At 40.4% G+C, this 72,089-nt stretch overlaps 1 pseudogene; it reads left to right on the top strand.

Annotated features, from left to right (window-relative positions):
* The first annotated feature begins 13,271 nt into the window (after positions 1 to 13,271).
* Positions 13,272 to 70,440, top strand: LOC122816137 (annotated as a pseudogene).
* Positions 70,441 to 72,089: the final 1,649 nt, after the last annotated feature.

The raw sequence follows: 72,089 nt of genomic DNA, 5'->3' as shown, positions 1-72,089 counted from the left end.
GGAGCACAAGCTGCCCCTATCTCTACACCCTTAGTCTGCCTGTAATACTCCCCCTCAAAGTAAATAAGTTTGTTTTCTAATACAATGGAAATACATTTAACAATAAGTTTGACCCTGTCCCATTCACTCCCTGAATATTTCCTAATACTGTTGGTAAACATCTCTAAACCTTCTTCCTTCGGAATACATGAAAAGAGGTCAATTACATCACTAGTAAGAAATGCTAGTTCCCTTCTCCATAAACTGGGTTTCAGTCTACTAAGAAAATATCAGGAGTCTCTTATAGTGTGAGGTACTTTTGAAAAAATGTGTTTTAACCAATGGTCTATAGCTACTCCCATAGGAATTCTTTTGGATTTACTGACAGATACTATTGGTCAGAAGGGTGGATCCAACAGATTTTTGTGTATTTTGGGTATACCCACTATTGTGGCTATAACCGGGGAAGTTACCCAAAAAAAATTAAATGTGTCAGTGGTAATTCTACCGTCTAAATGAAATTCTTCCAAATATAAATCCATTCGCCTATAAGCTATGTGAATTTCATTCATAGAGACAGTTTCATAATTCCCTGACTCATGTAATATTCCATACATTTTGTTGGTATATTCCATAGAATCATATATTACTACCCCTCCCCCCTTGTCAGGTTTCATAACCCTAATTCCTAGATCTGATCTTAGCTGGTTCAACACATAATTTTCTTTGGTCAATAGATTGTACTTGTACTTATCCTGATTAATCCTCTGTTGTAAGTTATATAATTATGTGGTAACAACCTTCTCATAACTAGCTATAGTGGGGTGCATGGGAGGAATAAATACACTTTTTTTCATAAGTGTACCAGTGACAGTACTACTAGTTCGGTCATGAAAATGAATGGCTAAATTTAATTTCCTTAGGTATAATTTAAATTCAGTCATGTTGTCAACTATATTAAACCTTGTTCTAGGCACAAATTTCATCCCTTTGGATAAAATACTAAAATGTTCTTCCTCTAACTGAATTTTCTTGTAGTTAAATATACTAAAGTTGTTCAAACTATAAACTACTTCATTGGAGGCCACTATGTGACTTCTATTTACCTCTTCGGTCCCAATATTTACAGTTGGTATTGTCTCCTTTTCCACTTCTGTTCACCCCCATACCAGTTCTTCCTGTCCCACTCCTGTTCCTCCTCTCTGCCATATCTCCTCGTCCCTGGTGGGTAGTTCCCCTGTCCCCTCTGAAAATTTTGAACCTGCTTGTTATAAAAATTGGGTAGATGGTAGTCTTTCTGTACTACCCTTTCTTGATGGTCCTCTGCAGGTATAATAGGCTTTCCTTCCCCACTTTTCTTCCAAGGATATACATCTCCCTTCTTATATTGTTCAAGATCTCTCTCCATTTTCTTTCATTTCCTTTTATAAATCTTTTCAGATTTATCCACCACAATATCAAACTGTTTGCTATATAATCTGTCCCACTGTACTTAAAATTAATCATTTGTAATCAAAGAATTCAAATTTTTCACTTCATCAATTAAATAGTACAACCTTTCATCATTGTATTTTATAATTAACTTCATATATGCAAAACTTAAATTATCAAATAGTGCATTAAACTCATTTTTCACAGTGTCTGTTATTGTAATTCCCATCGGCGCCTTAAAAAACCTCAACCCTACTGGAACAATGTTAAGCTCCAAACATTTGTTTAAATACACATTACCCATTTTTAAACCTTTAATTATTCCTAATTTTTTACCCAAGGAATAAATCATGTCTTTCAAAGTTCCATTGTTGTTAGAGTTCACGTTAGTCCTTTCAAGACGTGTGTTGACACAGTTTAAATTAAAATCATAGTTCGTGTTAAAAAACTTGTCCAGATTAGGGTCACCCGACCCCCCTTGTTTTATTGTCAATTAACTCACACCTGCTGCCAACATTATTATTATTGTGAACAGTATCTTTACTGGAAGCGGCCACTGAATATGTCCTAGTAGGCATAACCCGTTTAGGTTTGGCCCCATCACGCTGATACTAGTCCTCCGATTTGTTAAATAAAGAAAAATTAAACGTAGTTTCTTTATCGTTGCTCTTGTTATTCTCTATAGAATTTACTATTCTATAAGAGGCCCGAGTGTCATTAAGTTCAGTTGGTTTGGGAGCCTCTCCTTGCCCGTTCAGTATCTCTGTCTGAATGTCACTTCCTGCTGGTGAACGCACTGAGGTCTGAGGGTTCATTCCTCCCTCTTTGTGATGTTCTTGATGAATAAGTAGATCAATAAGCCTGGACACCTCTCCTTTGAGGATTGGTACCTCCGATTGCAACCGCTGCATTTCATCCCTTCTCACTGGTGACAGCATGGAAGGCATCTCATCCAAGAAATCCATGATGTTCAACAAAAATAAACCAAAAGGAGCGGCTGTACACACCAATACACCAAACAACCAAGAAATAGTATAACACGCTCTCAATACCACCACAGATCCAACGACACTTTTCAAGCAGCTGGTGAAATAACCAAGAATTTTAATAAAATAAAAACTTAAAAACTAGTATAGCATTAAGATTTAGCACTTTCATCCACCATAAATGTGGACTTCATCAGAATGCCATACTATTACTTTGTTTCCTTAAAATACCCTTTCAAAAAAGGCGCCTTTGGGAATGAACCAATAGAAAGTTACAGCTGGTTCACATTATTTAAAGATACACATAACATTTAATACAGTTCAGAACCCACATCTATGAAGAGACAATTAGCACCATAACCTTTCTCTATACTTATTGCGGGCTTATATCATTTCTTACATTACAAAATTGTGAAAAGTGATTACTTTATGCATATTCATGTATTCAGTTACATGCTTTTCATTCACAACAAGTTCATATTCATGCAAGTAATATAGGTCCTATAGGTATATGGTGATTAAGTCCCGGGGGGTGTGGGGGGGTAGTAGCATTTAGAAGTAATTGCCACTTCACTTCTTTTTCAGCAAGTAAAATTTTAATGCCCCCCCCCCTCTTGGATTAGGTCTCATCTATTCCAATATGCAAAACTTAGAGTTTTTACAATTCCTACTGCTATCTAGAGGTCTATATAATGCATTATTCTTTTCTTTCCGACCAATATTGTACAAATGGTCATATATTCTAATTTGTAGACATCTGTCGGTCTTTCCAACATAGAAACCTGGACATTCTAAACATTTAGCTAAATATATAACATGTTTGGTATTCCAATTCCAATTTCTGAATGTTACTTTTGTCCTATTAAAATTCTCAAGGACTAAACTGTCAACTTCTAAAATCGCATGACACTGCTTACATCTTCCACATTTTGTGGTATATTTATCTTTTTTTACCCACCCTTCAGTTGTCAAAGGGTGCTCAAGCTTATTTTTTATATTTGGTCCTGTTTTATATACATACATAGGTGTCTCTCCTAACATGTCAACCAACCCATCCTCTGATTTTAAAATGCTCCAGTTAGATATAATTATATTTTTTACATACTGTGCATATTGGTTGTATTCTAAGGTACATGCCCTATAGTATTTGTTGTTCCCTTCATTGTTTCACATAGCGTTCACCTGAAGACTGTCCAATCCTAAAATAGGTTTATATTTTTTACCCCATTCACTCTTTACGTAACCTGTGATGTCAGATATAAGGCCATTGGGGTATCCTCTTTCCCTAAATAAACTTCCAATGAATTCTATTTCTAAAACCATTTCTTCATAGAGGGATGTCATCCTGGGGGCCCTAATATATTGTCCTTTCAGTATGCTCCTCATCTGATTTCTGGGATGATTACCTGAATATTCCAAATAGGAATTACTAAACGTCACCTTCCTGTGGATTCGAGATTTGAATTCTGTAGGTGTGTGTGAAACTAAAGTGTCTAGACAAGCAATTCCTACTTGGTTACTGTTATAAGTAAATTGGAGAAAACTGCTTGTGTTGTTCATATTTGTTCAGCTTGTTACATCTACTACCCTTCAACATGGACATAATTTGGATGTGGTTTTCCAGCTAGGTAATTCCACCAATGATAAGACAGTGTAGCCAGTAATGTGGTCATACTACTTCCTTGTTCACCTTATGGTTGAGCTACTCTGGGTGAAATCCCGTGATGCGGTGCTGGTGTAATTTGGGTAATATGTCTTTATCACTTCTGCATTACCTTTGACTGTCTTTTCATCAAATCATTTGGGAGAACAGTGCATGCTGCCCAGCAAGTGTGGCGAAGTCCATGATCCAGCCTTGATGAACTTGCTGAATCTTTTTTGCCTCGTGTCATATACATCTGGTCCACTTTGTAGCATGTGGGCTGTGATATGACTCTGAGCTCTATAGGCAGGCCAGACAATGGTTAGAGCACAGATGATGTTGCACTCATATGCTCAAATACAGGTTTTGACTGGTAGATTATAATGTTATCTACCAAATGGAGGTCTCACAGAGGAAGTATTTTTGTGCTGGGAGATGTCTGCAGAAATAAACAATCAGTTGTTTTCTTCCGAGTGGAGAGAAAATTGCTGGAACCTGTGTTCTGAGAGACTGCCTTACATATTATCTGCAATTATACAGAGCTGAGTATATATATTTTTTGGTTATAGAGTTTAATTGTTGCTTAGATCTGTGTTGAAACTGTTGTCTCACTGTTCTGAGAGACTGATCAGCAAATATACAGAGCTGAGAATATTTTTTTTTGGTTTTAAAGTTTGTACTGTTAGTTTTTGCTTAGATCTCTGTTGAAACTGTTTTCCCCACCCCACCCCCATTTTCTGCTGTGTCTTCAGTTGGCATAGTAACAGCTGCATTCAAATTGCTGGAACCTGTGTTCTGAGAGACTGCCTTACATATTATCTGCGATTATACAAAGATGAGTATATATTTTTTTGGTTATAGAGTTTAATTGTTGCTTAGATCTGTGTTGAAACTGTTTTGTCCCACCCACCCTCCCTAGTTTTAGTTTGTAGTTTAAATTTGGTGGCTTTTGCAGTTGCCCGCCCCACTGTAGATTTGATCTGGGACACTCGGGTCCCATCTCTTTGCTACATTCTACCTAATAAACTATTTCTGCACTTGCTTTTAGTCCTTTTTAATTTAATTGCATTTTTTAAACTGTGTTTGGTCTAATATTGCTGATACTCAAGTGTGCTAGCTTGCACTTCCTGTGAATTGTTTTTACTGCTGTTTTTGCTACTTTTCTGTAAAAAAAAAAACTGTAAGCCTGTTTCCTACCTTTCCTGTAACTAGTGTTCCAGATACAGATTTGCTGTATCCAAGACTGTATGTAAGCTTCTGAGTCCCCCAAGCCTTTCTGTGCTGGAGGGAAGTCTTCTAGCTTATCAGTGGGAGTGGTAAGCACTAGGTAACCTGTCTACCACATACGTAGTGGTTCTGGCCCAGAATTTGTAGTTATTGGCCATTTGGGCAATCTCTTCCATCTCTCTCAACTTTCTGATTTGAAAGCCTGTATTTGCACTTGTTTCTGTTCTGTAACTCATCTAGTGCAGATACAGATTCTTAGTTTTAGCACTTAAATTTGCTTGTTCATGCTCAGCACTTGTTCAGAACTTGTAAGCAGTAAATAAGTTACTAATTATTATAGCACTCTATCTTCCTCATTACCTAGAAGAAAACAGTTTTTGTACTTACTTTTCTCACTTGCTTAGAGAAAAACAGCTCTTGTACTCACTTTCCTCACTTATGTAGAGGAAAAACCCTGCAACTCTCTTTTTGTGCAGTCTTGCGCACAGAGCAGCATCAGGCAGCGCCGGTTAGCTGGGGTATACTATTCCCGGCCCCACAAAGTCTGCGCTGTAATTTTTCCCTTAGAACTAGGCAAGCCTCAACTCAAGTGCTTCAGATCAGCTGCTCTTATTGCAGCACTTGCAAAACAGAAATCAGCACTTGTCCTAATCTCCTAGACAGCACTATTATTCTCCAAATTTCCTAGACAGCACTATTATAATATATCATAAGACCCTCGATCATCCGCAGGACTTAAGTTCAATTTACTCTTCAAAGCATGTCCAGAGGTCAGCTTCAGGTGTACTCTCCAGTTCATCTGGTGGAATTGGGCATCCTGAAGCAATGTCACAACTGCCTCATGTATACAGACAACCCTCTCCTCTTACCTCTAGACACAAACACTTGTGAGAGATGCAAATACACAGCCCGACTGGAGGCTAAGCGCTCTCAACCCATGACTGTAACAGACAGTCAAGAGGATAAGGGACACACTTGCATCACACCACCTGTCACACATGAATCTACAAAACAAGCACCGGCAAAACATACGCATAAATACACAAAAACATATTCGGAGGCACTAGGTACCAATCTGAAAAAGAAACAGTGCCCTCCAAAGCAGACAAGTAAGCAACCTGCACCCCCAAACACAAGCCAGAAAACACATAATTCACCTCAGCAGTCTGCCTCACAACAGCCCTTAAGGCAAAACACCATACCTAACACGCAAGTAATAGGAGACTCTATAGTAAGGCACATGGATGTTCCACTCACCAGGCTGAACAAGGAGAAGGTTACTGTCAGCTGCTTGTCGGGTGCTCGGATCCGCCACATAACACAGGCACTTAGGTCACTCCAGAACAAGTACAAGTATGACACTGTCATTGTACATGTTGGTGTGAATGATCTAAGACATACCTCCCTGGACTACATGAAAAGAGACATTGAGGAGCTCTCTGATCATGTAGCCCAAGCTGGTATGACCCTGACCTTGAGTAGCATACTACCTTCACCTAGAATGATACCACAATACAAGGACAAAATGATAAATTTCAACAATTGGCTAAGCTTCTGGTGTCATTCTAAGGGGATCCAGTGTCTGTCTGTCTGGGATGGCATGATAGACAAGCCTCACTGTTTTGCCAGAGATGGGATGCACCTGTCACCCCTAGGTTTTCGAATACTGGCCAAGGCTCTTGCTGTCCCCATAGTGCCTTTTTTAGGCAAGGCTCAAAGGACAAACCAACCACCGTAACCAGCACAGGTAACCAAAAACTAAGGGTAATGCTACTCAACGCCAGAAGTCTCAACCTCAAAATGCACACACTCGAGGCTCTCCTCAGCATGGAGAAAATCGATGTTTGTGCAGTGATGGAAACCTGGTTCAAGGCTCAAGAGAGCACCCCAGCACTGCCAGGTTACAATTCATATCATACCGTCTGGCCTCAGTTACCCGATCGCAGTACAAAGGGCGGAGGTGTATCCATATTCATCAAGGATACCCATATCTTCAGGTTAGTAGTGCAGCATGATGCCCCAGAGATCATCCATGCACAACTATCAGCAGGCAAAACCACATTTCAAGTCATTGCCGGTTATAGATCACCCACCATGTCCCAAGATGCTCACTCTTGAGACATTGGAAAATATAAAGGTCCTACCCAACACCATAATCTTGGGCGATTTCAACTACCCTGGTATAGACTGGGTGAACTACTAATGTCCCAACCCCTATGCTCAGCGATTCATAGAATTTATAAATTGAAATGCCCTTGAACAACTAGTATGTTCCCCCACTAGAGGGGACAACATATTGGATTTAATCATCACAAATATGGGCGCCCATTGTACCACACCCGTTATCACTCCCTCTTTGGTCAGATCTGACCACAAACTGATAACCCTGGACATCCTCACCCCTCCACCTCCCCCAGTCAAAGAAACCATAGTCAAAAACCTTTCCAAAGCAAACTTCAAACTACTTGCATCCGAAGTGGAAAGCTTCACTATTCCCTTGCAGAAGGATAATGATATCCAGGATGCGGAATCCTATACCAAGGCACTCTATATGCATCTTCAGGATTGCATGGACCGTGCTATCCCAAATAAAACCAAGACTCCTTCCTCAAGCAAGAAGAAACCAGTCTGGTGGACCCCGGCCATAAGCAAACTTTACAATAAAAGCAGGAGACTTATACAAAAAAAGGCCAAATCTCAAGTAGAAAAATCATCCCTGATCAGCGTTAGTAAGAAATTGAGGGCCCTCATCAAGTCAACTAAAGCTAATTTTGAAATGAAAGTTGCCAAGGATGCCAAGGATAACCATAAGGCCTTCTATGGCTACATCAAAAACCTAAATGGCAACGCTCAGGTCTGTTCTGAGCTAGTACAAAATGGAACAAAATACACTGACCCTTCTGACATTGCCAACATCTTGGCTGACAGGTTCAGTGCACATTTCTCCCCCCCCCACCACCAACTACAGGGCTTTTTACCATTCCAGGGGATTGTGTAAGTCCAATTATTACTGATATGTTGGTTAACAAGGGTCTATCTAAAGCTAAAAACACTGCTTCCATGGGACCAGATGGTGTTCCAGGCTGTGTCATACGCGAGCTCCAAAAAGAATTAACCCCGCATCTTAATACCCTGTTCAGTCTCAGCCTCTCCACAGGATATGTGCTCATAGAATGGCGCACGGCAACGGTGGTCCCGCTACACAAGGGTGGGGCCACAACTGACCCTGGAAACTACCGACCAATAAGCCTGACCAGTCTGATCTGTAAGGCTATGGAGCGAATCATTATGGAACTCATAAATGGAGAGATTGGGAACCTCCAGTCGCTAGACCCCACACAGTTTGGCTTCGTCAAGGGCAGATCATGCCTCCTGAACCTGGTGGATTTCTTTGAGACAGTTACTCAGGCTATAGAGAAGGGAAAGGAGGTACACACGGCTTACCTTGACCTTGCTAAAGCATTTGACACCATTCCCCATTCAGGTATTATTGATAAGCTCACCAGCCTGGGCATAAACCCTTACGTCACAAGATGGATCGCAAACTGGCTCTCAGACAGATCCCATAAAGTAAGAGTAGTGGGATCTATGTCTGAATCCATACCAGTAATGAGTGGTGTGCCTCAGGACTCTGTCCTGGGGCCCCTCCTGTTTGGCATATACTTCTCAGAAGTACAGGCAAGCACGGAAGGGCTGTGGCTGACTAAGTGTGCGGACGACTGCAAACTGGGTGCTATAATAGAGTCTCCGGTCGACATGGAGATCCTCCAGAAGGGCCTAAATGAGACTGATGCATGGTGTCAAAGCCATGGTCTCATGCTAAGTGCAAAAAAATGCTTAGTAATCCCCTTTGGAAAAAACAGAGTACCCGCAAACTACAACATAGGAGGTAATCCCCTGAAATCTGAAGAAGAAATAAGGGACCTAGGGATCCAAGTAGATAGTCAGCTTTCCTTTGATAACCATGTTGCCAAAGTGGTTAGAAAATCCTTCTATGTGACCCATCTGATCACGAAAGGGTTCGCATCAAGATCTAAGGATGTAATGGTGCCCCTCTACTCTTCCCTCATCAGACCCATTATTGAGTACAATGCACCAATTGGAATGTACCTGGCTAGACATCTCCAGCAGCTGGAGAGACCACAGAGGTACCTAACCAAGAAGATTACTGGCCTCAAACAGTTGCCCTATGCAGCACGATTGAAAAAGCTAAGACTGTTCTCTGTTGCATACTGCTTTCTCAGAGGTGATCTCTGTCTAACGTACAGAGCCATGTCCAACCCAGAATTGTTGAGCATGCTTTATCTTAGCAAAACCAAATCTACTCGAGCTACACGCTCTAGGGATATAAACCTCAACACAACAACGAATAGAACATGCTGGAGGGATAGATTCCCTTCGCAGAGACTTCCCTTATTATGGAACAGAGTCCCGATCTACATAAGACAGAGCTCCTCACTATCACTCTTCAAGAGGAATCTTGATGAGTGGATGGGTAACAGAAAGTTGACACCAGGGATCACACCAACAGCACTACTAGATAGGGGCCAAAGGTACTAGCTGCTAGTACAAGGGTCTAGGGAACTACTAAAGGGGTGGTGAATACCCCACAATGTGGCTGGGCTAATATATGCCTCCGGGAGATAGCCCAGTACCAACCTATGAACCTATAAGATAAAGCCCAGCTTAATTCACACCCAAAAGGACCTTTCTGCAAATAAATGTGAGGAAGAAACGGTTGCGTATTTCTTTATTTCTTTATTTATTTATTACTTAATATTAAGCACCATGGCTTGAGCAGATCAGGTGTTCCCCACACTGTGCTTCTAGGATAAGCAGTAGTTTTAATGAGTCTGTGTCCTCTTGGAGATGGTCTGGAGTTTGTTCTTTCTAATAGCTTAGACTTTACTTATTTGGGTCCTAACATATCAAACTACATTTGGACAAGACTCTTGCCCCATCTGACTGGTAAGCATTTGCCTGGAAGTGCTACTTTCCATCCTGTACCAGGCTGCCATTCCTTTTCTTGAATCAGGAATTTTTTCTAACTATTTCAGCTATATTAAAGGAAGTCAACCTGAATAGTTATTACTTCATATTAAACTTTCCTTTCATCAGTGAAGTGTTTTATATACAACAACATCCCTGTTTTAAGAGAAATATTTACTATCCTAGTCCAGGTTTCTAACAAGGCATAGTACTTAACTGGTTCTGAATATGGTCTTTAATGATCTTTGTTTTTTATTGACTGATTTTGATGATCTTCTAATAGCACAAGATCAGTCCAGTTGAATGGCTTAATCCTGCTTGGTCTCTCTTTGGAATTGGTAAAATAGAATATAGGATTCTTTGGGAGCAACTGCATCACTACACTGGTCGCTCAGTTATGGTCCACCTGATGGTTTCTGGCAACAGTTCCACTTCTTTTCCATCCCACATTAACTGCAGTGCACCACAAGACCATGTTTTGGGTCCTGAGTTACTTCCTGTATATGCTACTTGTGAGAGACCTAACTAGGGGAGAGGTCAGCAATGACAAAAAGTTGATTTACCTCTTCAGGAAATAATCTTTTGGAAGTTTAAAATTCAGTCTCAAATGATCTGGAAGGAATCTGCTACTGAATGGCATATAATCAGCTGAAACTTAATATTTCCAAAATGGTTGTCATGGCAATACATGTCAGATATTTTGATTGTAGTGCACTTAGTCCTGTGTTCCACCATTACCTATCATTGTTGTGACCTGGATTTGTGTTGAAGATGTGCAACTCTGGGATTTTCTGTGATGATCGACACTTGTCTCAGGAACATTTCACTTACAGAGCATGTTATTCCATTTGAGCATCTTTGTTATTAATTCCCTCTCACTTGAACTGCTGCAATTTCTTATACCTGGGGCTTCCGAGTCAAAAGGTAATGTTCTTCTCACTATCACTATAAAATCTCTCTCTATACATCTTTTTTCACTGAAACAAATCCAAAGCTCAATACAACACCGGAAACAAAGCAGTGAGACAGCAATCCGTCTCTGCTAGGTTGACAGTCAAGTTGTGAACAGGACTCGGCACAAGGAATTAAAATCTGTTTGTTAAAGTACACTAAATAATGTGGTAAAAACTGTTTATTAAAGTACACTAAATAACGTGGTAAGCGCTTTCATCTGCAAAAACAGACTTCTTCAGACCACTTTACATCAGTATAAAATACATATTTGAAACTTTATTGGCGCCAAATTCACTGCATAAAATGTCAATGAAGGGGTCATAACACCAAAAAAATATAATAAATATATAAATAAATAAAGAAAGAAAGAAAGAAAAAGAAGGTGTGAAAGGTTAAATGTGTCACTAACATCACATATCACACATACTACATATGTTGGTTTTGTGTCAGTTAAAATTCAACATAACCAACATCTTATAATAACTGCAATAAAGGTTTAATAGAAATTTCTATTAAACCTTTATTGCAGTCATTATAAGATGTTGGTTATGTTGAATTTTATGCAGTGTGTATTCAGCGTAGTTTGATCTTCAGTATATTCTAGGCAGAGTTGTTTTAACAGTACATATTCAGTGTACACATTTATGTCAATACTTCTATAGTATTAATACATTTGTATAGTCAATATATTTAATACAATTTATGGCAGTAGTTATTATTAAATACTGTATTTTAATTATTATTTTTTAGTTTTCTTGGTGGAAATGTATTTTATTGTGTTGTTAATATAATATTTGCATTGGCACTTTAAAAGGAAGTGATTGCTTAATTACTAATGAATTTGGCACCAATAAAGTTTTTAAATATGTATTTTATACTGATGTAAAGTGGTCTGAAGAAGTCTGTTTTTGCAGATGAAAGCGCTTACCATGTTATTTAGTGTACTTTAATAAACAGTTTTTACCACGTTATTTAGTGTACTTTAACAAACAGTTTTTAATTCCTTGTGCCGAGTCCTGTTCACAACTTGACTGTCAACCTAGCAGAGATGGATTGCTATCTTTTTTCACTGGTTGTTCCTGGTCTTGTACCACTCACTAAGTTCTGGTCTTGGTTTATCTGGCTTTACATAACATGGATTTTCCAACTCTCTGCACTACCATATTGGGGATACTGGTAGCTTCAAACGTGTGAGAAGGATGTTCTGGACTGGTATCTACTCCTTTGCCCATAAAGATCAACTGATGTTGGGGGGGGGGGCAGTAAAGGAATGGAATCCACATCACTTTGTGGTTTTAAGAGTTCCTAAAGTCTTCCTTTTCATTATTTGACTTTCTTTGTAACTTGCTTTGCACTTCCGCATTTCACAGTTTTATATATTCATTTTATAAATTGTTTTCCTTTCTGTTTGGGGTCTGCACAATGTTTAATAACAAACTCTTAAAATCAACTTTAAAATAGAAATGGTATATAACTCTCTTTAATTTCAACTTTGTTGCTGGCTTCATATCTGACTCATCGCAGTTATTCCAGTGTATTTTGTTTGTTAATTAAATGTCCCCACTGTGAGGGGGGGAAGGTTACTGTTGTGCAGGTGATGCCCTCTAGTCCCCCAAACAGGGTTGAGCAATTAAAATATAGAGATGGGGACCACAAACATCTGTTTGAATGTCCAGGGGTGCAGCTGCTGTGATTTGCATAGAAAATGGGTGGGCGTCAGCATTTTGGATAAAGTAAAAGACTTAAAATATATATGGAGAAAGGGAGAGAAAATGCCTTAGTTCAACAAAGTTTGCCATTACAGAACAGCAATAACCTCACATTCCTCTTCCGTTATTTAGTTTCAGCTATTTGGGAACAGAATTACTCCATTTGATGTTAAAACCTCCAGTGAGTTACTACTTGGGTGGATCCTTCACGTCCCGTTCTGGTTTGGATTGGCCAATTAGTTTTTTTTGGGGGGAGGCATGACGGGAGCAGAATAAATAATGGGAATATCTGGAACTTAGGTTAAGTGTATCCTTTGTGGGTTGTTTGTAAGGTAGCATTGCCAGGTACCAGCCATGCAATCTAATCGTCCTCCTCTCTCACCAAAGAATGAAAATTCACTTGCGCAACAACTGAAGACCTGTAGTGTTCAGGATCAAGAAAACCAGGTATTTTGTTTGGTGGTTGTTTTGTTATGTGAGTTTAGGCTTGGCACGGATCTTACCCTCCCCTTTTTTTGTATTGTAGCCACCCATGGATTCTAGGCTACTTTCAGGCAAGCTTTCTCAGAAGATGTTCGAAAGTGATTTTGATGTGATGAGGCCAGGTAAATTTAATGGTACTAATATTTGGTTAATATAAAAAATGTGTTTCCTGACTTGTGCCCCTTTATATATAGCTTAAATGAGCTGAATTGGAAAAGCGCCCTTCCCAATGTGAAACTGAGCCCCTGCTGAAGAAGAACCCGCAAAGGTTTGTGGTGCTACCTATCCATTACGAAGATATCTGGAGGATGTATAAAAAACTGGATGCCTCCTTCTGGACAGCAGAAGAGGCAAGTAAGCTTTTCTCTGGGATGACACAATGTAGTAATGTGAGCAGATGCATGCATACCTCTCAATCTCTTAATGCAAAAAATCTGGACAAACCTTGACAAAATGTGGGTATAAATAGGGACATATTTTAAATACTGCTCTTATAAACATAGAAAGTTGCTAGAGTAACAGGATTTGTTTTAATATACATTTTCTGAAGGATTTGAAGTCTGAAACTCAAATGTATGTCATTATTTAGTGACTTCAATCTTGAGATCATCCCAGTGATTTGACAGGAAAAAAGAGGAAGAGGCCAAAAAATCTGGACATTCTGTGAAAATCTGTACAGTTGAGAGGTATGTCATGCATAGTGTTTTGTTATAATGCACACCTCTGAACTTAATACAAAATATCTGGACAAAGCCTAGACTAATGGGAACATGCCCCAACAATATGGAGATCTTAAATACTGTTTAACTTGGAAAGTTGCTAAAATAACAGGATTTTAGCAGTTCTTGAGTATGAAACCAAACTCCAGTGCATGTCATTAGAGACTTAACCTCCATGATTTCTCAGAATCTTTTAAGGATCACACCAAATAATGAGGTGAAAATCTAGTGAGGTATGGTTTAATGGCCCAAGGTGAAGGCAGACTGGGTTCCTTATCTTATGAAACAAGGTGGTACCTTCTTTTTGGTGGAGTTGCCACATTTTAATGCTCAGAAGGGAAACTCATTTGTTAATGAAAATGAGATTTTATAGGATCTAACATACCCACAATCGGTGCAGAGGACTAGCTTTCATACTTAAACTAAACTTTGTCTTTTCTATCACGTGTAATGTTTCTGGTACCAAGCCAACTCCTAAAATAGGATTCCCCTCAATAAAGAGGGACAGGTAATTGGTGAGTCAGTTTCTCACTTTTTCCTTTAAGTGGGAAACTATAGTAAATTAACATGAGGGAGAAGAAGAAATGCTGTTGATTGTCGCCTTTTTGCTTCTTTGGCAAAACTTTCAGTTTTTGCCTAATTGGAGAATTGGGCAGAGAATGCTAAATTTCGTGCTACCTATTGAGAGAGAATGCATGATGGTCCCAGTGCAATTTTACCTGATTTTGGGCCTTGTCCCATGAGTTTCACATAAGGCTAGAAATAGTTCACAAACTAGTATTAGTGGAGTCTGCATTAGGATGTATGACTATTTAGTTTGGAAGCTGGCAAGCAAATATGGACCTGGTAATTGTTTCTCATCTATGGGCTACTGTACATGTTATGAGCACCATTGTATGATCACGCTTCAGCTTCATAGGCTCTGTAGTCAAAAATAGACATTTTATGCAGATCTCATATATCTTGCTGGAGAACTTCGTTGAAAATTCCCCCACTCCTCACCTTTATTCAAGCAAGCTGAATCTCCAAATAGTGTGCATGTTAAATCATGTGTACTACTGTCTGCATCATCTGTGGGGGGGGGGGGGGATTTAACAGAACCCTAAACATTCTTAGTTCATGGGCTAAGATAACTAGTAATTTCAATGTACTCTGTATTGATTATTTAGTGATGAAATCACAAATGCATGTTGAGGTTGTGTAGCAAAAATGCTTGCATAGTATCCATCCTCTTGTAGCTGCCACTCCATTTTGGATTGCTACCCAATACTGCTTTGTCACCATCTTTTTAAATTATGGCTGATGTGTAATAAGCTGGGCAAGGCCTTCAGTTGCAAGGTGCTCTACACATGTTCCATTATAAACACCTACAGCAATTTGAGAAACCACAAAAGTTCCTCACAAGGAAAATTCAGTCTTCATCTGTCTAACCATTCGATGTTCCATTTATAACCATTTGCTACACTAACATTTAACAAACTTAAAAATTCTGCTTAAACTGATCATTTCAATTTCTAGTTGACTTCTGCCTTGAGACAGAAGTTAATCCCAATAAATTCTAGTGCCCCCCACCTTGCCTACTTCTATAAGACCTTACCGTTCTGGCATTGTAAAACTTTTCCATTTGTTTGATTTGCATTCCATTTTCACTTTGTAACCTAGTTTTGTATGAGCCTTGACTGTATAGCTTTAAAGTATCCTTCAAATCTGGTAATCTTATTCTCCCTTCTTTGGGGTGAATCTGGTCCATGAGGGGAATATGCTTAAACTCTTGCCCTTTTGCTACATGGTTTACCATTATATAGCCTCTTTCCTTCAATACAACAGACTTGCTGTTTCAACAGTATCTTTTTCTGGATTTTGAGCACAGAATCACTACCAGTTGCAGTCTTGAAGTGGGAGCCCCTTATTTGCCAGTGGCTGTAAATGTAAAGCATATAAGGGGAGGAAACAATACCTTTTGCCTTTTTCACTTAATTCTTGCCTCTGACCTTTTGCAATATCCTGAGTAACCGTATTCAGGGAACATAAATGCTACCACTCTTAATCTATATCAAGATCTCTGTCCTTGAGATGTAGTTCAGTGTTCAGCATGTAACATGGTGGAAATGCAAGTGCCTGAGACTGGTGAAATGAGTTTAAAGTGTAGAACCTGTTCACTTGACTACTTTATTGGCTGAAGATGGCCCAGTTGGTCTGGGTACTCTTATTGTCGACTGTCTTGAGTGGAGAAATGCAGAGTATAGTATAGAAAATAATTGTAACCTGTGGTATAATGCATTTTATTGCTTCACTTGTATTTCTTTTTCCAGTAACTAAAATGGTAAGGGGTCTAAATGAGGTTAATGTGGGGGATGTATTTGTAGATGAGCAGTAGAAAGAATATGGACCTGGTAATTGTTTCTCATCTGTGGGCTACTGTACATATTATGATCACCATTGTATGATCACGCTTCAGCTTCATAGGCTCTGTAGTCAAAAATAGACATTTTATGCAGATCTCATATATCTTGCTGGAGAACTTCGTTGAAAATTCCCCCACTCCTCACCTTTATTCGAGCAAGCTGAATCTCTAAATAGTGTGCATGTTAAATCATGTGTACTACTGTCTGCATCATCTGGGGGGGGGGGGGATTTAACAGAACCCTAAACATTCTTAGTTCATGGGCTAAGATAACTAGTAATTTCAATGTTGTACTCTGTATTGATTATTTAGTGATGAAATCACAAATGCATGTTGAGGTTGTGTAGCAAAAATGCTTGCATAGTATCCATCCTCTTGTAGCTGCCACTCCATTTTGGATTGCTACCCAATACTGCTTTGTCACCATCTTTTTAAATTATGGCTGATGTGTAATAAGCTGGGCAAGGCCTTCAGTTGCAAGGTGCTCTACACATGTTCCATTATAAACACCTACAGCAATTTGAGAAACCACAAAAGTTCCTCACAAGGAAAATTCAGTCTTCATCTGTCTAACCATTCGATGTTCCATTTATAACCATTTGCTACACTAACATTTAACAAACTTAAAAATTCTGCTTAAACTGATCATTTCAATTTCTAGTTGACTTCTGCCTTGAGACAGAAGTTAATCCCAATAAATTCTAGTGCCCCCCACCTTGCCTACTTCTATAAGACCTTACCGTTCTGGCATTGTAAAACTTTTCCATTTGTTTGATTTGCATTCCATTTTCACTTTGTAACCTAGTTTTGTATGAGCCTTGACTGTATAGCTTTAAAGTATCCTTCAAATCTGGTAATCTTATTCTCCCTTCTTTGGGGTGAATCTGGTCCATGAGGGGAATATGCTTAAACTCTTGCCCTTTTGCTACATGGTTTACCATTATATAGCCTCTTTCCTTCAATACAACAGACTTGCTGTTTCAACAGTATCTTTTTCTGGATTTTGAGCACAGAATCACTACCAGTTGCAGTCTTGAAGTGGGAGCCCTTATTTGCCAGTGGCTGTAAATGTAAAGCATATAAGGGGGAGGGGAAACAATACCTTTTGCCTTTTTCACTTAATTCTTGCCTCTGACCTTTTGCAATATCCTGAGTAACCGTATTCAGGGAACATAAATGCTACCACTCTTAATCTATATCAAGATCTCTGTCCTTGAGATGTAGTTCAGTGTTCAGCATGTAACATGGTGGAAATGCAAGTGCCTGAGACTGGTGAAATGAGTTTAAAGTGTAGAACCTGTTCACTTGACTACTTTATTGGCTGAAGATGGCCCAGTTGGTCTGGGTACTCTTATTGTCGACTGTCTTGAGTGGAGAAATGCAGAGTATAGTATAGAAAATAATTGTAACCTGTGGTATAATGCATTTTATTGCTTCACTTGTATTTCTTTTTCCAGTAACTAAAATGGTAAGGGGTCTAAATGAGGTTAATGTGGGGGATGTATTTGTAGATGAGCAGTAGAAAGAATATGGACCTGGTAATTGTTTCTCATCTGTGGGCTACTGTACATATTATGATCACCATTGTATGATCACGCTTCAGCTTCATAGGCTCTGTAGTCAAAATAGACATTTTATGCAGATCTCATATATCTTGCTGGAGAACTTCGTTGAAAATTCCCCCACTCCTCACCTTTATTCAAGCAAGCTGAATCTCTAAATAGTGTGCATGTTAAATCATGTGTACTACTGTCTGCATCATCTGGGGGGGGGGGGGGATTTAACAGAACCCTAAACATTCTTAGTTCATGGGCTAAGATAACTAGTAATTTCAATGTTGTACTCTGTATTGATTATTTAGTGATGAAATCACAAATGCATGTTGAGGTTGTGTAGCAAAAATGCTTGCATAGTATCCATCCTCTTGTAGCTGCCACTCCATTTTGGATTGCTACCCAATACTGCTTTGTCACCATCTTTTTAAATTATGGCTGATGTGTAATAAGCTGGGCAAGGCCTTCAGTTGCAAGGTGCTCTACACATGTTCCATTATAAACACCTACAGCAATTTGAGAAACCACAAAAGTTCCTCACAAGGAAAATTCAGTCTTCATCTGTCTAACCATTCGATGTTCCATTTATAACCATTTGCTACACTAACATTTAACAAACTTAAAAATTCTGCTTAAACTGATCATTTCAATTTCTAGTTGACTTCTGCCTTGAGACAGAAGTTAATCCCAATAAATTCTAGTGCCCCCCACCTTGCCTACTTCTATAAGACCTTACCGTTCTGGCATTGTAAAACTTTTCCATTTGTTTGATTTGCATTCCATTTTCACTTTGTAACCTAGTTTTGTATGAGCCTTGACTGTATAGCTTTAAAGTATCCTTCAAATCTGGTAATCTTATTCTCCCTTCTTTGGGGTGAATCTGGTCCATGAGGGGAATATGCTTAAACTCTTGCCCTTTTGCTACATGGTTTACCATTATATAGCCTCTTTCCTTCAATACAACAGACTTGCTGTTTCAACAGTATCTTTTTCTGGATTTTGAGCACAGAATCACTACCAGTTGCAGTCTTGAAGTGGGAGCCCTTATTTGCCAGTGGCTGTAAATGTAAAGCATATAAGGGGAGGGAAACAATACCTTTGCCTTTTCACTTAATTCTTGCCTCTGACCTTTTGCAATATCCTGAGTAACCGTATTCAGGGAACATAAATGCTACCACTCTTAATCTATATCAAGATCTCTGTCCTTGAGATGTAGTTCAGTGTTCAGCATGTAACATGGTGGAAATGCAAGTGCCTGAGACTGGTGAAATGAGTTTAAAGTGTAGAACCTGTTCACTTGACTACTTTATTGGCTGAAGATGGCCCAGTTGGTCTGGGTACTCTTATTGTCGACTGTCTTGAGTGGAGAAATGCAGAGTATAGTATAGAAAATAATTGTAACCTGTGGTATAATGCATTTTATTGCTTCACTTGTATTTCTTTTCCAGTAACTAAAATGGTAAGGGGTCTAAATGAGGTTAATGTGGGGGATGTATTTGTAGATGAGCAGTAGAAAGAATATGGACCTGGTAATTGTTTCTCATCTGTGGGCTACTGTACATATTATGATCACCATTGTATGATCACGCTTCAGCTTCATAGGCTCTGTAGTCAAAAATAGACATTTTATGCAGATCTCATATATCTTGCTGGAGAACTTCGTTGAAAATTCCCCCACTCCTCACCTTTATTCGAGCAAGCTGAATCTCTAAATAGTGTGCATGTTAAATCATGTGTACTACTGTCTGCATCATCTGGGGGGGGGGGGATTTAACAGAACCCTAAACATTCTTAGTTCATGGGCTAAGATAACTAGTAATTTCAATGTTGTACTCTGTATTGATTATTTAGTGATGAAATCACAAATGCATGTTGAGGTTGTGTAGCAAAAATGCTTGCATAGTATCCATCCTCTTGTAGCTGCCACTCCATTTTGGATTGCTACCCAATACTGCTTTGTCACCATCTTTTTAAATTATGGCTGATGTGTAATAAGCTGGGCAAGGCCTTCAGTTGCAAGGTGCTCTACACATGTTCCATTATAAACACCTACAGCAATTTGAGAAACCACAAAAGTTCCTCACAAGGAAAATTCAGTCTTCATCTGTCTAACCATTCGATGTTCCATTTATAACCATTTGCTACACTAACATTTAACAAACTTAAAAATTCTGCTTAAACTGATCATTTCAATTTCTAGTTGACTTCTGCCTTGAGACAGAAGTTAATCCCAATAAATTCTAGTGCCCCCCACCTTGCCTACTTCTATAAGACCTTACCGTTCTGGCATTGTAAAACTTTTCCATTTGTTTGATTTGCATTCCATTTTCACTTTGTAACCTAGTTTTGTATGAGCCTTGACTGTATAGCTTTAAAGTATCCTTCAAATCTGGTAATCTTATTCTCCCTTCTTTGGGGTGAATCTGGTCCATGAGGGGAATATGCTTAAACTCTTGCCCTTTTGCTACATGGTTTACCATTATATAGCCTCTTTCCTTCAATACAACAGACTTGCTGTTTCAACAGTATCTTTTTCTGGATTTTGAGCACAGAATCACTACCAGTTGCAGTCTTGAAGTGGGAGCCCCTTATTTGCCAGTGGCTGTAAATGTAAAGCATATAAGGGGGAGGGGAAACAATACCTTTTGCCTTTTTCACTTAATTCTTGCCTCTGACCTTTTGCAATATCCTGAGTAACCGTATTCAGGGAACATAAATGCTACCACTCTTAATCTATATCAAGATCTCTGTCCTTGAGATGTAGTTCAGTGTTCAGCATGTAACATGGTGGAAATGCAAGTGCCTGAGACTGGTGAAATGAGTTTAAAGTGTAGAACCTGTTCACTTGACTACTTTATTGGCTGAAGATGGCCCAGTTGGTCTGGGTACTCTTATTGTCGACTGTCTTGAGTGGAGAAATGCAGAGTATAGTATAGAAAATAATTGTAACCTGTGGTATAATGCATTTTATTGCTTCACTTGTATTTCTTTTTCCAGTAACTAAAATGGTAAGGGGTCTAAATGAGGTTAATGTGGGGGATGTATTTGTAGATGAGCAGTAGAAAGAATATGGACCTGGTAATTGTTTCTCATCTGTGGGCTACTGTACATATTATGATCACCATTGTATGATCACGCTTCAGCTTCATAGGCTCTGTAGTCAAAAATAGACATTTTATGCAGATCTCATATATCTTGCTGGAGAACTTCGTTGAAAATTCCCCCACTCCTCACCTTTATTCAAGCAAGCTGAATCTCTAAATAGTGTGCATGTTAAATCATGTGTACTACTGTCTGCATCATCTGGGATTTAACAGAACCCTAAACATTCTTAGTTCATGGGCTAAGATAACTAGTAATTTCAATGTTGTACTCTGTATTGATTATTTAGTGATGAAATCACAAATGCATGTTGAGGTTGTGTAGCAAAAATGCTTGCATAGTATCCATCCTCTTGTAGCTGCCACTCCATTTTGGATTGCTACCCAATACTGCTTTGTCACCATCTTTTTAAATTATGGCTGATGTGTAATAAGCTGGGCAAGGCCTTCAGTTGCAAGGTGCTCTACACATGTTCCATTATAAACACCTACAGCAATTTGAGAAACCACAAAAGTTCCTCACAAGGAAAATTCAGTCTTCATCTGTCTAACCATTCGATGTTCCATTTATAACCATTTGCTACACTAACATTTAACAAACTTAAAAATTCTGCTTAAACTGATCATTTCAATTTCTAGTTGACTTCTGCCTTGAGACAGAAGTTAATCCCAATAAATTCTAGTGCCCCCCACCTTGCCTACTTCTATAAGACCTTACCGTTCTGGCATTGTAAAACTTTTCCATTTGTTTGATTTGCATTCCATTTTCACTTTGTAACCTAGTTTTGTATGAGCCTTGACTGTATAGCTTTAAAGTATCCTTCAAATCTGGTAATCTTATTCTCCCTTCTTTGGGGTGAATCTGGTCCATGAGGGGAATATGCTTAAACTCTTGCCCTTTTGCTACATGGTTTACCATTATATAGCCTCTTTCCTTCAATACAACAGACTTGCTGTTTCAACAGTATCTTTTTCTGGATTTTCAGCACAGAATCACTACCAGTTGCAGTCTTGAAGTGGGAGCCCCTTATTTGCCAGTGGCTGTAAATGTAAAGCATATAAGGGGGAGGGGAAACAATACCTTTTGCCTTTTTCACTTAATTCTTGCCTCTGACCTTTTGCAATATCCTGAGTAACCGTATTCAGGGAACATAAATGCTACCACTCTTAATCTATATCAAGATCTCTGTCCTTGAGATGTAGTTCAGTGTTCAGCATGTAACATGGTGGAAATGCAAGTGCCTGAGACTGGTGAAATGAGTTTAAAGTGTAGAACCTGTTCACTTGACTACTTTATTGGCTGAAGATGGCCCAGTTGGTCTGGGTACTCTTATTGTCGACTGTCTTGAGTGGAGAAATGCAGAGTATAGTATAGAAAATAATTGTAACCTGTGGTATAATGCATTTTATTGCTTCACTTGTATTTCTTTTTCCAGTAACTAAAATGGTAAGGGGTCTAAATGAGGTTAATGTGGGGGATGTATTTGTAGATGAGCAGTAGAAAGAATATGGACCTGGTAATTGTTTCTCATCTGGGGGCTACTGTACATATTATGATCACCATTGTATGATCACGCTTCAGCTTCATAGGCTCTGTAGTCAAAAATAGACATTTTATGCAGATCTCATATATCTTGCTGGAGAACTTCGTTGAAAATTCCCCCACTCCTCACCTTTATTCAAGCAAGCTGAATCTCTAAATAGTGTGCATGTTAAATCATGTGTACTACTGTCTGCATCATCTGGGGGGGCGGGGATTTAACAGAACCCTAAACATTCTTAGTTCATGGGCTAAGATAACTAGTAATTTCAATGTTGTACTCTGTATTGATTATTTAGTGATGAAATCACAAATGTATGTTGAGGTTGTGTAGCAAAAATGCTTGCATAGTATCCATCCTCTTGTAGCTGCCACTCCATTTTGGATTGCTACCCAATACTGCTTTGTCACCATCTTTTTAAATTATGGCTGATGTGTAATAAACTGGGCAAGGCCTTCAGTTGCAAGGTGCTCTACACATGTTCCATTATAAACACCTACAGCAATTTGAGAAACCACAAAAGTTCCTCACAAGGAAAATTCAGTCTTCATCTGTCTAACCATTCGATGTTCCATTTATAACCATTTGCTACACTAACATTTAACAAACTTAAAAATTCTGCTTAAACTGATCATTTCAATTTCTAGTTGACTTCTGCCTTGAGACAGAAGTTAATCCCAATAAATTCTAGTGCCCCCCACCTTGCCTACTTCTATAAGACCTTACCGCTCTGGCATTGTAAAACTTTTCCATTTGTTTGATTTGCATTCCATTTTCACTTTGTAACCTAGTTTTGTATGCGCCTTGACTGTATAGCTTTAAAGTATCCTTCAAATCTGGTAATCTTATTCTCCCTTCTTTGGGGCGAATCTGGTCCATGAGGGGAATATGCTTAAACTCTTGCCCTTTTGCTACATGGTTTACCATTATATAGCCTCTTTCCTTCAATACAACAGACTTGCTGTTTCAACAGTATCTTTTTCTGGATTTTGAGCACAAAATCACTACCAGTTGCAGTCTTGAAGTGGGAGCCCCTTATTTGCCAGTGACTGTAAATGTAAAGCATATAAGGCGGAGAGGACACAATACCTTTTGCCTTTTTCACTTAATTCTTGCCTCTGAGCTTTTGCAATATCCTGAGTAACCGTATTCATGGAACATAAATGCTATCACTCTTAATCTATATCAAGATCTCTGTCCTTGAGATGTAGTTCAGTGTTCAGCATGTAACATGGTGGAAATGCAAGTGCCTGAGACTGGTGAAATGAGTTTAAAGTGTAGAACCTGTTCACTTGACTACTTTATTGGCTGAAGATGACACAGTTGGTCTGGGTACTCTTATTGTCGACTGTCTTGACCCAATTGGTCTTGGTACTCTTATTGTGGACTGTCTTGAGTGGAGAAATGCAGAGTATAGTATAGAAAAGAATTGTAACCTGTGGTATAATGCATTTTATTGCTTTACTTGTATTTCTTTTTCCAGTAACTAAAATGGTAAGGGGTCTAAATGAGGTTAATGTGGGGGATGTATTTGTAGATGAGCAGTAGAAAGGGCTCAAGCACATTAAAACTAGGCCAGTATATGCAAACTACAGGGACGTAATTACTTCAGGGCTATTTACAGTGGGTTGGAGTACCTGTTGCATGCTTGGCAGTGATTTATGTGGTAAATAGCAGGTCTCCTGTGACACTGTTAAGTTTGTTTCAAAATATGTGTAGACTGGTCTGATGTGTGTTTTACATCATGTGGAATTGACTTGTGGGGTGAACCTTAACATCTGGTAACAAAGCTTTTATGTGCATGCCAGACATAGAAGGGTCACCATACCTAATGGATGAGGCTCATTGAAATGTCAGCATTCAAAATGTTGAGCACTGACAAGTTGAAAGTCCAAAAACCTGGAGGGGTGAATCTGAAATTGCTTAACTTTTTGTCAGTGGTAAAACCCACTGCACTCCCAGCTCCCACATTCTGAACATTACCACCATACCTCTGAGAATATTTCTAGCAATGGCATCTTGGGTACAAAAGGCTGAACTTTCAGTTTTGTGTTTTGAGACTCTCTAGAGGGTCCCAACACTTCAAATGTCTACTAATGTGTGCTCTGTGACAGATGTTTACAGGTAAGGAAGTGCATATTTATCTGTTTACCAGGGCATCTGAATGTATCATTTGCAGGCACAGTTCAGGTGAATAGAATCACATAAATAAAACAATGTTGGCTTATTTATTTTTAACAAATGCAAACATTTAGTTCAAGAAGCAGACAACCTGGATTAACATCTCTTGGCTAAATGTTTAACAGGCTGTGTGAGGTGTATATAAACTTGAAAAAAGCCTTGGTGGTTGCTGATATAGTGACTTGAAATTCTTATAAGAAAAGCTGAAGTGTTTAAGGAAATGAGTGGGACATAAGCTGTGAATTCCCTGCTGAGACATGGGGAAGGCATTGCTACTGGCTGCTAAGCCAGTTACTGGAAAATGGAAACCAAAATTGATAGCAAAACCCATAGAAGTAAATGGGATCTGTGAGTACCTGGAAACAAAAGCAGAACTGGGAGGAGGGAAAATGTCATAGTAAATCCTATTCCTTAAAAAACTTGTACTGCATGAAAATTACTTTGGCTGTTGTGTTGATAGTGTTACAACATTAATTGCCAGCATAGGGTTGGAGATATAAAAGCTCAACTACTGGCCTTGTGGGAAATCCATTGCAGTGACAGAAATAGATTGTAATAAGCAATGTCTAGCTTTTAATTCCTGCACCAGCCTTTTTCACAACGTTGTTAAAGCTTGGTTTAGAAACCTACCTGCAGGCCTAGCATTGGGTTAACTATTTGTATGCAAGTCTATAGGTCTGACTAGTTTCTCTTTTGACCAAGAAACTACTGGGTGGTGACTGAAGCTGTATTCAATATGCTTATGCAGGTTGATCTATCAAAAGACTTGCAAGACTGGGAAGCCTTGAAACCAGAGGAACGATTTTCCATCTCTTACGTTTTGGCATTCTTTGCAGCTAGTGATAGAATTGTGTTGAAAAACTTGGTAAGTTGACTTGCTGCTGAATTTGGACTGGCTTCTTGGAGGTAGTTGTGTAGTGCCCTGAGTGGAAAGGGGCTGTATTAGATGCCATTACCACAAGTAAAGGTAACGTCTTGGCAATGTTGGGTGTACTGTTTTGAAAGTCAAACTTGCATTTTAGATTTATTTTTATGTTCTTGACCTTTGTTCAGACTACACCAAGGTTAGTTTTGCCCCTGTACCCATTCTTTCTGTAACAGTGCGAAAAAACTCCTGAGCAATTCTGTCCTTGCCACTTTACTACCTACAACTTTTTGTTGGGGGAGGGGGGGTTGCTCTTGCCTTCAGCTCTAGAGTCGGATGGATATTTTAGAGTTGACTTGATGCCATGAGACCAGCAGCACTACAGACTGGACTGTGTCGCTTTGCCTCGCCCAGTACTCAACTTGAGTGCCTAGTACCCGAGTGCATACAAAAGCTGCAGGATTCTGCAGCTAGGCTACTTGTAAATTGTGCAGTCACCTGTTCTACACAGCCTTTTTGCTTTAGTACATGTTTGTCTTGGATTCCAGTATTGGTACACTTCATTCATGACCAGGTGAGCAAGGATCCAGAAGCTGTAAGCTATGCCGGTATTCACCCTCCCAAGTCTCTGCTAGCAGTTCTGTGTCTCAACCTTGCCTTCAGGTAAGGCACAATGCTCAGTCCTGTGGAACTCTGTACTTTGGTTCTGAGGATGTTTTGGCAGTCAGGCAGGATTCAAAACATTGTTTTGAACCGTCTTTTTAATGAAGTTGCCAGTAAAGAGCTCTTGAGGGCAAATCATAAATGGAGGGGAGGTTGTGTGTTCTGAGATCTACATTTTAGATTGGGATTAAAGTCCAGCCTGTTGCATCTTAATCCCAGCCTGTTGCATCTGCACAAAATGGCATCCTCATTACTACCCAGAAAACCTCTTCATCCTGAAATTAATTTTGGTACTTTATGTTGCTGCTGTGTGAAACTATCGAGCTGTAGTGACCTGAGCAGGGTGAAGGTTAGGCTTAGACTAGAGATGACAGGCCCATACAAAGCTTGGGTCACAATCCACTTGTATAGTTTACGCTGTGAGCCACCAGGCCACCCAAAACTCAATGGTCTAGTGTTAGGCATACCTGCAATTGCTCCTTCACATACTGTATGCATACTCAAATATGGATAAAATCCAGTAAATGTGTCAAATCTGTTAAAGCCAGTTTAATTTGATCATGACTGCAGAATAAGTAACCATCTTTAAAGCCCCCTGTATCTTAAGTCACATTGGCTGCAAGTTTTTCCACAAAACTCTAGCAACAAAGGCTACAGTAATTTCACATAATGCACTGTGCCTGTGTAGCCTCAAATGGCAAGGGATATGTTAATCATCCATACTCCCACTCTGTATTTACATTTGCATAATATCTGTTTACTCTGACATGGGAGTGTACACAATCTGTAGCAAAATATTCCAAATTATAGAATGCAAGTAAACTACAGGGTCATTACCTAGGCAGCTTTAGTACTTGCAATTTATAGCAACTTTTTTGCAGAATATTAACATGGGAGTCCTTGTATGCATGGCAGGTTGCCCGGTTTGCTCAGGAAGTTCAAATACCAGAAGCTCACTGCTTCTATGACTTTCAAATTGCAGTTGAGAACATCCATTCTGAAATGTACTGCCTTCTTATTGACACTTATCAAGGATCCACATGAAAGGTATGTACACCATTAAAGATTCCAGTATCAGTTTATGTAGCTCTGACTTTTTTGTACAGTACCTGTTGCTGTATAGCTTTGCTACTGCTCACTTTTACTGAAGCAAAACTTTTGACATTTCTTTCCTTTTCAGGGATTTTCTGTTCAATGCAACTGAAACCCTGCCCTGTGTCAAAAAGAAGGCTGACTGGGCTTTACAGTGGATTGGGGATTACCAAGCCTCCTTTTGTAAGTAACGGAGGGGTGTAATACCAGTGCTCTCTCCCAAAGACATAGTATCTCTCCATTCTAAGTGGGGGATATGCATGTTAAGACTTCCACCTGTTAAGTGCTCAGTTTGTGCTTTATATTTTGTGCTCCATGATGATGGGAGGTGCTAGATGTTAGCTGGTACTGAGGTTTGGGAGGGGATGTTGTACCTAAAATGCCTTGGGTAAGATCTTGGTGCACATTCACATACTGTCCTGATTTTGGGGGTCTGGCAAAACTAGTACATAAGTGGAGGGCTCTGGTATGTTTATGGTGAAAAATTCACAATCTGGATTAGTAGCTGGATATCATTACTGTCTTACCAGAGATGAGATGTTTAGTAGAATTGCGAGTTAAGTGGCCATTCTTTTGGAGTCTACATGCTCTTCCTGTGTCTGCATGGGTTTCCTGAGTTTTCTGAATGCTCAGGTTTCCTCCCACATTCCAGACATGCAGTAAGTGGATTGGACACTAAGTTGGCCATAGGTAAGAGCTGTTAACTTTGCTATTGCAAAGTAATACATTAGAGGGTTTCTGACTCCAAGTAGAGGCTCCTTAATAACCCTGAGCTGAAATAGACTGCCTTTCAGTATACATTTGGCCTCTGTACTAATACAGTGGGAAAGGACCTGTATACTAATACAGTGGGATAGGACCATGTGCAGTGTAGCAGTCCTTAAGGGTCTTGCAGCAGTCCATAATGCTCTACAAAGGAATGCATGTAGGTGGGGAGGGTAATGTCCTTCAAAGCACACTGACTCTAAACTGAATGGGAATGCACCTGCTTTGTAGTTCTCTGCCTTTTGTACTACAGGTGAACGTTTGGTGGCTTTTGCAGCAGTAGAGGGAATTTTTCTTTTCTGGATCATTTGCTTCCATCTTCTGGCTGAAGAAACGAGGACTCATGCCTGGTCTGACTTTCTCTAATGAGCTGATTACCAGAGATGAGGTGAGTGTGGGATGAGGTTCTTGATAAATTTGGCAGGCCTAACAGCTTGGTGCATTAGTAGGAAGCTTAAGGAACATCTCAGTCTTCTATTTATTCACAAGAAATCTGAACAGAAAAGGCAGCAATATGGACAGTGAATTAAGTTATCAAGGTTTGAGAGGACTCGTGTAAAGAGCAAGTTTTAAAGCTATTGGGTTAAATGCTACTGATATACAAATAACTAGAATATGCCAGATGTATAGCAAAACACCCTGAATGTCCTGAGCAACTCTTCATTTGGGTAGGACTGTCTTTCAGAACTTGAAAAATGTCTTGATATATTTTGAATTACATTTGCATGGATTATTAGTGCTTAAAGCAGAATCAGACCATATCTATATCTGCTTGTGGCTTGGGTTGTGGCTGAAGAAACCAAATGTTAAACTTTCTGTAAACTAAATCTGTAAGTAACTTGGTCTATGCATTTTGGCTAATATAAAGTGGTGGGTTGGATTCTTGCAGTAGATTCTTGTAGTAGAGCTGCTGGTTTTTGGATTATGACATGTAAAATGGTCATTAAATTCTGATCTCTACTGTGGCTTCTCAGTTGCCTGTCTAGTGAGACCCCTCTAATCCACAATTTGGGAAACTGTCCATTTTGAAAAGTCACCCTGCAAGTTTCAGGATGCATGAATGACTAGATTCCATGATGCTGGGAATGGAACAGTAGCAAAGGAAGCTCAGGTTGTCTGACTTATGTCGGTACTGAAACAGATGGCTGCTGTGCATTGTAGGGATGTTCATCTGCACTATTTTCAGTGTAGTAGTTGCAATTCTTCAGTGAAAAACGCAACTTGAAAATGAGGCATTGAAGCAAATCATGTAGGGCTTGCCTGCCCTTAAATATGCATAAATTGGGCCCTAGGCCTGCATATTACTATATGTAGGCAGTCTCTGGCATGCAGACACTTTGAGATGCAGTGCTACAAGTTTCTGATCACCAGCGGTCTCATTGTTCCAAAAATGGAAGGGAGCACCTTGTCAAAGTGTGGCATCTGACTGGAACTGCATATAGCAACATGATTTTACTACTGGCTTCCAGCTACATTAAACTTGCAGAATATGCTGAACCCATACAATGTGTCAACAGGCTGTGGAGATTAAGGTCCCCCTGTTGTGATTACTTGACTACTCTAGCTATGTATGAACTGGATCCAAGCATAGCCCAGAGAAATCTATCTTGTGCATTCTCAATGAACTTGCATGTTCCAGAGCAGTTCAGTAGAAAACTTGCTGTTAAAGCATCCTTCCATCTTTGACAGACCCATGTTTGCTACATTTTCTGGGGCAGTGTTCCACTTGGCTGCTAGTTATGTTGTTAACAAGTCCCAAATTGATTTTTGAAAAAAGGGACTGCATTTGAGTTTGTAACTATGGCTTTAGGATTTCAGGTTTCAGCTTGCAACCTAGAAGACTTTCTCTGACCAAAACTACCACCAGGCAACTTGGGGTGGTGGATGTTAGTAATTCCTAGACTGGTTTGGTGTCAAACAACTTGGTTCCAAACTTGGCCAGGTAACAAGCCTAGCTTCTGTATGGGCTCTTGGCTACCCTGCTGCAGAAGACCTGAAATCTACAGCACGAATAAATCCAGTATTCAGATTTCCCAGCAAGGATTCATCTTTACTCTTGAACCTGCTAATCTGAGGACTGGTATGTGCTGATTAACTTTAGGCTTGGATTTGCGCATGCTAGAAGCATCCCTCAATAGCACCATACCTTTTAATTCTGAAGCAGTGTAGTAAATTGCAATAACAAGTATGTGCTGTTGCAAAAACTTTGTTCATGGCTTGTAATGGGAAGTGTGTGTGGGCTGGTTAAGTCTGACTAGTACAGAGTGTGAATATTAGACTCCTGACTATAATTGAGCCACCCTACTTTGTAGGGTAATTTACTACACTGCTTCAGAATTAAAAGGTATGGTGCTATTGAGGGATGTGTGTGTGTGTGTGTGTGTGTGTGTGTGTGTGTGTGTGTGTGTGTGTGTGTGTGTGTGTGTGTGTGTGTGTGTGTGTGTGTATGTGTGTGTGTGTGTGTGCATGTAGTGCAGTTGGAATCAGATCCACACTCTGAACCTCTTACTGCAACAAATCTGTCCAAAGGCTGTCTAAATGCAGGTGAAGGAGCCCAAACTAGGGACCTCTTTTAATTATTGCTCTTATCCCTTCCACCCCAGCAGAACTGTTCTGCCTTGCAACAAGATAATAACGCCTACTAAGGCTTGGACCCAGGGCCCTGTAAACTACAATCAAAGCAATGTACCATTACACTATCTGATCCCTATAAAATAGTGATGACATTCCCAACATATCAGTTAGTACAGTCATTCAACAGTAGGGAGCAAAGTCTGTAGAATCAGTCAGGTTCTCTGTATATGTATATATATATATATATATATATATATATATATATATATATATATATATATATATATATATATATATATGTATGTATGGAGATACATATATGTGGACAAATCTATACATAATACATACATATATATAGAGCTATACATCCACATTTCTATCTACATATATGCATATGCATATATATATATAAAAAGGTGAATACATACACACACACACACACACACACACACACACACACACACACATATATATATATATATATATATATATATATATTTATATATACACACACACACACACACACTATATATATATATTTATATATATATATATATATATATATATATATATATATATATATATATATATATATATACATAAATATACAGAAATATATGACAGTTACAAACACATGCAATCTGAGGGTCATGCTGGTGCACACTAGAAGTCTAAATCTGAAAATGCACTCACTGGAAGTATTCCTTAAAATGGGGAACAGTGACAACTGCACTGTAAGAGAGACCTGGTTAAAGGCAGCAGGAAGCAACCCTGCACTACCAGCCTATAACTCATTCCACAACTGTTGGCTGCAGAACCTGGACTGAAGCACTAAAGGTGGTGGTATTTCCATATTCATTAGGGATGCACACACCTCCAGAGTGGTAGAACAACATTATGCATTACAGATCCTGCAGGTGTAGCTAACATTGGGTAAGACAGTGGTTCAGGTTGTAGCCTGCTATAGGTCCCTAAACATGTCCCAAGACTCACACTCCATGTCCCTAAACACCCTGGAGAATATTAGTGTCCAACCTAACACTCTCATACTGGTTGACTTCAACTACCCCATCATTACCTGGGAAAGCCACTCATGTACCAATGCACATGCCCACCACATCGACCAGGTCCTTGCTAACATGGGCAATTGTTGGTCTACACCAATAGTCAACTCCTCCCTTGTTATATCTTAACACAAATTAATCACCTTTGGAAATCTACAGCCCTCCACCACCCCCTTCACAGGTAATCATCATGAAAAGCCTGTCCAAAGCTAACTACGGCCTCTTGACAACAGAGGTGGCTAACTTCATGGCAGTCATGCAATGGAGACTAGTTGCATGAGTGGTGAATCAAACGACAATGCACTATAAACACGTACGCAAATACATGGATACCACCATACCCAATAGAACCGGGACCCTCATTTCCAAAAAAAGGAAGCCAATCTGGTGGTCCCCGGCCATAAAGAAACTGTACAACAGAAGGAGGAAACTGATATGGAATAAGGTGAAGTCCCAAGACTGGAAAAAAATGCTTAGCAGTCTCAATTAAAAGTTGAGATCCCTTATCAAATACTACAAAGTTAGCTGTGAAAACAGAATTGGAGCACATAGCAAAGACAACCACAAGGCCTCATACAGTTATGTAAAGAATCTCCATGGCAATACCAAGACTTGTTCAGAGCTACTAGACAATGGTACCACCTAGACGGAGCCAACAAATATTCCCAGTATACTGGCTGACATATTGAGTGCAAACTTTATCCCTCTCTCCCCCCTCAAAGGACCAATCACAATACCAGTACACTGCCAGACACCCAGTATTACTGCTGCACAGGTTAAAACACAACTGTACAAGGCCAAGAATACAGCTTCTATGGGGCTTGACAATATCCCTGGCTGTGTTCTACATGAACTACAGAGTGACCTGGCACCTCACCCATGTGCCCTGTTCAAGCAAAGCCTCACCTCAGGCTTTGTCCCTACTCAATTGTGCACTGCTACAGTCACCCCTCTCCACAAATGAGGTGTGACTACAGACCCTGGGAAATACTGCCTGACAAGTCTGTTATGCAAAGCTATGGAATGCATTACCCCCCATGTGGGGGGCTGTGCCCTCCACACCCCCCCCACTTAAATATTCTCACTCTGAGGTTGCACTACAGTGAGGAAAAGTTAATTATCCCTTATCCCCACTGTAGTACGATCTTCGCAACAGGCTTACTTACGCGAAAGTGCCTTTCGATGAAAAGCACTTTCATGCAAGTATGCCCGGCCGAATCTATTTCGGTTATGTTGCCATTCGGTGATCTGTACGGATCCCATATATATATATATATATATATATATATATATATATATATATATATATATATATATACATATATGTTCCAAAATGCCCATACAAACATATGCTGCTGATAGACCATCCATAACTGGGGCAGCATGCACAGTTGGATACAAAAGCAGCCATCACACTCACATCCATCCCCCACCCCCACACAGTCCAAATAAATAAGTGAACAGTATACTGCTACAAAATCATGATAGGCCATACAACATAGGCAGACATACCAACAACCTCTTAGGAAAAAAATAAAATGTCTGAACATAGCAAAGAGAAATACAACCAGCCAGCAATTCTCACATGTTTATTATACTCTGATGTCTTCGTCAAAGCCTTCAAGGAGTAAAACATTACGAGAAATACATGCCTTAATCACAAGAAGCAATTAACACTTAATTACATAATTAAATACACAGCTTACAATTACACTCCTCATTTAACCCCCTACGGGATAAAGTATCACAGTTAATATTAATACCTTGAGTCTGTACATAAGTATTGTCCTTTTATGAATGTTTCAGCAAACTGAGGAACAGACTTTTTCAAAAACAGTACCTTGGAACCCACTACTGTCCCCATGGTGAGATTTATTCAAATGTACGGCTATAGAACTGTCATCTTTCTTATCAGTAATATGTCTCACATGTTCTAACAGCCTAGTTTTAAAACATGTGTTACTGTCCCCCACATAAATTATGTTACAAGGGCATCTAAGAGCATTCTATATACACCACCCTCTAGAATGTACAGACTTCGACATGTTTCATAGCCTTTCCCCTCAGCAGGAATGACAGCACTAAATAATGATAGACCAGTATACCTATCAACCTACTACTGTATGACATCTGGACAAAGCTGACATAATTGGTGGACAGAGGCCCAAATACATGGCCATACTTGAAATATTGCTGTTATACACTGAGAAAGTTGCTGGTGTTACAGGGTTTGTTGTAACATATCTTTTCTGAGGGATATAAAGTCAAAAAAACAAGTTACCACTTACATGATGCAATCACCAGAGTATGCTACTGATTTGCCAAGGACAACACCTGTCTGGGGAACAGTCCAAACATAACAGGCTAACCTGTAGCCATTATGTGGATGGATGTACAATTGAGAGCTATGCACAGACAGAACTCTGTCAGACTGAAACCCATGCAGAAGTAGCATGTGCAGACAATCCCTGTTAAACTAGCAGTATTCCAAACATATAACAGCAATACTACATTCTGCCCCTAAGTCTTGAACCTTCTCCACCATTTAGTTGGCTTGTCTCCACAAGAGGTAGTAGCTCACACAACTCCAGGATGTCTTCCTCACAAGTAAGGGAAAGGGCCAACACCCACATGGAGTACTCATTTATAGGAGTGTGTTGCCATGACATTGGCTATTGGAAGAACTACACAGCTGCTCTGCATACAATTAGCAAGTGGGGAACCCCAATAGGTACAAAGGCCATCACCTGTTCATGAGCATCACCTACAAAAGCCATGTTGCCACCTATTTAAACCAGCTCTATCCCTGTAGTGCAGAGAAAGAGAGAGATAGAGAAATAAAACATAAACTGGAAAAGAGAAGAAAAAAAGGTAAGTGTAACATGTAAGCATGCAATTGAATGTAGTACTTGGACTGTAATAATGGGAAATATGATTTGGAGGAATATATGTCCCAACAAGACTTGCTGTACTAATGTCCTGCTGAACAGCTGCTATGGCCATAGCATCTGGCCCTCTCTGCAGTGGGAGAGATCACAGACATACTTCTCAACTGTACAGATCTTCACAGAATGTCCATATTTTACCATCATAGTTTTTTGTCTGTTCCTCCTGAAATCTGTACTTTTCTGGCAAATATCTGAGGATTGAAGTCATCAAGTAATGACAAACACTCAGGTTTAAGACTCCACATCCTTAAGAATATTCATGGTAATGCAAAATGTATCATTCTACAAACTTCTTATGTTTGTAACAGGAATATTTAAAGTCTGTCCCTATTTATCCCTCCATCATTTTAGGCTTTGTCCAGATGTGATGCTCTGAGAGGTTGTGATGTAGGATCAGAGCTCAGAAGCCTGACTCACCCTGGGAAAGGGACAGTTCATATATGACAACCATGGGAGTGTCTGTCAAACAGTTCTGACTGAGCCACTTTCAGGCCAGTTAATGGGATGTTGTCCATATCTATGTTACCTGTGAATATGAGTATGACACATGTTTATCTTGTAAAGCTAAGTGACCTATATAGGGCAAGTGCATAGTAAAGTACTGTTGTAGACATGTGTGGTGAACTGCATGTGATATATTGAATTAATAACATTCAACTGTACAGTGTTCTGCTGGACAATAAGCACATTTATGACTGATATCTGTAGTCACATGTACATATACCTATGTTATGTCAGCCAAACCATTGGCAGGTCTGTGAGCAATGACATTGTAACATAATAGCCTACTTATGACCATTGGACATCTTCCAGGTTATCACAGTGATGTCAAAGCCTGCTGTGCAATCAACACACTAATGTATGGTGCAGCTATACTAATACAGTATCAATACTGATATCCCTTTTGTCACCCATTTATGTATGCCATTGTCCAGATGTACTGCTACAACAGGTTGAGAAGTATGATTGAGCAGCAAGACTGTAAATACAGTGTGCCATACTAACATAGAACAGAAATGTATAACAGGTATCCCCTGAGCTCATGTATGTATGCATATGTTCAGTTGGAAGGCACAAAACTAATCACATGGGTTTCAAACAGTCAGGTACATAGGTTGTGCATGTTGCACATGTGTGTAATACCAGTGTCAGTGCATACAACAGACATAAATGTGTACAGCTACTGGTTGTTGCATTGCCCTAACACTGATACGGGTACTAGAGTAGGCATGATTATCAGATATTAATTCAAAAAGTGTCCAACTGTGTTATGACCCTCTGTCCATGCCTACCACTACCATCTATATCAACAGCTATATACAGTGGATATCACAAGTGTACACACCCCTATTGGAATGTCAGGTTTGTGTGCTGTATGCCAATCAGACCACAGAAAATCAATTCATAATGTTTCTCATCTTGAATGTGATCCTTAACTTGTACAATTCCCTTGAAATACAATCAAATGTGTTTCTAGGAAGGTGAACAACTATTGCCAAGTGAAGATGTGCCATGATGTTAGAGTTCAAACCAAGATGAATGAATGCTGTAACCATCTCAAGAGGTGCATACACAAAATATCAGTTTAAGGGTGTGCACACTCATTCAACTGGCTTATTGTACTGATTATTATTTCCATATGTTTTCATAGACCAGATTGTTATGTTTTCAATTGAATTGTACAGGCTATAGGTCACATTAAAGGTGGAAATTGTTTTGAAATTAGTTATTGTGGCGTTGTGTTCCAATTGCACAAATACCAGGCGTTGTAACAGGGATGTGTACCCCTTATATCCACTGTAGCTATATGGACTTGGCAGTACCTGACCTGTATAACCAACCTTCACCAAGGTAGAGTAATCCCTTTTGGTGGACAGCAACAATACACAAACTACATAACAGGTTGCTACATTGGCTGTACAGGGACACATACGTGCAGGCAACAACTTGGAAGCAAGTCCACCTATATCTGAGCAAGCATGTACGTTCACAGTTGACTTCCTGTAAGGCTGACTATGACTACAAAACAGACATATCCACACCACCAAGGACAACTGCAACTGTGCCTCCACATATGTTGTAAGTCTCAGAGGAAACAACACAGTTCACCCTGTACTGGGGGTAAAGAACATCTCATACACACATGCCGTGGATATAGGCAACCTGCATCACACAGGTTAGGTGGGAACATCTCCACCCTGTCCACCCCAGTTGTATAGGGGGATATGCATATCAACCACACTCCTCCCCTCAGCAATGGTGAGCATGTACATATTATCTACTGATGGCAACAACAGCATATCTCCATGGGGCATAATAACATCACTGTCTGCCTCCTACATGAATCCAAGCATGTGCTCACAGCTCTATCACACACCACAGTCAAACACAGACCTGCCACCATCCACACACCATCCACATGGAAGATGCCCCCTGTCAACCCTCTACACAGAAATGAATGGAGAATAGAGGATTATGCAATCAAGTTTCCAACATTGGGGGGAATAAGATAGCTGAGGGACAGGAGTGTAATGCAAGCTGCTATAGCCATGATGGCTTAGAGGGTTATGGTGTAGTGTGGATTATTTGCATGTAATATCCACTGTTGATGTGCCATTTGACAACTATATGTGGTCCTGTGACCTTTTTCCTGTTTATGTCTTCCAGGTATCATGCAGGTGTCTATATTAAATATTCGAACGCATAAACGTTCGAATCACTAAAGATCGAACTTTAGTGATCGAACATTCAAATGTTTGAATATCTTAAAAAAAAAGAATTAAAAAAATCTAAAGTGTTTAAGCAGGAGGCAAGGCCCCCTGCACCCCCCACTACTTAAATATACCAACTCCGAGATCGCACTTCAGTGCACTAGAGTGTGGAAATGGAAAATTTCCATTTCCTACACTGTAGCATGATCTCAGAGTTGATATATTTAAGTAGCGAGGGGTAGGGGGGTGAAGGTGGGGCTTGCCCCCTACTTAAACCATTTACTTTTTCCTTTTTTAAAATTTTTTAAAATATTCGAACATTTAAATGTTCGATCACTAAAGTTCGATCTTTAGTGATTTGAACGTTTAAGCTTTCGAATATTTAATATAGACCCACATGCAGAGGGCTCGCCTACCAGCATTCTCTGTTGGGGAAACTGACATCATCACCCAATATGTGACTGGACATTATGCCCTGTTATTTGGATGGAGACCAGAAGATGTGTGGGAGAGGACTGCCCTGTCGAACAGTGTGGTCCCCAGGGTAAATGATGCCCACCGGCACAGCAGAACTTATAAGCATGTGCAGCATCAGGCCACCAACCTCATCCCCCATGCCCATCAATGGGCTGCTGCTGATGTAGTGAGGGACCGGCTTGTCACAGGTGGGGGCCCAGCCATCCAGCCCCCACTGACATCCACCGAGGAGCTCCTCGCCAAACTTGGGGCACCCGCCCAATGCACAAGCCATGAAGCTGAGGGAAGCATTGTGGAGGTGGGTTGCGCACACGCACTGGAAGAGGAGTGTGCAGGTAAGGGCCCAGTGGGGATTAGTACACTAATGTATCAGACATACATGTATCTGTAGTGTATCTACATCCATGTGTCAAATCCGATTGCAGTTGTGGATGGGTTTTTTTAATGCACAGAGGTACACATCTATGGTGAGGACAGGACATTGTGTGTTATTGTGGTTAGTACTGTAGATGTGCAGACATGCTGCATCCATCCAGTACCAAGGCCACGAGTCTGCTGACAATAACTCCCTCTCACAACTATCTAGGACCCTCTGGTCTGCATATGGGACAGCAGCCTGAAGCTGATGAGTGTGACATTGTTCTGTTGTTGCCTGGCAATACCACAGGCATGTGAAGTGCATGCAATTTACCATGCACACAACCATCAGTAATAGCTATATTACTTTATGTAATAGCTATATTGCTTTTTGTGCATGTTCATTTGTGCTGGGGTTAACTGCATTGCATCACAGTGGTCACCACTGGGACCTATCTCATGTGAATTCCTGTTGCATACCTCACAACTTGTCAGTGCCAAGACATTTGGACAGAGGCCAGCAAAATGGGCTGGACAAATGGTCTAAGGTAGGGACATGTGTGACACATTAGTGGTATACAGTGGATATAAATTGTGTACACACCCCTGTTAAGATGCAAGGTGCTCCTGTTACATACTAATCAGGACCACAATATGTCAGTCCACACCTCTTCCAGCCTTTAATGTGATCCATAACAGGAACAGTTCACTTGTAAAACCAAGTATCTGGACTCATGTATTGCACCTGCAAGGCTGGCCACCTGTGAGGGTGGCAGACATAGTATCAGCATGATGTTTCAGTCAGGTATGATACCTCATGCTGCCATATGTGTTAGTACACTCACTGTGGCCTATTTGGCTACAATATCACATACATGGGCATTGTTAAGGCAGACAGACCACTTCCCACCACATATAGGTTGCAAACATATGGATATTCCAGACACATCTGTACAGAGGACTATACAATGGTTTAACCTGCTGCATGTGAGGCAGATGCTACCACACTATATAAAGTAATGGCAGCGGGAGGCAGTCACCAGCCGTGTATGGTATACACATCAAAATGGTATAAGTTACACAAGATATGATCCTCACAAACAGTTGCCAGCATTGAGAGTAGAACGCCTGCCTATCTAGGTATTCCTACTATAATGCTACACAATTAGTGGATGCGCCACAGAGGTTACATGTTTCCACCTATTCCAAAGATACTTCTAAGGAGGATGACATCAACAGGACTACTAAATTGGAGTGAGGGGAAGTGTAAAGGGTAGTACACAGGTCAAAAATGGTGTATACCACACACTGCATGATTCTCACACAAACACTCACACATATCCAAACAGTTGCCAGTAGGGTGATTAGAATGCCTGCCTACCTAGTTATTATTACTATAGTGCTATACAGTTATCAGACGCGCCACAGAGCTGATACATTTCCACCTACTCCAAAGGTACTTCTAAGGTGGATGACATCAACAGGACTACTAGATTGGGATGAGGGGAAGTGTGAAGGCTAGTAAACAAGTCAAAAATGGCATAAGTCAGACAGTACATGATTCATTCACACACACACACACACACACACACACACACACACACACACACACACACACACACACACACACACACACGCACACTTGCCAGTGTTAGAATTAGAACTCCTGCCTATCTAGTTATGTCTACTATAGTGTGACTCAGTTACTGCATGCGCTACAGAGCTTACTGACCTTTCACATGGGCAAAGGTGCTGATAAATGCACAGCTGTGGTAAAGTATTACAGTTGGCAGACAGTCTGCCTTCTGTTCCACCCTTACATCATGCTAGTTCTTTCTGCCTTGCACTTCAACTATCGTTATGGCTTGGCACTTCACCAGGTTACTTTATCAAGAAGTGTGGCACACCTGGGAGCTGTCAGCAGTACTCATTCATCACAGATGTAGCCCCAGTGCTTACTAGTTATGTCCATCCCTCCTGGCATGTTTGAAGGGCAATTTTCTGTGCTTTCACCCATTAACCTGGTGCACTTGTCCATTCTGAGGCACTGTTGCAACTGCCTCATGTACACAGACAACCCTCCCCTCTAAACTCCAAACACTCAGACCTGTGAGTGTTACTCATATATCACCCAATGTGGACATGTGCACTCTCCAGCAAAGACTGGACTAGCAGGTCAAGAGGATAAGATCAACACCTGCACCACATCATGTGGAACATGTAGCTCACCATGACACCCACTTTGACAGCCATGACATACAGTGGAAAGCCACACACCCACCTTCCCAGTGGCACTCAATGGACATTTACCCCAACAGCACAGACCAGCAAGACAGACACCCACTCAGACACAGAGACATGGCACATGCCAAGGGAGACATATTTAACCTACACAGTGTGCCCCTCAATATAAGCTCCTAAGGTTAACCACCTTGTACAATACAGTGATTATGGTTAACTCAGTACTGAGGCACACACATATTCCACTCACTAAGTTGAATATGGAGCAGGTAACAGCCAAATATCTATCACATGCCAGCATCCGACATATGACACAGCCAGACATGGCACTCCACAACAACTACGAGTATCACTCCGTATCCATGCAGGTGTGACTGACTTGGGACACACCTCCCTGGAGTACACGCCAAGAGATAAGGTTGAACTCTCTGATTATTTGGTCCAGGCAGGTATGACAGTAACCCTGAGCAGTGTACCGCCATCACCCAGAGTGATGCTACCATACTATCAACAGATGATTGACTGCAACATTTGGCTTACATGTTTGTGTTATTCTCAGGGGATCCAGTACCTCTCTGCTTGGGATGACATGATTGACAGAACCCAATGACTTTTCACAGATTTCCTACATCTGTCAGTGCTGGGTTTCCAGGTACTGGCTAAGTGTCTTGCCACCCCTATGATGCTTTATTAGGCAGTGTTCCTAATGTAATTACCACCATAACAACTAGACATGTATACAATCTGAGGGTCATGCTGCTTAACAGTAGACATCTGTCAAGATGCACTCACTCAAAGCACTCAATGGAGTGGAGGACACATGTCTGCTGTAATGGAGAGGTGGTTCACAGCAGCAGACAACAGACCTGCAGTATCAGGCTATGACACATTCCACAGCTGTCAGCCCTCAAACATGGACAACACCACACCTGCACAGGTGGTGTCTCCATATTCATTATGGCTAGGAACACCTCCAGAGTAGTATCCCAGCATAGTGCATTGGAGATACGTCCGGTACAACTGCCTTGGGGTAATAGTACAATCCAGACCATAACCTGCTATGGGTCCTCATCTATGTCCGTAGACTGTCAATGCACATTCCTAACACCTTGCCATCTATGATGGTCCAACACAACACTGACATAGTATGAAACTTCAACTACCCCTCCATCACCTGGAAAAGTAGCCAAGCACCAGTACAGTGGCCCAACACTTCTGGGAATCATTTCCAATGCCCTGGACCAGCTCATATTGACCCCTGGTAGAGGATGCAACAACCATGATATGTGTTGACTACATAAATATGGGACTGTTGCTCATCCGCAGATGTCAATCCCTGCATGGTGAGATCCACACAGGCTGTAATCAACATGGAATTCAACATGTCAGCCCCCCCCCCTCACAAAGGTAACCACCTTGCAAAACCTCTCCGAAGCTGACTTTGCAGCCATAAAAACAGGGGTGGATGATTTCACTGCACCCATGGCAATAGAAAATAGCTGCATGACTGTGGAATCATACACATATGCACTGTACAAACAGGTACATGAATGCATGGTACTAGCCAGAGCCAACAGAACCCAGGCACTGTCCTTCAAACACTGAGAGACAATGTGATGGTAGATGTAGAATTCCTAACCTCGTTTGGTGAGACATGGCTGTGTAACTGAGGTAGTGATTGCACCTACATAGACAGTATGATATGGGGATTCATTGGAATTATTGGAGTCTGTCCATACAGGACATATATATAAGGCATGTTATTCTCTTTGTGGAGTACATTTGCAGACTCTACAGTTGTTGCAGGTGTCCAGTGGGTAACATGGCAAAAGGGTCACTGTACATATTGATTTGGGCTACTAGGAGATGGAAAAGGGTGCCATGTCCTTTTACTTGCTGGATATAACACACACTCAGTCTGGAGTTGCAACAGATCAAAGTACTTTCTAATGTCAGTGGGACTGTTGTGGTCAACAGGCAGCTGACTGTCAACCTGTGTTCCCCATTCTGTTATAATAACGTCACAGTTCAGTGGACTACCACAAATGTATTACTTCATGTGAGCCATGGTGTTTCCAAAGGTCATGGCGGCACATCTCTTGCCATTGAGATAATGTCCAGGGTTCTGACAACAGTCATAGGTGTCAAGTGACTTTTGGGCGTGATGTCAAAATCACATGGATTGGGAATGCTACCACCCACCTTACTGTTGTATGCAAACATTATCAGCCAGGGTGCCTTTGTGTTCTCCTGCACCTCAGAAGGGTAGATCCAAAACATGAGAAGACATGGGTCCATACCCTGTGTGACACCAGTCATGTCTGGTCACTGGTACGACATGGAGTCCACTGCAATCACACCGTGGGTACTATCTGTGAACCAATTTGCAGGACAACTACTGATATAGTGGTTGCTGCCTAGCCAAGTGTGTTTGTGTATGATTCCTGGGTAGAGAGTGGGCTCTGAGTATTAGAAGGGTTGCCTGTATTGTTAACTAATCCACACTGTCTCATAGTCATTGCACATGGCACTACACATTTAGGGGTGTGGATTGTCTACACCAACCTCTATGGTGTTTGACAACTGTTGGCCTTGTAATGTGGACATTGGGACATATACTAGGTCTTCAATATAATAATTTAGCAACCCCCCCTCAACTGGATCCTGTTATTACACAGTCACACCCACGCAGGATACTGATGACAGACACACACACTTGCCAGTACTGAGTTTCAACCCCCTACCTAGGGTATGTATTGTTACTACAGTGTTACACATTTATTGCATGCACCACAGAGCTTATAGGATGGATGTTGTCCCAAGGTACTTCTAAGGAGGGGAACATCACCAGCCCTTGTAAATAGTGGCATTGGGTGATGTAGTGGGTGAGAAATTTCACAAAATATTTTACCCTACACACATTTACATTTGCCAGGAGTGAGGTTCAAACCTCTAACTATGTTTTCAGACTTTTATGTTATGCATCTACCCCATGGACCATTGACCTTACATGGGTTAGGGTTGCCAACAGGTGAATGATATCTGCAGGACTGCTAAAGTCAGGCACTGAAAAGTGTACTGGGTGTAAATGGGGCCAAAATCTTTAAGGTATGGACACATATATGTAGACAGACACAAACACTTACCAGGAATGATATTAAAACCCCATATCTATGTAGTCATTGCTACTACATTGTTCCACATTTATCACACATGCCATAGAGCTTATACGTAGAACAGTGTCCAAACATACCTCTAAGGTGACTGACATCAGCAGCAGTGCTAAAGGAGGAGTAAGGGAAGTGTAGTGAGTGTGAATGGCCACAAAATCAGGTTTCTACAGACACACACACACACACACACACACACACACACACACACACACACACACACACACACACACACACACACACACACACACACACACACACACACACACACACACACACACACACACACACACACACTCTCTCACACAAACACACACATTTTCACAGTTGACAGGACCAGGATTAGAACTCCTACCTAACTAGTTTGCTATACTATTATATTACTCAGTTATTGCAAGCACCACAGAGCTTATATGTTGGAGAGCTGTCCAAAGCTATCTTTGAAGGTGAGTGACATCAGCAGCAGTGCTAAAGAAGGGGTAAGGGAAGTGTAGTGAGTGTGAATGGCCACAAAATCTGGTCTCTACAAAGACACACACATTCGCACACAAACACACACATTTCCACAGTTGCTAGAACTAGGATTAGAACTCCTAACTAACTAGTTTGGTACACTATAGTATTATGCAGTTATTGTAAGCGCTACAGAGCTTATATGTTGGAGAGTTGTCCAAAGATATCTTTGAAGGTGAGTGACATCAGCAGCAGTGCTAAAGGAGAGGTGAGGGAAGTGCAGTGTGTGAATAGCCACAAAATCAGGTCTCTAAAAAGATGTACACCATTTATCACACAAACACACACATTTCCACAGTTGCTAGAACTAGGATTAGAACTCCTAACTAACTAGTTTGCTACACTATAGTATTATGCAGTTATCACAAGCACCATGGAGCTTATAGGGCTGCAAGCTGACCAAAGGGTTATTTCAAGGTGACTGACATCAGCAGGAGTGCTAAAGTAGGTCAATGGGAAGTGTAATGAGTGTGAATGGCCTCAACCACATTCATCTGGAAACACACACAGACACACGCATAACTTTACATTTGACAGGACTGAGATTACAACTGCTACATGGATACTCATTTGTACTGTAGTGTTACACAGTTATCATGAGCACCACTGAGTCAATAGGGCTGAGGGCTATCCAAAGGGATTTCTACAGTGAATGACATCAGCACATCATGTGATATAGGCCAATGGGATGTGTACTGGGTGGGAAAGGCCTCATAATGGGATTATCTCTGTTGCTGTCTCTCTCTTTCCCATGTCTCTGTCTGTGTATGTTTGACATATTTTATGTTGGCCTTAGATATGTATGAGTATTCCTATCCAGTGTGTATGTATGTGTGTGTGTGTGTGTGTGTGTGTGTGTGTGTGTGTGTGTGTGTGTGTGTGTGTGTGTGTGTCTGTTTGTGTGAGGTATAAATGGTGCACAATTTGGTGTGTGTGCAAAGACATCTGCGAATAATGGATATCTGTAGTCCACTGTGCCAGACATGGGCTTCGTTTCTCTAAGTGTAGAAGCATGCCCAGTATGACCTTCTATATTGAGTGTGTGCATCCATTCCAGGGAGGGTTGAACTCCAGTTCAGGGTTTTGTGTGCTACAGCTACACCAAGCAACCTGTTTCTGAGGATATCTGCAGATAGGTTGCCAATATGGGGACACAATGGGTGTAACATATGGGGGATACTGTAACTATTGCTGTCTGTGCTGCTTGTGTAACATGGTTGGTTGTAGCATAATTTTCTGACATATGTACTTTTTTATACTGTGATGTATCATGTCATCAACTATTGACAGTTATCATTCTTAGTTCACAGTTATTTTCCAGGGAAGTACAAGATGAATGAAGCTGAGACCAATATTCTGAGGCATATAGACTACACATTCTGGCACACTCCTGCCATTGTGGAGGGGTAGCTACAGACAATAGACTGCTGGTTCTGTGTAAATGGTCCAGCACCTTGTTACTATGCTGGCTGGGGATCCCCTTCTTGTGCTTTTCTCAACTTAACGGAATGGCCATATCCTGCTGGGGCCATATCTCTCAGCTGTAGAGATACACCCAGGTTATCCAGATGCAGGACTCGTATATCTGGTCAGTGTACCTTCACATTGTGGTTTACAAGCAGTTTTGTGGCTATTCATTCATGAGTTTGCAGTCAGGGGGTAGTATGGGCGGACATTAGAGTTTCAGACTTCACATACTCCATGACATCCATGCTTCTACACCCCCTGTTATTCTATCCTCTTCCTAACATTATGAATGCAATATCTCAGAGATAGCCCTATAGTTGGGCTTTTATACCAGTGGTATTTATGGCCTGATCCACAGCCCTTGCAGTAGGACAAGGAGAGACATGCTACTGGCATTTGTCAGCATGGCCTTACATTTGTTTTCTGTTTACTGTGTTAGGTTGTTAGTTAGGACCCCCCTGACATTCCATACATTGGCATTATGGGTGAGGCATGGGCATTTGCCAGAGGACTGTAGGCCATTTGAGAGTGCTGCAGACCATCTGTAGCAGGCCAGTGCATTGTGTCACTTATACATTCCCAGGCTGCAAGCCAGTGGATTACCCTGGGGTGACAGTGGTAAGTGGTTGAGGTGTTACTGTCAATCCTTCCTGTTCATACTGATCCATTAGTCTGGATGTGGGAAGGTTGCTGCTTACAGCTGGGACACACCTGCATGTAGCATCATGTATGTATTCCTATACAGAGATGGGTTCATGCTGTACTCATTCCCTACACCAAGGATATGACCTGTGATAAACCTGTGCTGATGGTGGGGTGAGCTGGGTGCATGTGTGATATGGAAGCTACTGGCACTGACTCACAGATATACCTGGGACAGTCCCCTTATGCTGCCTTGTGTGTGAACATGGGCAGCCTGTCATTACTTTACAACTGTGCCTTTTGTGGTCTGCCAGTGATTGGCCAGACTATCAGTGTTCTATACTAGAGGGACAACTAATGTGATGCTAACCTCTATGTATAATTCCAATGTTATGTGCAGTTGCCAGTTATTTTATGTGCACTCTGTGTAGGTTTCTTCCACCTGTGTACTGTTTCTGTGTATGGGCCACCATTCATGGTGTGTCCAGCTTTCCAACAGTGACCCATATAGACATCTGGACAGTGGGTATGTACAACTGCTGACATGGGTGTAGCTGAGAAGCAGTGTGGTTGGCACTGCAGTTGTTTGAACAAGGCCCTGTCGACTACTGTACTGTACCTAGGCCACTGAGACACAACCATCCAGGCCCACATGCTGACTACTTCTAGGCAATATTAAACGCACAACAAACTTACCACACTGACTCCTGCATATTGCGCACATGCAACAATATAGATTGGCACAGCTCTGGCAATCTGTGCTCAACTGATATTACTCCTCAAACTTACATATTACTGGATTTCTACATGGGATTGTGAGGGGGGGTGCACACCTGAGGACTTTAAACATTTGCAATGACTGTACTGGTACTCTGTTGGCTTCCATTTCATATTGTATTGTGACCTATCATGCAGAAAGGAGGCATATCAGTAGAGTACACATGTTAGATTTTAATGGCATAGATTTCAGTTTCAGACTTATTACCCTTCAGAACTGAAATTCAACTGCCAGACTTGTTGTAGTATGTATGTATGTGTAGGTGTGGAGAGGGGCTGTTCACCATTGCCATCATTTGTGGGCCTTAGCCCAGCCTTTCCTTATGGTCATCTACACCTGTCCTGCTGGGTGAGGCTGGTGGTGGGTATGTGACCCTCATTGACATCCATGTGTGTGACCTATTGACACCCACAGTTATTTGGGCCATCACATGTACTGCGGTGGGAGTTGTCACCTAGTGTAGTACTGCCTAGTATGTTGACACCAGTATTTGTTATGAATTTCCTGCTATCCCATATAGCTGTCAGCTGTTTGCTGCTGTCCCATTCAGCCACCCAACTCCCTTGCATGCTTGCATCCATACCATACATACAACTTTCAGAATACAATACTCCATTCAGTAATTGATAGGAAGGGTGACTTAACTTGTTGCTGGGCCAGTATTGAGGACAGTGCTGGAGGTCTGACTTTGTTGGATGCACGTAGTACACTTCCTATACATGATAAAGCACAGGTAGTGTCATGTTTGGCATCTCTTTTCCTGTATGTGCGAGTCAGAGAGAGGTATCAGTCCCTGGGTCAGTACAGTGTCAGTGTGTGTGCTATGCATTGCCTCTTTGCCAAGGCCTGGGCATACTGGGCACGCCTCCTTCTGCCTACAGGGGCAGGCTCAGGAAGTTCCACCTCTGAGTCCCTCTGTGCCTGTGCTGGCCTTGGCAATGGTGGGGGGCTGTGTTGTCCTGATGATGGGGGGCTGTGTTGTCCTGCCCCATGCTGTTCCTGTTGCAGCTGTTTCCACAGGATCATATTGTGTAGCATGGCACATACTATGAACATTTGTGTACATGTAGCTGGAGAGTACTGGAAGGCTCCACGGATATGTCAAGGCAGCGGAATTGTGACTTGAGCATCCCAAACACACGCTCTACAATGATCCTGGTTTGTGCGTGCGCCTCATTATGGTGTTCTTGTTCAGGCGTGTGTGCATTTCTGATGGGTATCATCAGCCAGTGCTCCAGTGCATAGCCAGCATCCCCCATTAGATGGCCATATGGGATGTCCCCCCTGGCAAGCCCTCGATACAGTTTTGAGCAATGCCAGATATGGGAGTCGTGATAGCTTCTAGGGCTGCCAGCACACATGTTCATGATAATTCCCTGGGCATCACACACAACCTGGCAGTTGATGGAGGGGAAGCCCTTGTGGTTTATGTAGACCCTACCCCACTCGCCAGGTGGTGCTTTGATGTGTATGTGCATGCAGTCTATAGCACCAACTACCTCAGGGTATTCTGCTATACATTGGAAGAGACGCATACTTCTGGTCAATGCCTCATGGCTGCTGGGGAAATATATGTGCTCACTGACATGTACTGATATGGCATTCAGGAACTGATGGAGTACCATGGATGCTGATTCCTGTAAGACACCCATGATATCCCCAGTTGGTCTTTGGAAGGTACCTGTGGCTAGTATTCTTAACCCTACACATACCTTGGTATCCACTGGGATGGGTTCCCCTCTGTTAGTTCTGTGTGTGAGTGTGGCTGGCATAGCTCGATGATTTGCTGTAGAATGTTCCTGTCCACCCTATAGTGCTCCACTATCTCCAGCTCATGTACGCCCTGGTAGGTTACACTGGGTCTGTACACTTTTCTCCTCCTCCTCACTGTGGGTCAGTTGTCAGCATTCTCCTCCTCACCACCCTCAGTCTCTAGCACATATTGATGGATTAAAGCAGCAGCCTCTAACATTTCTAGTTAGTTTTGCCAGTTAAAAATCCCTTGTCTGTGTATACCGGTGGTGTAGAGTTTGTGGGAAAAACCAATCTGAAAGGTGTTTGCATAGTTTATAGTAGTGTGCTGGGCTGCTGCATGTGTAATTGGTTGATTCTGATACATTCCACCCACCAGCTATGCTAGTTCTCCTTGATTGGCTGCCTACTGCTGTTTCCCTTTCCCAGTTCCTCCCTATTTAAACTCTGAGGTGCTCCACGCATACCCAGTGTTGAAATGTAAACAGTGCTGCCATTTTCTCTTTTTATTTTTTTATGTACACACTGCTTAGGTACATCTGACACACACACCCTTCCTTAGCTGTGCTTAGCTGAGGGTAAACATGGGCCATAGAGCTCCAATGAGCTTACAGCAAGCATGCCACACCCCCGTATGAAGTAATTCAGCACTTGCACTGTTGTATTGCTGCACCTACATGGTTAGGTACAAGCGGACACTTTGAAGAAATATGTGATTCAGTATAACTCCCCTCATTTGCATACCCCACTGTGTAGGTCATTAGTTACTGCACTAAAATGGACCCTTTCCCCTTGACAACCAGTGCTCCCTGGTATTGTTTACATTCTGCATGCCATTGACTATAATGGCAAAATGCAGAATTAAATTAAAAGTGAGTTTTCACTTTTTTTTTTTATTTTTGGCACAATCACGTTTGTGCACCACTGCCCTATGCTTAAACTGTCAAGATCATCCAAAAAAGTTTAATTTTCATAATAATTAATCAATTTTTAATGCCAATGGCCTTATATTTGGCAATACATGCTTTTCCACGAGCTGTCATGCCTCCATTTTGTCAGTTGCTGAAATGTACTCAGTTATTTTCTGAGTACATTTCTGCACTGACACTGTTCTAGTACAGAGACCTGGCAGCTTGGTGAATTGCTAAATCACCTAATTTGCATAGTTTTCACCAGCAAATGAAGTGATATGCATATCTGCCTGTTTTCCGTGCTAGAACAGTGTAGGACTATTTGTGCATGTGAAAACGGCACTATCCTGAATCGCTCAGCAGCCATTTTCCATGCACTGTTCCTGCATGGAAAATATGGCTTGCTGAATCCCGGGGTTTGTTTTTACCAGCATTTGCTACTTGTTTTTCTTGGGGAAAAACATAATTTTCAGCTTGACCATAGAACAGTCTGTTGGACCTTCCTTCAGTCAGAAAAAAAAAGTTAAGCAAGCAGCCTCTGCCTTCACAGCAGGGCAGCAAGTTGCTGCAGTTGCAAGTTGTTGACACTGCTGTTGCCATTAGTTGTACCTTAGACCACTTATCCTTTACCTCAACCGTCTGGTGTGGCACCCACAGCTACTATGGATTGGGGGTTATCCACATCCTCTGTGGCTGTTGGGATCCCTCAGTGGGCAAGGAAGTGCCATTCTTTTTGACCCCTGATAAAGGGAACAGGGAAGGATTCCCTGGTTCATAGGTTCATAGGTTGGTACTAGGCTATCAGCCCTAGGGCCTATACAAGCCTAGCCATAACAGTTCCCTGGCTATTTCTTCCCACATTATTTACTTTCCTTTTGACAAACTTTTTGGTTTGTCAGAATGTTGTGCCAGTCCTTGAGGAAGCTGTTGCCACTATTAACACTGTTGGCCCCATTTTTCCTGTCAAAAACACCAGAAAACTAAACATGTTATCTACTACTCAAATTTTCTCGGATAGGAGTGGTTCGCTGTTTCTGGCTCAGGGCTTGATTCAGGCTGCTGGTAATAGTTGTAAAGTAGTTTCTGGTAAAAGAAAGAGAGATACATCCTTTCCTGAAGAAATTCATGATTCTGAACCTGGACAGGAGGATGAAGGTTTTCTTATCAGATTTCTGATGCAGACTCTGAGGAGTGCTTAGTTTCTGATTCTTACTATGGGGTGTTCTCTTTCTATAAGGCTTTTTCTGAAACATGCCAGTGTTTTCAGTGGCAGAACATGGAGGTTTCTCAGTCCTTATGAAAATACTATTGCTGTTACAGGAGGAATTTCCACAAGCTATACCCATTCCTGCAGTTCTTTTAGCTTTGGATAATGCATGTTATTGACTGCATTTTTCCTGACAGTAAACGAGCTCCCCTAAAAAAGCCGATAGGATGTAGAAAGTTTCTCCATTTTAAGTTTTCATACAGTCTTCTGAAACCTGTTCCAGCAGCAATAGCTTTAGTTTATCCTTCTGCTGCTAAATTCTTATTCCTACTATTTTTGATAAGGATGGGGAAAAGTATATGCTTCTGCAACTTTGATTTTTTTTTAAATCTTGAATTATCAGGTTCAGATGTTAAGGTTTTCCCTGACTAATTGTGAAAGTATGAGTAATGTTTTGTCTGTATTTTTTTTTCTTGAGAAAAAAAATGTGCTTGAATTTTTTCTGTTGCTCAAGTCACTACTCATTGTATGCAGAGTGTATGACTCTTACTTCAAGGGATATGGCCACTGGTACTGTTTTGAGGAGGTTTGCATGGTTGAGTTTGTAACCTCCCAGATGTTAAAAATTAGATTTTAAATTCTCCTTTGAATAGAGGTTTAGTTGTTGGCCCCTCTGCTGCAGACGTTATCAAAAATGTGACGAAAGAGCAAGCTAATTCAGGGAATCTGTTAAGATTTTTCATCTGTACTTTTTCAAATTTTCCAAGAGGTTTCTCTAATTCCTCATTCACTTTTGGCAAGAAACAAAATAGTCTCAACAAAATGTAGGTAGAGACTTTTAAGAAGAAATGGCAAGGAGCTGAGTAGGACAAGGGTACACACTCATGAATGGAGACTAAATCATGGGGTCTTTCAAGATTTGATCCATCTGTGTGGAGTTCCTCAAGTAGACCTCTCTGCCTCCTCTCTGAACAATCAACTTCTGCTCCACAACTCTATGAAAACTCCCAAAACAAAGGACATCCAATTAAGAATGACTATTTAAGATACTTTGTTCCACCCTCCCTCCCTGGCAGCTCCCTTTTTCTTCCAAAGTCTGAATCTCTACTTTTCTCTTTGGCAACAGATAGTTTCAAATTGGTTCTGAAGATCATTCATCAAGGTTGCAGATGGCACTAGGTGGAAATACCTCCTTTCAGTGGGTGATTCCTCATCCTCCAGATCAGACTAGGCTCTTTAATTTCCACAAGTTCTTCACCGCCTGGTGTACCAGGGAGAGATAGAACCAATTCCTTCTTCCCAGATGGGAATGGGGTTTTATTCAAGGATGTTTTTAGTGCCAAAGAAAGAAAATGCTTGGAGACTAGGTGTGGATCTGTCTTTCCTAACCCTGTATATGATAGTGCCAAAATTCAAAATTATGTTTCTTCTTTCCAGGAAAAATTGATGGAGAACAACAGATTTAAAAACATGATGCATTTATTCATGAATCTAGATAGGATACAACTCAGATTGGCTAATATTACCTGGGTTTCTCCTGTTTAAATAAAAATGTGAAATGTTTCTCTTTATCATTTACTAGTTTATGTTATACAACTTTGCTTCACCTGATTCAGTCTTTACAGCTTGAATCTTATTTCATCATTTAGGACTTTTTACTGATTTTAAAGAATCTACTGTCATTATCATTGATTACCAGGACCCTTTCTTATTCATATTTATTTTTCACTCATTGATCAGCCTGCTATTTTTCACATTATGTGTGATTTACTTTATTATCTTTTTAGCATTTTTTCCTGGCCTAAATATTTTTTTCATTGTTCATAGGTTTCATCTTATGTTTATTGATTTCATAGTACTGTTATTATTCCATTTTACATTTTAACTTGTTATAGTTTATTACGGTTAAATTAATTTATTTTTCTATGTATGTTTTAGTCTTTTTGCATTTTGTCATTTTTATTGCATAGTTTTACTTCTGTTCGACCTGTAAACCCTAAAGCCATACTTCTGTCTGCTATAGTACCTCCTACTGCCACTGTACCCATTTGTTCATCCTAGAATCCAATCAATGTACACAAGAGCTTTTGGCTACACCTTTCAACTTCTTTGCTCAAGAATTTTGAATAAAGACAAAAATAATGGTAAGACAAAAGCCCAACATTAGGGACAATTTTTAAATATTACTCTAATTCAGTTAAAAAATGAATAGAACAGCAGGTTGTACATCAACATGTATTTTCTGAACAATACAAAGTATGAAACTCTAATGTCTAGCATTATTGACTGAATGTAATATTCAGTAATTTATCAGAAAGTCAAACATTTCATGAAGAACAGGACATAAATATGAGGCACAATAGGGGATGTTCTATAAAAATCATGGACAGTTGAAAGTTATGTCTTTGTTGTTGAGAAAACATAGACACACCTGCAATTACCAATTTCCACTTATGCTTTAGGGAGGGGGAGCTAATAGTCAGGGGCAATTGCCTTTTTCAGTGTTTTGTAGGCACTAATCTAGTACAAAATATCCAAAAATGCAGCTTCATACTCCCTTGCGGGCTGTTCTATGGATCTCTCATCATATTTAGCAATTAGGTGGGACCCTTTCTGGAGTCCCTAGGGATGCTGTACTCTAATGACAACTACATACAGATGTAGTCTAACATATCATCAGCCTTGCTGTATTCTTGTTACTGGGCAGTCATAATGAGTGCCTGTTTAGATGACAGCTTTGGTCACATTATGCTGCCAGTTAGGCCAGCCTAGAGTTTATGTTATCTAATGCCTCAACTAGAGCAGGTGATGTGTTGCTATATTTCACAACTTGCTCTTACATGTGATCAAGGATTTAGCCAGAGCTACAAAACATTTTCAAATTTGTCAGGGAAAGAGGTGCAAACTGTGGGTAACTGCTTACGTACCATTCTTTCAGAAATGTGAAAACATTCCTTTACAGGTCACAGACTTATTTTTCTTTTTTTGTTACCTAGTCTCAAATGGACACTTTTAGATAGCTTCAACATTCCAGTGGTTGAGGAATCCATGGCTCTTATAAAATAATTTATTTGCATTATGAACAGATTCATATTTGTTCAGCTTGTTACATCTACTACCTTTCAACATGGACATAATTTGGGCATGGATTTCAAGCTAGGTAATTCCACCAATGATAAGGCAGTGTAGCCAGTAATGTGGTCATACTACTCCCTTGTTCACCTTATGGTTGAGCTACTCTGGGTGAAACCCTGTGATGCAGGGCTGGTGTAGTTCAGGGAATATATCCTTATCACTTCAGCATTACCTTTGAATGTATTTTCATCAAATCATTTGGGAAAACAGTGCATGCTGCCCAGGCAAGTGTGGTGAAGCCCATGATCCAGTCTTTTTTTTGTCTCATGTCATACACTTAGGTTCATAGGTTCATACTAGGCTATCTGCCCTGGGGCAATTATAAGCCTAGCCCGATTCTGTATGGCTTACGCCACCCCTTGATTTGAGTATACTGTGCCCTTTTTAAGGTTTAGTTTACTGTGCCTCTGTCTAATAGTGACACGGGAGTAATCCCTGGGACAAACCTACGATCCCCCATCCACCTATCGAGATTCTTCTTGAAGAGATTCAGTGAGGTGCTCTGCCTCACATGAACTGGAATTCTATTCCAGAGCGAAGGGAGCCTCTGGGTTATGAACCTGTCCCTCCAGCAAGTTCTATTTATTTCTGTGCTGAGGTTCAAGTCCCTCGAGTGTGTGGCTCTAAGGGATTTAGATTTACTGAGGTGGGGCATGTCCATTAATTCTGGATTTGACATAGCTTTGTATGTCAGGCATAGATCGCCTCGAAGTAGGCGGTATGCAACTGAGTAGAGCTGGAGTTTTTTTAACCGAGCAGCATATGGCATCTGTTTGAGACCCTTGATCCTCTTGGTGAGATACTTTTGGGGTCTTTCTAATTTCTGCAGGTGTCAGGTAAGGTACATCCCAAAAGGGGCATTGTATTCTATGATGGGCCTGATGAGGGATGAATAAAGGGGCATGATTACCTCTCTTGATCTAGATGTGAAACTCTTCGTGATGAGGTGGGCTATGTAGAAGGTCTTTCTAACCACTTTGGCAATGTGGTTTTCAAAGGAAAGATTGCTATCAACTTGGGTCCCCAGGTCCCTAATAACTTTCTCTGTACTTAATGGGTTTCCACCTATGTGGTAATTTGTGGGCACATTGTTTTTGCCAAAGGGTATGACTATACATTTTTTGGCATTTAGCTTTAAACCATGGCGCTGGCACCAGTTATCTGTCTCTGTGAGACCTTTTTGAAGGATGTTTGTGTCAGCTGGAGATTTGATTATGGCGCCCAGTTTGCAGTCATCTGCGAACTTGGTGAGCCATAGTCCTCCCATGTTTGCCTGTACCTCGGAAAAGTATATACCAAACAAGAGTGGTCCCAGGACAGAACCCTGTGGGATGCCACTTGTGACCGGTTTCGAGTCTGACATGACTCCAGCAACTCTCACTCTGTGGGTTCTGTCTTTGAGCCAGTTTGCGACCCATCTTGTGACATAGGGGTTTATATTTAAGCTGGATAGCTTATCTATGATGCCCGAGTGGGGTATTGTGTCAAATGCCTTTGCAAGGTCCAGATAGGCTGTGTGGACTACCTTCCCTTCATCTATGGCTTTGGTGACTGTTTCGAAGAAGTCAACCAGGTTCAAAAGGCAGGATCTGCCCTTGACAAAGCCGAACTGGGTAGGATCTAGTGTCTGTAGGTCCCCGATGTCTTTGTTTATGAGCTCCATGATGATCCTCTCCATAGCCTTGCAGACTAAGCTAGTCAGGCTTATGGGGCGATAGTTTCCAGGGTCCGTAGAGGCTCCACCTTTGTGGAGTGGGACCACTGTTGCTGTACGCCATTCTGTGGGCCCTGGGGCCTTGAAGGATTCCACTTCAGTTTTGAGAAGTGAGAAGTTCGCTTTTGAGAAGTTTTTCACTGTGGTTTTCTGGGCTGGGGGTGGGGTTGGGATGTGGACATCCAGTGAAATTAATTTATGGTCTGATCTTACCAATGAGGGATATACTTCTGGTGTGGAGCATAGAGTCCCCATGTTGGTAATGATCAGGTCTAGTATGTTGTCCCCTCTTGTGGGAGTGGTGACTAGTTGTTCCATAGCATTTGAGTTTATAATTTCCAGGAACCTTTGGGCTAAGGTGCTGGGGCTTGAGTAGTGCTCCCAGTCAATGTTTGGGTAGTTGAAGTCGCCCAATATAATGGTGTTCGGAGAGATCTTCATGTTCTCCAATGTTTTCAGGAAAGCCGAGTGGGATTCCTGACTTTGAGAGGGTGGTCTGTAGGATGCTATAAACTGAAAAGCAGTCTTGCCCACTGTTAGTTGTACATGGATGGTCTCCAATACTTCGTGCAATGCTACTAACCTGGAGGTGTGGATATCCTTGATAAATATGGAAACTCCCCCTCCTTTTGTGGTTCGGTCTGGGTTTTGGGGCCGAAAAGCATGATATGAGGTATAGCCTGGTAGTGCTGGGGTGCTCTCTGGAGCCTTGAACCAGGTTTCTGTCACTGCACAGATATCGATGTTCTCCATACTGAGGAGACTTGGTCCACATTGTAGCATGTGGGCTGTGATATAACACTGAGCTCTATAGGCAGGCCAGACAATGGTTAGAGCGCAGATAATTTTGCACTCATATGCTCAAAAACAGGTTTTGTCTAGTAGATCATAATGTAATTTACCAAATGGAGGTGTCACAGAGGAAGTTTTTTTGTGCTGGGAGATATCTATAGAAGTAAACAAATCAGTTGCTTTCTTCTGAGTGAAGAGAAGGTAAAGCCCAGTTTAATTCATAAGGACCTTTATGTAAGTAAATGTGAGGATGAAACTGCTGCTAATTTCCTTTTATTTTATTTTTTTGCTTTGCTATTAAGCACAATTGCTTGAGCAGATCAGGTGTTCCCCACACTTTGCTTCTAGGATAACCAGTAGTTTTAATGAGTCTGTATCCCCTTGGAGGTGATCTAGAGTTTGTTCTTTCTGATCGCTTAGACTTAATTTATTTGGGTCCTAACATATGTCAAACTACATTTGGACATGACTCTTGCCCCATCTGACTGGTGAGCAACTGTCTGGAGATGCTGCTTTCTATCCTGTACCAGACTGCTATTGCTCTTCTTGAATAAGAAGTTTTTCCAACTATTTCAACTATATTACAGGAAGTAAACCCAATTCCTAAAATAAAAGCAGGGTTAGATCCAGAACGTACAACCTGGATAGTTATTGCTCCATTTTAAACTTCCCTTTCATCGATGAAGTGTTTTATATACAGTTACATCCCTGTTTTAAGATAACTATTTACTATCCTAGTCCAGGTTTCTAACAAGGCATAGTACTTAACTGGTTCTGAATATGGTCTTTAATGATCTTTGTTTTTTATTGACTGATTTTGATGATCTTCTAATAGCACAAGATCAGTCCAGTTGAATGGCTTAATCCTGCTTGGTCTCTCTTTGGAATTGGTAAAATAGAATATAGGATCCTTTGGGAGCAACTGCATCAGGTCTATATTAGAACACCAAAGTTTTAAAATCGAATGTTCTAATATCGACCCCTATTCAGTGAACGCTTACAATATCGAACATGCAGAACAGCAAATTTTTTCCCAGGGAAAAAATTTGCTGTTCTGAAACACATACACACAACACAAGCACACCAAAAAAAACAGCAATCCACACACATACACTTAAAATCCTACATCTAACCCTACACTAAACTGTACATACACTACTATCTATCCACTTACCTTAACCCAAACCCTAACCCTAAGATCTGTCACTATCGCACACTCACCTCAAACGTGCCCTAACCCTCACGTCCACACAATCGGACACTTACCTGACCTGCGCCCTAACCCTAACTCACCTACCCCACCAAAACCCTCACATCCACACAATCGCATACTTACCTGACCCGTGCCCTAACCCTAACTCACCTAACCCATGCCCTAACCCTCACATCCACACAATCGCACACTTACCTGAACCCGACCCGTAACTTTCTACCACAGTGCTAAAAATAGCGAAGCCACAGAAACGGCCAACCAAATTCTTTCCCTAGGAAAAAAAATTTGGTGTACTGCAGCTTCACTATTTTCAGCGTTCGCTGAATAGGGGTCGATATTAGAACATTCGAAGTTTCAAAACTTCGATGTTCTAATATAGACCCACTGCATCACTACACTGGTTGCTCAGGTATGGTCCTCCACTGGTTTATCTCTTTTTTTCCAGATGATCTAAGAAGATGGTTTCTGGCAGCAGTTCCTCATCTTTTCCATACCCTATCAACTGCAGTGTACCGTAAGACTATGTTTTGGGTCCTGGGTTACTTTCTCTGTATATTCTACCTGTAAGAGATCTAACTAGGGGAGAGGTCAACATTGACAGCAAGTTGATTTCTTCTCCTTCCTTCAGGAAATAATCTTTTGGACTTTTAAAATGTACTCTCAAATGGTCTGGAAAGCATCTGCCACTGAATGACATATAATCAGCTGAAACTTAATATTTCCAAAATGGTTGCTGTGATGAAAGGAGAAGTTAGAAATATATATTTATAGATTTATAAATGCATGTATTTCTGTTTGCTAGTTAGATGCATATACACTTCTGTTGCTATAATATATATAGGAATAATATAGTCAAATGCATGCATTTCTGTTTGCTGCCATACATATATTAAAGGGTTGAACTGTTTTCAGCTAAACGGCATTCATGTGTAAAATGTAACATAAATGTTCTGGTACAGCTTGAGAAAAATGCTGATAAGGATAAGCTGAATGTTCAGTGTTTAATGCAAGCTTCAAGGATTATAGATAAGGACCCAAGTGCAAGGAAGGAACTGAGTTGGGGCAAACTGAACTGTCACGTAATTCACCTTGAAACAAAAACATAAAGGAGCTTATTAACAGACTGCATGATATCATCGAAAGACTGCTTTCACACAGAAACATTCTAAAGCAGGAAAGACTCCCTAAAAGTTTAATGACATCAGAAAATACCAAAGTAATAACCTTGAGAGTTCCCAAAAGACTGCTTTTATAAGAATGTATATATGTGAGATGTAATCTGATTTCTTGTTAGATCTGTTAGAGCTGTTTACTGGAGAACACCTTTCATATTGTACTGAGAAGAAAACTTGAAGACAGTAAACCCTGCAAACTGTACATTATTGTATGTGGCATCTGTTATATAGACAAGTTACTTTAATAGTTCTGCACAAGAAAAATAATAATATATTGCTGAGAAGGTTAATAATCTGCAAAGGTTATGTGCACTAACCATACTTTTATTTTACAAGGCACTAAAGCATTTAGCACAGCTGACACACATCTGCACATCTGTGTTTAATTACTAGGCACCAACACAGCCCTGTATTTTGGCAGCTTCAAGCTAGTATGTCAAGACAAAACATTCAATCTTTCATTTTATATAACTTTTCAATGGGAAGCCTTGCCTGCATTCGAAAATGGGGGGAGTGGTGCCTGTACCTTGTATAAGATCACTTCAGTAACAGTGCAGTAACTAACATTTATGTACACAACTGAGTCAAGAATAGGAGCACTTCAGTTTCCACAGTTTGCAGCAGTACAGTTCCTCAGACACCTGAATTCAGAGAAGGACTTCTGTGCAGGAAGTAAGTAGTGCCATAAATTCTCCAATGTGGTGAAAACTTCAAGTTTGAATCTGTAACTGCCAGATTCATTTCACCAGCTTTTTAAGTAACTACAAAAGTTTTCCAACCATCTACAATGCTCAGAATTGGACAGCTGAAGTCAACGTGGAGGTTGGTATGAACATTCCAGTGGTTACATAGCATGAATGCCATAAATCAGGCTAGTAAGAAATGTAAACAGAACTTAGGACAGGTAAATGTACATGCATTCTATTAATGTGTCGATTTTATACAGACTACAAAAGTTGTGTAAGCAGCATATAAGCAAATGTAAAACCTTATTAGGGCAAGTTGGCAGGAAATACATAAATGCATTATATTTTACTGGTATCTTAAACAGAAAAATGACTGGTGTGACAGTAAATGCTTATTGTGCAAGTCATATGAAACTGCTTTCTGTGTGCAATGTCATAAAAGTACTATTGTTAATGGTAAACAACCAGATAATGGTCATACACTTGCATTATGTCCTATCACCACATGTGAAATGTTAATTTCAGAGATACAACAACAGTCAAATCAGTTATTGACAGAATCTTCTGTACATCTTGTTAGACAAAAGTGGCATAAAACCAATGCACAGTACAAAACAGACAAGAACATAGGCGAGACGCGGTTCATGGCGAACTGACAAAAAGATTTAACAAACTTCTAAGAGACAGACACACTAAGTTCAAAAAGTTTAGACAACATATGCAAAGACTTTTTTCAGAAGAGCTATAGAGTCAGCAGGACAGAATACTGAGAAATATCAGACAGCCCATGCAGAATCACAAGACAAAAATAATCTGGTTAGTAAAGAGTTAAAGCAACAGCAGTTAGCTACATTAATAAAAATAATTTATGACATTCTACTCTATGTTTAGAAAATGGTTAAGCATACACAGCAGGATCTAATGTAACTTTCATTTAGTTAAAGCAAGACACCTAGCAGTTAAACAGTAATGTAAAACGTATGACTCTGTTTTCATAGCATACATGCAGGGGCAGTGTCTCAAAGGTAAGCTGTTAAATAATTTCAAAACCACCATTTCAAATAACAGAAGAGTTCTAGTATATAGAAACCAAATGAGAGTATTTAAAATCAGTAAAGACATAAGGTCACAAGACTGTCATGCATGTATTTTCTTTTCACCTAAAGTGCATCTGTTTAAAATGCACAAGAATTGTGTTGCCCGTTAGTAATTGCAGACGGGGGTAGTCTCATTCACTGATGTCCTGCCACTGCCTATTTAAGTAGTACATTTTGAAATATTTTCTGCCTAAAACCTCAGCTTTGGCCGGCTAAGATCTAGTTGTATTCAACTGGATGTATAAGAGAATTTAAGTACCTTTTATCTATACTTTTTCAAATAATACAGCATTGTAATTAATTTATTTGTGTTGCATTGAAAATTAACTGAACTGGAAGTTTTGACTCTGTTTTTTTCAGTTAGTAGTTCCCCACCCACCCTCCCTGTTAATCTTGGTGGCTTTGAAACTGCCCACCCCTCTTGTAAATTTGTGTTTGGATACTCCTTCTGGGCCCATCTCATTTGCTCACTCAACTGAGTGCAGTGAGATCATATTCTGATTTCAGGCACTCCTACTGTGCACAAAGAGAGCATCTGGGAAAAAAAAAACAATTTAAGCTTGTTTCCTGCCTTTCCTGTAAGTGGTCTAGACTGTTTGTAGGCTTCTGAGCCCCCAAGCCTTTCTATGTGGGAGGGAAGCCTTCTAGCTTAATTTTGTTTCTTAGAACTAGCCAGTTTTCTAGTTTCAGCACTCAAATCTGTTTCTTTGAACTCAGCACTTGTTCAAAACTCATTGTAAGCACTAAATAAGCTACAAATTACTACAGCACTCAACTTTCCTCACTTGTCTAGAGGAAAGCAGTTTTTACTACTGAATAAATAAGCACCTATCCAGTCATGTCTAAGGGTCAGCTCCTGGTGATTTCTCCTGTCTACCTGATGAATCTGGGCATCTTGGGGCAATGCAGCAATTGCCTCATGTACACAGACAACCCTCTCCTCCTACCACCCAACAATACAACCTGTGAGAGATGCACTTATATAGCCAAACTGGAAGCAAAGCTCTCTTCACCCAAGACTGGACTGGACAGTCAAGAGGAGAAGGTAAACACTTGCACCCCACCACACTCATCACATTGTCCCTCAAAACCTATACCACCAAAACACACACATAGAAACACAAAACACACACCTACATTCGTGGAGGCTCTCAATAAAAACCTGCCCAAGCATCAGGGACCTCCAAAGCAGAAACGCAAGCAAACTCCACCCCCCAACACAACCCAAATGACACACAGCCCACAAACTCAGTGTGCCATTCAACCACAACCCATAAGGCATAACAACGTACCCACCACTCTAGTCATAGTTGACTCTATAGTCAGGCACACTAATGTTCCACTCACCAGGCTAAACAAGGAGAAAGTCACTGTCAGCTGCCTGTCAGGTGCCAGGATCCACCACATAATGCATGCACTCAGGTCACCCCACAACAAGTACAAATATGACACTGTCATTGTCCATATTGGTGTGAATCACCTGAGACATACCTCCCTGGACTACATGAAAAGAGACATGGAGGAGCTCTCCAATCTTGTAGCCCAGACAGGTATGACTCTAGCCCTGAGTAGCATCCTGCCATCACCCAGAATGATACCACAGTACAAGGACAAAATGACTGACTTCAACAATTGGTTAAGCTTCTGGTGTCATTTTAAAGGGATCCAGTATTTGTCTGCCTGGGACAACATGATCGACAGACCACGATGCTTTGCCAGAGATGGCCTGCACCTGTCGCCCTTAGGATTCCGGATACTGGCTAAGGCACTTGCCACCCCTATAGTGCCTTTTTTAGGCAAGGTTCAAATGACAAATTCACCACCGTAACAGGTACAAGCAAGCAAAATCTGAGGGTAATGCTACTCAGTGCTAGAAGTCTAAACCTCAATATTCACTCACTCGAGGCACTCCTTAAAATGGAGAACATCGACATCTGTGCAGTGATAGAGACCTGGTTCAAAGCTTCAGAGAGCACCCCTGCATTACCAGGCTATAATTCATACCACACCTTTCGGCCACCTAACCCGGAACGAAGCACTAAAGGTGGAGGTGTGTCCATATTCATTAAGGATACCCACACCTCCAGGCTAGTTGCACAGCATAATGCAGCAGAGATTATCCAAGTGCAACTAACTCTGGGCAAGACCGCAATCCAAATTGTAGCTTGCTACAGACCCCCTGCCATGCCCCAGGATTCCCACTCCTCATTTCTTGATACACTTGAAAGTATTAGGGTACAACCCAACACCCTAATAATGGGCGATTTCAACTACCCCACCATTAACTGGGAAAACTACTCATGTACCAATTCATTTGCTCAACGTTTTCTGGAATTCATAAGTTCCAATGCCTTGGATCAACTTATTCACACCCCCACCAGGGGCAGCAATATCCTAGACCTGGTCATTACCAACATGGGCAATCAGTGTTCCACACCAGAGGTCAATTCCTCATCAGTCAGATCCGACCACAAGCTAATCACCCTAGACATCCACATCCCGCCCCCACCTCCAATTAGGGAAACCACCATAAAAAACTTGTCCAAAGCCAACTTCACACTTCTTAAGACAGAAGTGGCAAACTTCATGACACCCATGCAGACGGACAGTAGAGGTACAACTGCTGAATCCTACACAAATGCACTTTATAAGCACTTACACGAGTGCATGGATCATGCTATCCCTAAGAGAATCAAGATGCTATCCTCCAAAAAAGGAAGCCAATCTGGTGGTCCTCTGCCATAAACAAACTCTACAACATAAGAAAGAAACTGTTGCAAAAAAGCCTAAAATCCCATGACTGGAGGAACTCCCTGGTCAACCTCAGTAAGAAGCTGAGATCCATCATAAAATCCTCCAAAGCTAGTTACAAAAACAAAATTGCCACTGATTCTAAAGACAACCACAAAGCATTCTATAGCTATGTCAAGAATCTCAATGGCAACACTCAGATCTGCTCTGAGTTACAGCACAATGGCACTAAATATACAGAACCAACTGATATTGCCAACATCCTGGCAGATAGGTTCAGTGCTAACTTTACCCCCCTCTCACCCCCAAGAGGGCCCATCTCTATACTGGAAGAATGCAAAGTTCCTGTAATCATGGCTGCACAGGTAAAAAAGACCCTTTCCAAAGCCAAGAACACAGCATCCATGGGACCTGACAATATCCCAGGCTGCGTTCTACATGAACTACAGAATTAACTGGCACCCTACCTAAGTACCATGTTCAATCATAGCCTCACCTCAGGCTTTGTGCCCACTGAATGGTGCACCGCGACGGTTATCCCACTCCACAGAGGGGGAGCCACGATGGACCCCGGGAACTACCGCCCATTAGCCTGACGAGCCTGGTCTGCAAGGCCATGGAACGTATCATCATGGAACTCATAAACAAAGGCATTGGTAATCTCCAAACTCTGGACCCTACCCAGTTCGGATTTGTAAAAGGCAGATCATGTCTCCTATACCTGATTGATGTCTTTGAAGCAGTCACCAAAGTCATAGATGAGGGTAAAGTGGTTCACACAGCTTATCTAGATCTCGCCAAGGCTTTTAACACCGTCCCCCACTCTGGAATTATAGATAAGCTCACTAAACTAGGTATAAATCCCTATGTCACAAGATGGGTTGCCAAGTGGCTAATGGACAGAATCCACACTGTGAAAGTAGCAGACTCCAAATCTGACTTCAGACCAGTGACAAGTGGAGTACCACAGGGTTCAGTCCTAGGTCCTCTTCTGTTTAGTATCTACTTCTCTGAAGTATAGGCTAACACAGAAGGTCTTTGGCTAACAAAGTTTGCAGATGACTGCAAACTAGGAGCCATAATCGAAACTCCTAACAATGTGGACATACTACAAAAGGGCCTCACTGAGACAGATACCTGGTGTCAAAGCCATGGCCTGAAGCTCAATGCCAGAAAGTGTATTGTCATCCCCTTTGGTAAAAACTCTGTACTAATGAACTACCACATAGCTGGTAGTCTACTTAACGCTGAAAATGTGATGAGACCTTGGGACACAGGTGGACAGTAGTCTCTCCTTTGATAATCACATCACCACAGTGGTCAGGAAATCCTTCTACATGGCTCACCTCATCACAAAAGGTTTCTCATCCATAAAAAAAGAGGTCATTGTTCCCCTCTACTCATCACTCATTAGACCCATTATAGAGTACAACACCCCTTTTGGTATGTACCTCACAAGACATCTACAACAACTGGAAAGGCCACAGAAATACCTCACAAAGAGGATTACTGGCCTCAAACAGATGCCCTACGCAGACCTTCTCAAAAAACTCCAGCTTTACTCTGTCGCATATCACCTACTCAGAGGCGATCTCTGCCTAACATACAAAGCTATGTCAAACCCAGAGCTGTTGGACATGCTCCACTTAAAGAAATCCCAATCCCTCCGAGCTACATGCTCTAGGGACCTAAACCTTGTCACCACAATAAACAGAACATGCTGGAGGGATAGATTCCTGTCCCAGAGACTTCCCATACTCTGGAACACACTACCTATCTATGGCAAACAGAGCTCCTCATTAGCACTCTTCAAGAAAAATATTGATGATTGGATGGGAAATAGGAAATTCACCCCAGAGATCACTTCTGTGGCTCTGCTCGACAGGGGCACAGGAAAATAATTTTCTTGGGTGGCAAAAGCCAGGGTACATTTTTGGCAAGGCTTATATAAGCCCTAGGGCCAATAGCCTAGTACCTACCTATGAACCTATGAACCTAAGAGCAAAAGGCAGATAACAGCAAATGTAAATAATGTAAATATATCTATTTTAAGCATGTGTTAGTTAAGCCAATATCTATTTTGTTTCTTACAATATTTTATAATTGCATTAATAATAGCAAAGACTCCAGCAAAAACGATATTCAAAAGCAATGTTAGTAATATAAGGTTGCACTGAGTACATAATACTACAAATAAAACCCAAGTTTAAAATTTATGCATAGTTAGAATTATAATAAATATTTGTAATTTGCCTAGGTGTTTTACGTTGTCACCTCACAGTAAGACGTTGTCCTGTTCGATTCTCAGCTAGAGCGTCTTCTGTGTGGAGACATGCGTGAATGGGCGTACCTTCGTTGAAGGTTGTGCTTCAGAGCTGGCAACTCGGCACGTAAAAATCTACTGCCAATCATTAGCGGACCGGAGTTCCACTGTGGCGACCCCTAACCGGGAAAAGCCGAAAGACACAACAACATTCTAATATCAAGTTGCATGTGTATTAACATATAACTGAAGGTAAAAAAGTGCTGCTGAAGGGGTTAAAAAATGCATTATGGTTTAAGAGTCTGAGATGCGCAGAAAGGAAAAAAGTAAGAAATTTTTTTTTCATGTGAGCTTGAAATTTCCCAGGCTGAGATGGGTGTTTACAAGAAATGTTAAAGAGATAAAATGTTACTGGTACTGAAATTTATTAGGTCAAAAAGAAGATCGACTGTCAGGCCATGTTGGCTTACGTTTTTCTAAAACATAATTGTTACGTATTCACATGCAGCACTAAGCAAAAAGCAAAAGCATCTACAAAAACCCTATTTGGTAATTGTAATAAAACGTCACAATTGTGCATACATGTCATTAATAATCTGCAGGTAAATGTTAAAAAAAAATTCAGTTACTCTGAGTACAAGTAGTAAATTGTCCATGGTATGCAGTTCAAATAAATTATGCAAGTCCCTTGACAACAAAAGGTATTATTCTACATATATTAGTGTAAATAGTACTCTAAAATAAAGGTACAAGAAAAAACATAATGGTTTGCGTTAATAATTCAATAATTATTAAAAGACAACTGTGCTTTTTTATTGTCATTAAGCAATTAGGGTACCATCAACACATAAGGTAGTAAGACAAAAATCCCAGAAATACATCTTAGTGTTTCAATAATGTTTAATTAGCAGGCTTCAGTTTAATAGTAAGTTTGTAAACTGGGCTGAGTGCACATTACAGCTATGTATGTACAAATACAAAAACAATCTGTACAAGCATGTGTATGTTGTATAGTGACTAGTTTAATATGTAAACAGCATTCTTCAGTGTATAAACTACATTTTTTATCTGTGTAAATGAACAATTTTGCATTCAAGTTTAAAACTTTTCACAGAAATTGCTCCTCTGTTCATTTGTATGTACAGTAACAAGTCAAAGTTTGACATTTATAGCATATGTGTTTATTTAAAAAAAACAAGGCTGCAATGCCTTTGCAGTAATATCCACAAACATTGTCAATAAATCACTGTATAAAGCATAACTGTATAAAGTCATATTCAGCAATTGCAAAATACAGCTCATAATTGGTAAAACAATTTTGAAAAATGGTCTTCAAGAGGAAAAAAGTTGTTAAATGAAATAGTTCATCCAGTTCTGATAGTAATGGTTATCATTATGTTGACAATATAAAACTGTTTTAACTTGCTGCATCAAAAGAAAACTAAAGGTTTTGTTTCCTAATGTGTTTCTAATTAATAGCAATAAAAATTATGACTTCACTAAAAAGTACAAACTAATGTAGACTGTTTTGTATTTTTAATAAAACAAAAACAGAGGGAACCGAGTGGATGGGAAATAGGAAATACACACTGGGGATCACTTCTGTGGCTCTGCTCGACAGGGGCACAGGAAAATAACTTTCTTGGGTGGCATAAGCCAGAGAACCTTGTTGGCTAGCCCTACTTAGGCCCTTGGGCTGATAGCCTAGTACCTACCTATGAACCTATGAACTGTTAGAAATATATATTTAGAGATTTATAAATGCATGTACTTTTGTTTGCTAGTTAGATGCATGTACACTTCTGTTGCTATAATATATGTAGGAATAATATACTCAGTTAGATACATTCATTTCTGTTTGCTGGCATACATATATGAAAGGGTTAAACTGTTCTCTGCTAAATAGCATTCATGTGTAAAATGTAACACTGAAAGTTCTGGTACAGCTTGAAAAAATGCTGATAAGGATAAGTTCAGTGTTTAATGCAAGCTTCAAGGATTACATATAAAAACCCAGGTGCAAGGAAGGAACCGAGTTGGAGGCAAGCTGAACTGTCACGTAATTAATCTTGAAACAAGAATATAAAGGAGCTTATTAACAGACTGCATGACATCATCGAAAGACTGCTTTCACACAGAAACATTCTCATAGGTTGGTACTAGGCTATCGGCCCTAGGGTCTATACAAGGCTAGCCATAACAATTCCCTGGCTATTTCTTCCCACAATATTTACTTCCCTAGACCCCTGTCTAGCAGGGCAACTGATGTGATCCCAGGGGTGAATTTCCTATCTCCCATCCAACCATCAAACAGGAAAGACCCCCTAAAAGTTTAATGACATCAGAAAATACCAAAGTAATAACTCTGAGAGTTCCCAAAAGACTGCTTTAATAAGAATGTAAATATGTGAGATGTAATCTGATTTCTTGTTAGATCTGTTAGAGCTGTTGAAGGCAGTAAACCCTGCAAACTGTACATTATTGTACATGTCATCTGTTATATAGACAAGTTACTTTAATAGTTCTGTGCAAGAAAGATAATAATATATTGCAGAGAAGGTTAATAATCTGCAAAGTTTATGTGCACTAACCAGACTTTTATTTTGCAAGACACTAAAGCATTTAGCACAGCAGACACACATCTGCACAGCTGCATTTAATTACTAGGCACCAACACAGAGCTGTATTTCGGCAGCTTCAAGCTAGTAAGACAAGACAAAACATTCAGTCTTTCATTTTAAATAACTTTTCAGGAGATACTGCCAGCACAGCTAGCTGGAATTTTGTAAATAATTATATGTCAAAGATACTTGTGTTACAACTGTGTTAGAATTGTATGTCATGTGTATATGAAACTGGTTTGTACAGACATATCTGTTGAAAAGGTATTTTATAAATTGCTTGTGTTTGGAATCCATCCACAGTGTGGTCTACTGGAGAGGACAGAAATGTACATGCAGTATTGTAACTGTTTAAATGTATATGTTAACAGAGGAAACCAGAGGGTTGACCTCAGACCAGCAAACTTTAGAAAAATATCTGAAATTAAATTACTTTATAGGCTAGGCTGGAGACACAAAGTCTGTACTGGGAAACTTTCTGTAAAATTTTTAGGGTGAACTAATTACTGGTCTTGAAAGCATGAAGGAATGCAATTGTTTTATGATTTCCAGCATCTGCCAAAGATCTGAGTAATAGCCCTTATCTATGTATTTATAGGTAGATGCTAAGTGCTACCAGCTGCCATCAATGGTTGTTTGGAACTAGAACTCAGATGACAAGAAGTGATGTCATTATGTAAGCTATCCCAGCAGTAATATTTGAGATATTATTTTGAGAAGTCTCTGAATGAGAAAGAGCATTCTGTATTCGGTCTTGGACCTTTCAAAAACCATTCACCGCATCTGCCTTGCTCTATATGAAGTAAGTTTCTAGGGAATAGTATCATTCTTTTACATATAGTCAGGAATATAGTAAAGGTTAGTTTAGTTCAGATGTTTTCTTTAGTTGTGTGAGCGTGTACTGTAATGTTATTTTAAATACTTCCTGTGGTTTTGAACTCTGCTGTCACTGTATGTATTTAGTATTGTCTTGTTCTTTAATTATTAAATATATTTAAACCTTTCATTGTGGCTGATCTGTGTAGAGATATTTAAATTCTGAGAGTACTTGCATATTTATTTGGTGTCATTGTGTGAGCCACACCTAACAGCCTTGCTCTTGGTCATACTACTATTTGTAAAACCAAAAAAGTATCCAAGGGCAGTCCAAGAACCAGGCAAGCAATTTGACAGTTCAGTCATATAAAAATAAATTTATTTGTTAAAAATAGGTTAGCGCTTTCACATAGAGCTTCATTAGACAATAAAGGACAAGGTGGTCAAAATTCATTTAAATATAAAGCATCAACCAATCAGCTCACATATCGTGATCTATCAAATTTAAAGTGAAAACACATATTAGAAAACGTATTAAAAACCTTCATGCCTGAATCATGACTTAAAAAACTTACAATTCACATACAAATCCTGGGCTTCTAGCATCTTAAAAATACAAGTATAAATATAGATATATAGGCAATTTCAGCATATTATAAGACTAAAAAAAGATATAAATATACTTTCTGTTAAATAATGGTTGATATATTATAGCTGTATATATTTTGCTAAATTTCAGCCAACGCCTTATATAGTCAATGTATGAGCTTTTCTGTCTTTTTAGCTTTATAATATGAAACATTTTTTATGCACAGTAAATACATATATCATGCTGAATGTGATTAGCAAGGATATGATTAGTGTACAGGTATATTTATATCTTTTTTAGTTTTATAATATGCTGAAATTGCCTCTATATCTGTATTTATACTTGTATTTTTTAGATGCTAGAAGCCCAAGATTTGTATGTGAATTTAAGTTTTTTATGTCATGATTCAGGCATGAAGGTTTTTAATACTTTTTTTAATATGTGTTTTCAATTTAAATTTGACAGATCAGGATATGTGAGCTGATTGGTTGATGCTTTATATTTAAATTAATTTTGACCACCTTATTCTTTATTGTCTGATGAAGCTCTGTATGAAAGCATTAACCTATTTTTAACAAATAAATGTATTTTTATATGATTGAACTGTCGAATTGCTTGCCTGGTTTGGGACTGCCTTTGGATACTTTTTTGGTTTTATTGCTTTACTTTGGACAGTTCCACGTTTGTCCTTTGTGGTGCAATACTCTGTTCGGTTTATTTTATTTATTTATACTACCATTTGTAATAATATTAATATCACTCAGCATATTGGAACCCTTGTAAGAGCCTTAAAGTAGCTGAAAAGGAGTGACTGGTGGCAGGGGTAAGTACCTTATAGTCTGAGAAGAAGGGGGCATAGGTAGTAAACTTGTGCCAGCCTTTCCCGTGTGTGTGTTTGTGTGTGTGCAAATCAAACCTCAAAGAGTGTGTGTGTGTCAGCTACTTCGGCAGGGACATAAAGCACTGGTTGGCAGTGGGGGTGCTGGAGGTCTTGGCTTGGTCACTCAGCTGAGATCTCAACTCTATAACTGTGCCATTGGGGAGTCTTACTGAGGATCTGGGGAAAGAGGGAGAAACCAGCCCCGGACTGACTGTGGTCTGTGTGTGCTCGTAAGGGAAATTGCACTTGATGCAGAGAGTTGCAGCTGGAAATAGTGTGTGTGTACTTGCCATCCTCCCAGTGTACATCCCCCACTAGTGCCAGTGGTGAGGATTGAGGCTCCCTGATTACTGGTCCAGTGGTGGGGGTCACAGTTGTCATGGCAACACATGCCAGACATTGTGATTCTAGTGCCCCGTTCCTGTGTTCATACATTACATATTGTTTTGACCTGGAATTTGTGTTGACAGTGTGCAACCCTAGGATTCTCTGTGATGATCGACACTCACTAAACAAACATGTAAGCTGCTGCCAAATCATTGTGTTTCCATCTCCATCTCAGGAACATTTCACTTACAGAGCACCTTATCCATTTGAGCGTCTTTGTTATTATTGCCTCTCATTTGGCCTGCTCTGATTCCTTATACCTTGCTTCTCACTATCACTATCACTATAAAATATATATCACTATCACTATCACTATAAAATATATATCTATATATATCTATATATATATATATATATATATATATATATATATATATATATATATATATATATATGTATCTATACTATCTACTTATCTGACTATCTACCTATCCATATATATATATATATATATATATATATATATATATATATATATATATCTTTTGCACTGGGTGCCCCTGGTCTTGTACCATTCACAAGTTCTGGTCTTGGTTTATCTGGCCCTACATAACGTGGGTTTTCCTACCTTCAGGAGCTGCTAGTGTAATATTCACCAACTTATGCCCTCTGCTCTGCCATACTGAGGATACTGGCAGCTTCAAACATGTGGGGTGAGTGTTCTGAACTGGTATTTGTTCCTTTGCCTATAAAGACCAAGTGGTGTGTGTGTGGGCGGGGGGTTGCTCTCAACCTCTTAGCACAAAAACTCTGGACAAAGCCAAAAATAATGGTGGGGGGACAAGTGACACATTTTAAATATTGGTCTTATAAATTTATAAAGTTGCTAGAAAAAACATTTTGCTTTACCATGCATTTTCTGAAGGATATGCAG

This window comes from Protopterus annectens, chromosome 1.part1 (assembly GCF_019279795.1).
Source record: "Protopterus annectens isolate FY-2018-M chromosome 1.part1, PAN1.0, whole genome shotgun sequence".
Classification (NCBI taxonomy): domain Eukaryota; kingdom Metazoa; phylum Chordata; order Ceratodontiformes; family Protopteridae; genus Protopterus; species Protopterus annectens.
Note: the sequence above shows the minus strand (reverse complement) of the source record. Positions and strands in the feature narration are given on the sequence as shown.